Genomic DNA, 57,737 nt, shown 5'->3' on the forward strand with positions numbered 1-57,737 from the left:
CCCAAAACAAATATCAACTTTAAAAACCCAAAAAAAAAGGCCAATACATACCGATATAAGGAAACTTAAAAAAAATTTGGCTAAAAATTTAAGAAAACTCAGAGAAGGACAGAGCAACTAGGGCAGTAACTTCGAAAAATCAGTGGGTATTGTGGTTTTAGGGTTGTTCAGTGTAATGGGTGCTGATTTTATGGAGGAATTTATGGGAGTTATGGAGTGAATATGGAGGGAGTTATGGATTTGAATCGGTTGGGGAATAAGGACTGGTGCGTGGAATTTTAACTCTCTGCCCGTTGTCTCTTAAAAATCGCAACTGTTCAGCCCTTTATTATTATTTTTTTTTTGAAGTTTTTGGACGAGTCGTCGACATGTCAACGACTCGTCAAAGCGTAAATACAACAAAAAAAATAAAGAAAAGAATTGACTTGATGACGAGCACTTCGACGGCGTCATCGACATGTCGACGGTCAGTCCTTATACTCGTCGACTTACTTACCTGCAGATAGCAGCTCATCGACGGGTCGTCTTTGCACTTCGACGGTCGTTGACACGCTCGACGACCATATCGACGATCTGAGTATGCCTTTTTCATTCTGCAGGAACTCCACCATTGAAACACTTCGACGGACCGTCGATCATATCGATGGTGCAAGTCGACGATCTGATGAATTGTCACTTCGCAAGAACTTATCGACGAGGCAACTCGATGGACCGTCGAGCATGTTGACGGTCCGTCCTTATGCTTATCGGCACGCGTTGCCTATTTTCTCGTTTTTTCACTTTCCGAGCATTCTAACTTCACAATACCTGCACAACACACAAAACACATTAAACTAACACAAACTTGCTCGAAAACAAGTAAAACTCATAGTTAAAAAGCATTAGATGTGCCAAAAACTACCGGCACATCACAGGCTAAGACAAAAAAACAGATTCAAGGCACACTGACCCAATCTTCAAAAAACATAAAAAACAATCAAAGGCACAGTGGTCGGAGCAGTTTTAACAAGGCACGAAGGCCCGTAGAATATCAAACATGAGCTAAGCAGGGGAGCGGCATCTTCATCATCCGAAGAATTAGAGAAAGCATCATAGGAGGAAGGGGTCTGGTCAGGGAGGTTGTCCATAGCAATATCGGTGGCCCCCACATCCACCTCTTCATCCGTCGGAGCAAAGTCAACGTCTCAAATACGCCCTCTTTGATATCCAGGAGAATACCGGCCCGGGTCTTCAACACGGCATAATTCTTTAGAAAATTAAAGAAGTGTTGATCGTCGGCTCCGTCGCTGGGCACCGGGGGCACGGCACCTCGAGCCGCGTCTCGGGAAGCCTCTAAAGAATTGCACTCGCCCTTGGGTAGCCAACCTCTCTGCCTCCGCCCGAGCCGCCCTCTCTTGAAGTTCTTGGTGGGCAGCTGTCAAGTCCCAAAGGGCTCTTTCTCGGGTAGATAAAACATCCCTAGCTTCTCTCCATTTGGAGTCCAGAAAAGACATACGGGTCACCAGCTCGAACAAATCAACCCTTAGGCAGGAGTTCTCGGATTGCATCCTCCTCACCTTTCTGGACGAAGAAGGCGAGCTCTTGACCATCTCAAGTACAGAAGTGATGGAAGCCTGGCCTTGCGAGGAAAAACAGGTAAAAGAGTGAGGAATTTTAAAGGAACATAGTGACAAACTTAATTAAGCAACATACTTGGAGGAGCAGTCCCACCAAGTAGGAGAGAGGAGATTCTAAATCGGACTCGTCTTTCTCCGCAAAAGGAGGCGAGGTGAAAGGATCGACACCTGCATAGCTTACAGCCCCTCCGGGGTTATCAGCACAAGGCTCAGGAGGCCCTTCTTCTTCTCTCTTAGCGGCTCCGCCTTCCTCGCCCTCTTCCAAGTTCACCACTCCTGACATAGTTTCGTTTCATTCCAGTGCTGTAATAATCGGCAACGAGATCGCACCCGGGAACCAATTCTTCCGGTAGAAGATGCGCCAGCATCCCCGAAAAGCCTTCATTTTTTGCTAGCAACTGCCGCAACCAGCACAAAGTTGGTTCTGGCTTCTTCTCGTGAGGGGGTCCTTTGGGACGGCGATCCTCGAACAGGCAGGCCTGCGAAAAGTATATATGAGAAGCAGTCCCGAATATCAGGATAAGCAAGGATTGACGACGGAAAGCGAAAGCTTTTCTAAAAACTCACCATGACTCTTATCCCGCCAGCATTCAGCAGATATACTCCTTCATGTCCTCTCAATCCCAATAGAGGAGCGTAGGAGGCTCATCACCCAACTGAAAAGATCGGGCATGTGATCTAGCTCCACGAGGACCGCTGTGAAGAAAGCAAAGCACAAGTCAAGGAGGGGAATCTTCGATGAAAAAGAAAGAGAAGGTCAAGCTACTCACTGGCGTGGTTCCACAACTGCGGGAATGGTTTTGAAGATGCGCTATGCAGAAGGTCAGTTGGTATCATGATAAACCTATCGTGCCACCCACGGTCACAGTCGTCCTCGGCATTGGTAATAAGACTCCGGATGCCTCGAAAAGCCAGGTGTACAATTCCTTCCCTCTCCCCCTCGGAATATGCGAGGGGAGTACGAACAGATCGGGTGGTCAAAGGTAAAGGAAAGATTGGCCCGGTTGGCCAAGTATTGAATGAACTGCACAATCCTTCAGATTTGAGGGTCCAATTTCCCTATGCAGAGTTGGTAGGGGTAGCAGAATGTTTCGATTACGTGGTGGATTGGGAGAGTAAAGCCAATTGTGAAAGGATACGTATAGACGGTAGACATACCGGCGGAATGCTAGGATATGTTGGCATTCCTGGGAGCCAAGCATATCTCTACATCGGGCCCCCAGTTGCAGTCCAGACGTATCTGATCAAGACAAGAATTGGTAACCAGAGAGCGAATCGTCATAACAGATTCTAGTCGCCAGCTAATACGGAAATCCCCAGAGCAATTGAGAAGTGAGGGGGATGATTTTGGCGGTGGTTGAACTCAAATCAATCTTTTGGGCGTCGGAAGAGGGGGAGCTATGGTTTTCATGGTCAGAAGAGGCGTTATGGGCCTCTATGGGTAACCCCGCCTCCTGAGTGACGGCCAAGTATTATGATGGTAGAAGATAAAGTAGACATGTTAAAGGAATGGCTTTTTGGAAGGATGTATGAAGTTAAAGATATTGCTCTTGAATGCCACGGTGGTAGTTTAAACAGGAAAAAAGCAATCATTCACCTTGATTAGCGAAACGATGTGTGTTTAAGTAACGTTAGATATCTGCCTCTGAAGCGACGCCGTCGAATGAGGGAAGGGGCGCATTGAATGCAGCCCTGACAAAGTGTCCAATCGTGGGGGGAGTCGTGACGTTTCGCTAATTTCCCGCGTGAAATTTGAAGAGGCGGGGCTCTTCCACTTCCCAGTCTCATGTTCATGGAGGTACCGGAAAGTGGGGGACTATCTGTATTGCATAAAATCCGTACCCGGGCTAGTTTCTGCAACTGGGAGCTCGGAGAGACCGCGGGGAATCTCCACAGCTGGCACCCACTTTCACCTACTTGGGTCATATCAACAAATCTCGAACAGTGCGTTGTGGCAAAAAGGCACGTGGGGGTATAGTTAGGTCACATCAGCCGACCGTTAGGGTTGAAAAGTCTTGTTTTGGTTTCTATATAGATAGCTTATCATGCAAGCTAAGGCACTTCCATCTTATCTCTTGTAACATATGTCACGACCCAACCTCGTGGGCCGCGACCGGTGTCCTAACTGGACACCCATACGTACCTACCCTCGACAGATTCCGATATACCAAACAAAGCCTAATTCCGTTTAGACATACATAAATTCATACGTATATAAAATGCATCGCACGAATAATATATATATACACTTAAACCTCGTACATAAGCCGTTAGTGGCTATCATAGTAAGCGTAATTACTCAAATGCGTACTCGTACTTACTTATTAGAGTGACAACCCACAACCCACAAGCATGTCTGTGCCTGCTCTAAACTGCAGAATCGAAGACGGACAGGCTCCCCCGTACCCAAATGACCATATGTACAAAACGCATACAAACAGCGAAGATATATACCAAAAATATCGGCTCCGGATCAAAAGGAGCACTCTCCAATGAAACATTGTGCACCCTAAAGGGTGGCGTATCTCGAGGTGCGTCCGTACCGCGCGGCATTGCACAGCCCCCCCCGAAGAACTGCAAGCCGAAGGTGTACCGAGTATGTAAAGCGGAAATATAACATACATAATCATAATCAGAGTCAAATATGTAAAATCATAACAGACAGAATCGGATCCGTAGCGGGTCAGACTTACAGAGTGTACAGACGTAATCATAATATGTCAGATTTAGGGATGTAGCTGACGAAGTTTCAATACGGGACACTCGCAGGTACAAAATACGGGGTCGACGGAAGCATAACGCAAATCGATGCATCAGAGTGTGATTATAAATCGTAAACAGAGTCCGAGTACAGAGGTGTAAACAGACGGACTCTCAAACGTAACCAGAACTCAAAAGTATGACGGACGTAATCGTAGTCCGAATCGTACGTGCGTAAATGTGACAGGCGTATCCTTATCCAAATCGCAGTCTCAGCATCACGCATGCGTGTAGTCGCGCGCATATGTATATACATATCATATATTAGATCCCGCCTTTAATAAGGACGCTAGTAACAGTAACCCGCCCTCTTAGCACGGGACGCGGCGTATGATAGATCAAATCAAATGCCATCCTCGCCATCCCCATAATATCACATAATCAAATCATAATCGTATGTAAACATATCCCGGCCCACACATCCGAGGGACGCGGTGAACAATGCAAATGAAGTGCACGAATCTGCAACTCCGGCCCGAGCGCAGATGGGAAGCATCATGGAGGCATCCACGAATATCAATGAGAAACCATATACATACAAACCGACATACGTACTTAATGAAACCTAAATAGTTCGTGAAGATAGGTCAAATCGAATTATCGGATTATAGTCATAACGGATACGCATACGTGTCATTCGTCGATTAATGACTGCATTATTTCGCAACGTAATATTCCGAACCGGCTCCGTATGTCATACCATATTATGAAACTCGTAATGACAAATATAAAACTTATCGTATGATAAGAACGATAGCCAAGAACTAACTAAGAAGATCGGACAAAACGGAGTCAATTTATGCCTTACAAGAACTATCGGGTTTTCACAAGGGCCCACCCGACCCAACTATAGGGGCGTACGTCAATTATGAATAATAAACCTTAGGGAGTCGTCCATAACCATCTTAGGGTGTACCGACTCCATTTATGGAAATTATACACATGTAGGCAATTTTGCCGACAAAAGGTAAAGGAACAATTCAATCATCGAATGATTTTGAACTATTTTCAATCTCGGAGCGTGAGGAGCAGAAGTGCGTTCGAGGCTCTCTTCCAAGCCTATTACACTCAGAACATGCCAAAGAAGGAAAGGCAAAACTTTACATACCTTGGTTATGCTTTACGCTCGTCCAATTTCGATTCCCGTTTCGTCAAAAATCTACAAACGGTCATTACCAAATGTGAGTTTTAAGCTTTATGAACTCAACTTAAATCCACGCTAGACTACCGAAATTTAATGAAGCATTTCCCCCACATATAGCATCCCCGAGAATTTGACTCGGCTAGAACAATCAACAACAACCCAACAACAACAACACAACAATAACGATCAACACAAATTACAATATAACACAATTTGTCTACTTCCCGACATAATGCAATAATTCCCAATTCGACTTCACACTTTCAAATCAACACTAAAATGCTCTCACTCATTACTAATCAAGGTCATTACAATACTATTCGAAAGCATTTCATAGCGTTTCTACAATATATACTCAAGACACATAAAATATACAAACTTTCCACTAAAGCCATACTTCCTCCAACCCTTCTAATTTTTGGCATACTTATTCATAACATGTTTTCATCTTCTAGTTCCATCAACTATAATCATAATTCACATCTTAGCAACTTAGTTTCCATAAGGTCATGAAATCATACTTAAACAACATAAGCTTCTACATTCCATTTCAATGTAATCTTACGTTATTTTACCTTCATTTATATTACAAGATTCACAACAACACAACCAACATATTAAACAAAATTTATTCAACCTCATTTCTCCATAAGGTACCACACGGCCAACACCTACTTTTCCAAATTCAACCAAATTCATTCAACTTTCACTTCCAACATGAATTCCACCATAACCACAACTAGAACACGACACAAACTTCAACTCACCATAAACATGCAACGCACACACACACACACGGCCGCAACACAACCACACACCACACGCGCTTCGTACGCATGCAACACTTCCATAATTCTCATGTACTCTACATATGCTACAACATATACATAATTCCTCCAACATAAAAGTAAGAATCTTACCTTTTCCAATTTCTTTCCACTTGCCAAAAGGAGCACTTTCTTGCCTTGAAAATTATACCAACTTGGAGAGCACCTTGAGATTAGTAAGAATCCAAGAAGAACCAAATTTTTGAATCAAAGACCAAGCTCCAAGAATTTTTCTTCTTTTTTTTTTTCTTTCTCTCTAGGGCCGAATGGCTCTCTTTTCTTTTTTTTTCTTGATTTGTTTTTGGTTTCTTGAGAATTCTAGAGAGCTCATAATATTATATAGCCCCTCTCACTTATTTCATCACATGGATTAATTAAAATCCATGGATTGGGCCATGAAGTGGCCGGCCAAGCCCCCTTGAATTGGGCCTCTTTTTTTTTTTTTTTTGAGCCCAATTGTTGGCTAAACTTGAAATTCATGAAACCAATTTTTTTCAAATTTCCAATTTTGTCCTTAGCCTTGCTCGATATTTCCACACCCATACTTCCATAACCGGCATGCCCATATTAAGAAAAATCCAAACATGACCTTATTCCTTACAAGTCAAGGTTAATTCCAAGTTTTCCAAATACGCAAAATTGCCGGATATAACAACATATCCCTTACTTTTTCTCTCAAGAACAATAAATTCGGGCACATTGATTACTCTTGTGGACATATTTATCTTGTTTGACTTATTATTTTTTAGGCTTGGTTCTTTCAATCTAACTCTTGTAATCACGAAAACCTACTTGAAAGGAGAGTTTCTGGGATTGAATACGACCTACTTGTCTTCAAACCCTTGAAGTACAAATCTCTAACTGATTATCTGTTTTCACCGGAAAACACATCCAACTATATGTTAGTATTGCACGTCAAATTTAAGTAAATTGCATTAAACACCCTTGAACTATGACTCATCCTATATTTAAAAATTAGATACACACAACAACTCGGAGAAGACGGTAGCACAGGCTAAGCATAACATCCTTAGGATTGAAACTGGAAGTTGAGTTTCTCTTAGTGTGCAAGTCATTTTTCATTGAAGTACTCATCTTAATTATATAAGTCTCTTTGAAATTGAGCCACTTCTTGATTTTCTGAATTGCACTTTCGTTATTGTTCATCTTGTAACTGTTGATGTGTCTCTTTAATGATTTTAAAAAAAGTTGTCAGCATAAAAAATGAAAGAAAAAATATCAGAAAATTATGAGGGAGGGAGAAACTTTGGAAGAGAGAGAAAAGAGCAAGTGCAATAAAATTGCATTAATGGGAATAGATCCCTTAGTTAATGGAGAGGGTTGCAAACAATTAAATGGTGGTGAGGGGGTGACGTTTGTTGTGAGGTACTATTAGAAGTCAAGCTTTTTTTAGTTACTTTTGAATATTAGGGGTGGGCGTTCGGTTCTTCGGTTCGGTTTTTGGAAACTTCGGTTCGATTCTTCGGTTTTCGATTCTTTGATGATGCATACCGAACACCGAACCGAACTAATTCGGTTCGGTTCGGTTTAATTTCTAATTCGGTTCGATTTTTCTAATTTGGTTCTTCGGTATCTAATTAAAAAAAAAAAAGCTTTAAAAATGCAAATGCATCAGCCAGGGTAGAAGGCAACAATTATATCAAGCAAAATGCAAATACAGCAGCCTAGCAATTACAAATTTGATTCACTTGAACCAGGAAACAAAACAAAACAAAACAAACTGAAAAAAGACTCAAACTTGATTGTGATTAAAGACTATCTTAATTATCTAATATCACGATTAGAAAGTGACAACGTAGTTAGTAGTAATATTGTTCGAGTAATTTCCCTCTGCAAAGCAACATATATGTGTTATTCATCTTTAAATACTCTGTCATAGCAATTGAAAAATGTGCATGTGTGATGCGCAATACAGATATACACAATGGGCACAAATACTTTAGTTTGATGATTAATTGATGAAAATTATTCTGAAATTATTAGTTCTTCTTGTGAATATTAATATATGATGTATCACAAACAATGATTCAATTAATATTTGAGGAGTAACATAGTGTTTTCGTGAAGTCTAAATTTTAAAAATTTGAACTTTGAGTTTTAATTTAAATGAAAAATTATTATCAGAATTCATATTCTAAAAATAAATGTCTTAACCTTGTACTCCCATCCCTTTTGAGAGGAGTAGAGGAGAAGAGTAGTAGATCACCTAAAATTCCCTAATTCAAATATCCATGAAATAACTCGGGAAATATTGTACGCGGCGACAAAACATGGATAAAAGATAAAAAGTAAAAGAAAATTAAAAATGTAAAGATGGAAAATAGGAGGTGAGTTTTACTGTAAAGAGCCCAAAATAGGGTATACGTGACATTCAACTAAGCATTACAAGTTTAGATCTGATTAGGGTATTGCATTAGCATTCAACTTAAGCACTACAACAATTATGTTTAAAGTTCGGTTCTTCAGTAATCCGAAATATTGGAACACGAAAATCGAAAACCGAACCGAATACCGAAATTTTAAAAAATTTAACGCCGAAAAACCGAATTAATTCGGTTTGGTCCGATTTTCGATTTTTCAGTATTTATGCCCACCCCTACTTTTGATATATTAATTGTGGTGCTAAAAATATGTAACGTTTTTAACATGGTATAGTTACGTAAAGTTCTCTTCTATTTACTTAGTACTCAAGTCCTACTAGGCTATTACACATTAGTTTATTGGTGAAGTTACATAAATACAAGTAAATAAGTAAAATATTTCGTAATCTATAACTATTAACTAAATTACATAATCTACAATATATACTCTATATTTAGGGTATATGTATGATTTTATACCATAAATAAAAAATGATGCTATGAATAAAAGGCTAATAATAAGGAGTTTCCTATATTAGTGATAACCAAATTAAATACTTATCAGAACACATTAATTACTTTTCTAAACATCCCAATATACTCATCTAGCATTTTAATCCATAAAATATATACTACTTACGTATATTTCACTAGTATATACTATATATAATATTATTTTTTATGTAGATTAACTAGTATATATACTATATATAAAATAATTTCTTATTTTCTTATGTACATATATATATATATATATATATATATATATATATATATATATATATATATATATATATATATATATATATATATATATATATATATTTGACCACATACATTATTGTATATATTAGGCATATATATTTTTTATTAAATTAAATATATACAAATATAAATTTAATTGAGTTAATTTTCCTATTTCATGGAAGAGAAAGAGAAAAATTGAATAATTAATATGTGATGGAAGAAAGGAAGTTAAGTTTTATGGGATGGGGTGTCAATTATAAATTAATATCCTTTTTTAGTAGTAATCCATAAGTAATTATATTATTTTTTCTATATATTGTATATTTTATATGTTATTGTAGAGTACAATTGGTTGGCACATAGAGTAATATATTCATATATTAGGTATATCGTAATATTATATACTATATACACAAATAATATTATTATATTATATACTATATATAATATACAAACTTAAATATACTAATTTCTACTATTATATTCACAAATATTTGTTATCATCTTTTCAATTAAATATACCAATTTGAATATACCATATACCTTTTAAGGTATATTTTCATGTACATTTCTTATACCATATCTTTTCATGTATTTTTCTTAATATTAATATATTCAAATAATTTCTTTTAGTCACAAAAAAATAATTGAATCATTATCAAGTGAAATTAAAAAAAGAAGAATAAAAAGGAGGAAACGAAAGAAAAAAGGTCTTTTTAAAACGGTAGATGGAATATGGGATTTGAAGTTGATTTTGTTATGTTTATTTGAAAAATTACATTCTAATGATTTTGAAAGAAAGAGAAAGTAAAAAGTGAATATGCATTAATGGTAGTAACTCCTAAAATTAAGTATTATTAATATTTTAGGAATGTAAAAAAGTTGTATTTTTGTAATTTAGAAGTTAAAATTTTGAATAAGTTGTATTTATGTAATTTTTTAAAGTAGTTGTAATCTTTTTAATTACCATTTGAAAAAGTTGTATTTGTGTGACTTTTCCTAGTTTATTATCGGCCCATGAATGGACCCATAAAGAAAACCGAATACATCACCATAGGCCCATTATTGCATCTGGGCCTTTATACATCCGACCCAATCAAAGCCTTGACAACTCCAAGAAAATCATGCTTGTATCCATATTCTGCATGTAAATGCTTTGGTGGAATGATCTTTGTGTGGACATAGAAGGCTAGACAAAGCAATAGTAGGCCCAACCCAAAAGATCCAATGTCCATCCCAAAGGTGACCTCCTCTAACAAGAGCTGCCCCGAAACACCTCGCCGGGTTCATCCCCGCCCTGGCATAGCCCTTTTTCGCGGTGACCGTGGTCGAGATAAACACGAGAAGACCTAACACTAGACCAACAATGGACAAGACAGTGACATTATCAAGGGCCTTAGCTTGTCGATGATCATAAGCCAGCCAAATTGAAGCAAAGATAAAAACAAATGTGCAAAAAGATCTCTAACCACAAGGCTTGGGCCATCTCTAGGCCCACTATAAAGGGCCCTGTTGGGCCCGGTGCAATTACTGTGATGGTGCAACCACCAAGTGAGAAAGTTTGTGCAATAGTGGAGCTAACCACTGCTTTTAGAGCTAGTGCACCTAGAATTGCACCAAGACATTGTGCCACCATGTAAATGATGGCTCTTGACATGGATATAATTCCTACTAGCGCGGCGGAGAAGGAGATGACGGGGTTGATGTGGCCTCCAGGCACGGGAACAACCGCGAGGAGTAGAATTGTGATCACAATTGCTATGAGAATTGACATGATCAAATTTGGCATTTTCGTGTCATTTTCAAAGGTGGAGATCATTATAGCATCCAACATGAAAACAAGAACATTAAGGTCAGAGGCGAATTCAGGATTTCAAGAGGATGGTCACCTTAGAAAGTTTTTTTTTTTTTAAAAGACGCAAAACAAGATTTAGTAGGCTCAATCCTACAACTTTAAGGGATTAAACCCAACACTTAACCAAAGGTACCCACTCTACCAACAGTTTGATCGTGTGTTCCTTAGGTTAATATTAGATATATTTTAAATTATATACATGTCACAGAGTTTAGTCGGGTGACCATGGGTTCACGTAACCGATATTTTATACATAGTGTTGCCCCTGGTTAAGGTTTATATTAGGCTACGTGGCATAAATATTTCCAAAAACTGTATATTTTTTAAAATATCCAAAAAAAAAGAAAATAGAAGAGGAGATATTTTCCTTCTCCCATCTGCAATTGGCATCTATCAAACAAAATTGGTCTCTTTTGATTATATCCCATAAAAATCTATCAAGCAAAAAATTGCAGAGGATAAAATAATTGTCAGACTCCAAAGCATCTGAATTCCGTATCACACATACGAACTGAAATGCTATCAGTGTGTTTTTCAAATCACTCTCAGCGTCTTTCCAAAATTAACTCATTCAATTTCTCTCCTCCGCCGCCGCGTTGCCACTGTGCCCTTAATGGCATAACTTTTGTCCTAATAGACAGTTTTTTATGAAATCTTGCATTATAATTTTTTTTTTTTTTTGCCTCTGCTATGGTTCGAACCCGAAATAGACCAGCGAGTAAGGGGACTTTGACCCACAAATTTTCATTAAATGAGAAGTAGGGACAAAAATTAAAGACCAGTCCATATGAAGGGAATCCGCGCAATTTTTTGAATGGTTATGACAACAACGAGCTCATAAATCAAATATTACTTAGAGAGCCCAAAATCCTATGGGGTAAGGTTGATTCACGCAAATGTCTCTTTTTTAGGTTGTCATTTAAATGTTGTCTCTACTTTTAAAAAAGGATTGTGAAAATATAACCTTTCAGAAATTATCCTTTCAGACAACGTTAGAATGAGATTAAATATTTGTTTATATTGTTCAACGTTACAGACAAAATATTAAAATTTTATGTTGTGCTTTAATATTTTCTCATAAGGTTTTCAGTTTGCTCAAAAAGGACCTTTAATTGTGATCTAAAAGGTTCATAAGTTGCCGGAAAAAAAAATCATTTACTAAACAATTGTTCCAAAGGCATCAACCAACGAAAATTTATGATGGGTGATTCCTTGCACTTCTATTCTTTTTTCTTTTGTTGCATTACATTGTTTCGACATCAAATAGACTGTTGAATCCATTTCCTTGTACACTACATACTTATGGCATGATCAATCTCGAGCAAAATTTGGATATATAGATTATAGAATCTTCAATTTTTTATTTTTTTTGACATAAATGTTACATAAAGAGTTATATAAAGTCACCATAATTAACAATTCAGAATATTTTAAAAAAATCATGGTCACAAAAAATATCCTTTAACTCAACCAATAAGCATTACGATACATGAATTGAAACGGAGGATAATTATTTTACAATAAAGAACATAAATAAACCAATGAAAAGTGCAAATCGTGTTAATAGGAAAAGGTATTGGCATAAAAGCCGGAGATCTAAGGCAGTAGCTTATCGGGCAGAAGATACTGATTCTCAATTTTTAGGCCATTTAAACACCAATACTTTAAGGCATCCAGATACTTTACTATAGGATTGAGAGGAAAGCGTGTCATAAAAATACAGATAACCTTAACTGCTGCGGCAGAGCGCCACATTTTGTATTTCTAACCAGTAGATCCGATCCAAAACCATTAAGAATTTAACAAACAATAAAAATATAATTGGATTAATATTTGGACCCAAACCGATCTATTCTTAAATTGCAATAATCATGCTTGGAATGGTGGTATATACAAAATATTTGGTCTAATTTTATCTAAAAACTGCATCAACAGTGAGCCAAAATATATATTATTTGTAATTTTTCAAACATAATTATTATTTTCTACCACAAACAACTTTACTAATATATTATTATGACTTCTATATATGAAATATACTCCCTCCGTTTCAATTTATGTGAACATTTTCGAAGTATAAAGGTCAAACTTTATAACTTTAATCGTAAATTTTGAAATAAAATTTTCAAATTTGTAAAAATAAAATTTATATATTTAGAAACTATTTAAAAAAATACTATAAGTCATGATAATTTATAATTCAAATAATTTAGGAAAAATATAAACAGAACGTGGTCAAAGAATAGCCTAGTAGAAGTTGTGAATTAACTCTCAAAAGAAAGTATCCCTCATTGATTAAGAAAAATTATTGAATCATCATTTATTAGGTTTGTAAAAGTTAGTAAAAGAGATTGAACTCGCGCATGTGAGTGTATACGGTAAAAATCGAGTCAACTTGTGTCCAATGGGACCGGAGTAAAAGACAGGTCTGAATGGGCACGAACGCATTCAACTTTGCTTCAACATCGAAGGTATTTTACTGGACACGGTAGACCCGAACCTAAATGAATGTAGGTTCGGATAATCAGTTATGAAGCGGCCACGCGTCACCAAACCATTCCGCCATCTGCGCTGACAACGGTACGGGTGTCAGACCGTACGAACAGCCTTATCCATTTTAGGGTTTTTCTAGAAAGGCTTTTTTGGCATTGTATTAAGGCCCATTTATGATTACCTATAAATAGAGGGCTACCCCTTCCTTTTTTAGTTTGGCTTTTCATCATTCAACAACATTGTAATCAGAAAAGTGTTATAAAGATTTCCCCAAGTAAAGATTTCCTCAAGCATTTTGGTCTGGATTTAAGGAATATCTCCAAGCCGAACCAATCTACATTGGCTAGCTCTTCCTTTCAGTTTTTTCTCATTATTGCTCAATAATATTATATATATATATATATATATATATATATATATATATATATATATATATATATATATATATAGGATCTCATATCATAAAAGATTAAGTTCATCCACATATCCTAGTCACCATTTACAAATTTAATTGTTGCTCACAATCCGGGGGTAAAAAGTTTGGCGACCACCATGGGGCCTAGGATAATAGTGGTGGTTTAAGATAATAGTGGTGGTTTAATCTTTTGGTACTTCTTTTCTCACTTGTTGTTTGAGAATTTGCAGATCTGCATAGAAAACGTATGAAATGGAAAGCAGCAGTCAATTCGGGCATGTGAACAACAACGAGATAATTGCTGAAAACGAAAAAAACAGTGGGTTACGGAACCCGCTTGCGGATCCAGCCGACCCAAATGCTGTCAACTAAAGAGAAGGCCTCAACCGGCAGAATACCGTCAATCAGGAGAATGCCGCCCTTCCGGCCACAGATCCTTTAAATACCCATAACTCAATTACTTTGTCTCGGGCTCAATGCTGGAAAACACCGGATATACCGGATGAGATTAACTTACGTTTAATAGTTGAAATGTTACAGGAACAAGGGACCACCATAGCTGAATAAGGGGTTGCTATAGCTCAACTTCAGAGCGAAGACGACAAAGTAACTTCGGCAAAGCCAAAAGGGGTTACCGAACCAAGGCCAGAGGAAGCACGGATAGTCAAAAGCAATAGATCCGGAGCCGGTTCGTCTACCGAGGTTTTGAAGATGCTCGAGACTTTGGCAAAATGGGTTGATTCAACGGAGAAAAGAGTGAAAACATATAACTCTCGGGTGGATTAGATCTCGGGAGCACCCCCGATCGTGAAGGGACCGGATTCAAAGAGATACATTCAAAGGCCTTTTTCTCTGAGTACGGCCCCAAAGTTGATCCCGAAGAGGTTCAAGATGCCAAATATTCCAACGTATGATGGGACAATAGACCCGCAGGAGCACGTGACCTCGTACACTTATGCCATAAAAGGCAACGATGTTGAGAAGGATGAAATAGAGTCGGTATCGCTGAAAAAGTTTGGTGAAACATTTTCCAAAAGGGCATTGACTTAGTACGACCATCTGCCCGAGCATTCGATCACTTCCTTCGAGATGCTCACAGATGCGTTTATCAAAGCCCATGCCGGGGCCAAGAAGGTACGAGCGAGAAGGCGGATTTTTTTTAGGATCACCCAAAGAGATAATGAGCTGCTACGTGAATTCGTGAATCGGTTCCAAAGGGAACGGATGGAACTTGCCCCGGTCCCGGAAGAATAGATGGCATAAGCTTTCACTAAGGGGCTCAATCCCCGAAGCTCAACTGCCTCATTCAAATTAAAGGAGAACTTGTTAGAATACAAGGCAGTAACTTAGGCAGATGTCCATAACAGGTATGAGTCCAAGATTCGGGTAGAGGATGATCAACTTGAACTCCCCCCGAGTTAAGTAAATAGAAGTAGGAACTCTGAAAGGTCGAGGAGAAATTATGAAACGGAGACACGGCTATCAAGGGAAAGATGTTGACCACATTCTCAACCGGAGAAATCCATCTTTAGGTCGGATAAAACAAGAAACGGCCCCAGCCATCTCTCGAGTAAAGGCGATAAGCAAGCTGATCGTGGGTCAAACAGCCGAGGGTTGTTATTTAGAAGTTATGCCGGTAGTTCGGTCAACAATGGAGATATACCGAGATTATCATAGTAAAACTTCAACATCAACACATCAGACCTTGTCTCGGCTATCGGTCATATCATAGAAGCCAAGTGGCCAAGATCGTTGAGATCCGACCCAGCCCAAAGGGATCAGAACGTGATGTGTAAGTATCATGAGGCTCATGGTCATAGGACCGAGGACTGTCTCCAACTAAGGGAAGAGGTGGCTCGGTTGCTGAAAATGGTCACCTTCGTGAATTCCTGAGTGATCGAGCCAAAAGCCACTATAAAGGAAGGGAAAATCATCAAAAAGCCCGAGCCCGAAGAACCTCAGCATGTAATCAATATGATAATAGGAGGAACGGATACACCACGAGGACCGGTGATGAAAAGAACAAAGGTCTAGATTGTATGAGAAAATCGAACCCGGGGGTACACGCCGGAGGGTTCCATCTCCTTCAACGACGAGGACGCAGAAGGCATTATTCAGCCGCACAATGATGCATTGGTAATTTCTATTCTTGTTTTTAAATCTCAGATTAAATATATTTTGATTGACCCAGGTAGTTCAGCCAACATTATTTGATAGAGAGTGGTCGAGCAACTGAAATTATTGGACCAGATCGTTCCGGTAGCTCGAGTGCTCAGCGGATTCAATATGGCAAGTGAAACTATGAAGGAAGATATTTCTTTCCTGGTCAACGCCGACGGGACTATACAGCAGACAGTGTTTTTTGTCATCGAGGGGGATATGAAATACAATGCTTTACTTGGCAGACCATGGATTCATAGCATGAGGCGTACCATCGACATTTTTTGATTGTTGAAGTTTCCCCCCGAAAGGGAAAAACTGTCCGTGGCGAGCAACCCACAGCAAGGGAAATGTTCGCGGTCGAAGAATCTCCCTTCGTTTCAAAGAAGCCGTTTCAAAAGGATAGCGAGCCAATCAAAGGTAAGGATGCCAAATAGCAATTAAAGAATGCGGGCTCGAATGAGGAGCAGAAGGAAATGGACCTGGGTAGTGAAGAGGATGATTTCGGTGTGCCCAAATCGTTCATATTACAGGATGATTCGGATGCAACCAAATCTACCGTGGAGGAGTTAGAGCATATCATTTTGTTCGTACATCTACCGGATAGAAAGGTATACCTGGGCGCGGGGTTAACCTTAGAGCTCAGGAGCAAGTTAATTAAATTTCTTCAAGCTAATGCGATTGTTTTGTGTTGCTCCCAAATGCACACGCAAGTATACGTGGTCGTACAAGTAATATAGACTATTAAGTCCAGATATCGATCCCACAGAGACTTAGATTCTACTGTTAAGCTAATTCAAATTCGAATGAAACTATTCAAGAAAGTGAAAATCAAGATGTTTATTGTACTAAACTAAAACTGAAAAGTAAACAATTTGTGATGGGTGTTTTTGTGACTAGGAATATCTTGACAAAGATTGTAAGAATTATCAGATGAGAGAAAGATCTAGGGTCATGGCTTTCGACAATCTAGTTGATCTTGGGACAATTCCACCTATTTTATTTCCCGGGTTACTAGTTGACGGTTAATTATACTTTATGATATTCTCTCGAACTACTCACAAGCCTCGTAGATGTTACTATAACGCCTATATCTCTATGGTCATCGAGGTAACAAGAACGCATTTATTTCTCCGTATTCAACTAAGTAGGGCTAAAGGGTATATCTCTATCCTCGTAGCGAAACGATTAAATCGAACAAACTCTATTTATTCTTATTACGTACGTGAATTCCCTTTCTCAAGTCCAATTCGCGCACGCACTACGTATAGTGTCTAACTATTGGCCGTATAATCAAACAATTAAGATCAAGAATAAATAAGCAACCCAAAATATGGAAAATCAATAGATAATAATTGTCATCAAACCAACTTTCAAGTCTTTCGCCACAACCCTAGAATTAAGAAGTTTAGCTACTCATGATTCGATCATAGACAAAAGAATTCATGAATAACCTAGGGTTGAAAAAGATGAAAAATAAAATAAACCTAGAGAGAGAAAAGAGAACGGTGGCTTACAAGTCTTTGAAATAATCCCAGCACACCGTTCTCAGCAAAATAAAACGTCTATATATAGTCTAGGGTAAAAATAAAAAATAAGGAAACCAAATCCTAGTCGAACCGGGAAAGCTGCGCAGAACCCCGCTTTCCTTCCGCATCGCGAAGGATCGCGCAATGTTCGTAGGCTTTCGCTTCCTTTCGCGATGCGGAAGGATCGCCCGATGGTAGTGTCCGGGGCTGATTTTTGTCCGCTTTCTTCACGCGATGCGGATGAAAAGCGAGCCTTCAGTTCAGTTTTTTTCTCTTTTTGTTCATCGCTTGTGGTCTTCGACTCGTCATCTCGTCTAATCGTCATAAGCTCCAAAATCACTCACTTTCAGCATAGTTTTCCATCGTTTGTCATCTTCGTACCTATACACATGAAATATGACGACATAAGTTCAAATACGACGATTGCATCATGAATTAAGCGATAAAAGTCATAAGAGTAGGATGTAAAATGACACAAAACATGATATTTGTGCCAAATATCACCACCCCCACTTAGACCTTGCTCGCCCTCGAGCAAACACAAACCAACACCAAACTACACTTCTAGCTCAACTCATTCAAACAGGTCTGCAACGGGATTCGGCTAGTATGGCTATCTCAAAAGAAAATTTTCAAAACCAAAACAACAAGCCAATTTGCGAAAGCCATGCCAAAGATTTAAAACCTCATTTTCAGCACCAAGGACCACCTTCCTAAAAACACTTCAATTTTAAAACCAATTGACCTAACGACACCACGTTAAAGCATGTAAGCAACCTTATGATCAAGGAATCAACGCTTCACCACTCTATTGCTAATTATGTGCCCTCACCAAAATAAAGTAGTCCATATCTCTCAAGAATCACATATGTTTGAATCAATGGACATAACATCATTAAGTACGCTCACTCTCACAAAGAATATCACATGTAAAATACGACATACCATAGGCTTGCCCGTAGTGTAACCACTCCACTAATACAAGTAAGATGAACCTAGAATCAAGTAGACTTCGAGGGTTGTAATGTAGGCTAAGGGACGGGTAGGAATTATTTGGATAATAGTGACTAACCTCCCTAAGCACTTTAATACATATACTTTTATCATTCTTGCACAATTTCTTCATTAGCCCTTATTCAACACCGACCAACCTTTAAATTTCTCCCAATTCACCCATTTTCTTTGTTTAAGCACCACTCTTTTTAAAAGTCACACAAGTTAGAAGGAAACTTTTTCGCTACATTTTTTTTGTCTTTTTCGATTTCTTTTCTTTTTTTTTTTTTTTTTTTTCAATTCCCAACTAACAAGTGAATTAGTTCTTTTCATTCGGTGCTCCCATTGTCTTCCTAGATTACAATTAACAACCATTTCCCCTTTTTATTTCACATCCCAACTCCCATTATACATGTAAATGATTAAAGTGCTCATAGAGTATTTGGATCAAAAATCAGTTTTATAGAACGAAGTGGGTAAAGGCTAATTAACTCGCTATCAAAGAAAAGGCTAAAGGCTCAAAAGGGTTAACTAGGGTGCTATTTGCAAGTTGGTGGGATAACTTTTTAGGCTTTTTAGTGACTAATCAAAGAAACGCCTCTATCATTTTCTAGGCTCAACCGAACTTCATTTCGCTTTGTGAACACACAGGGCAAGTTCTAGACGTCAATACCAAACATGGATTCAAATGCAAAACCTTACTCACACATGGCACACAATCAACGCAAGAGGGATCCGGTTGTCCCTCGAATCAAACAACAATGGAAATCAACAATGCCAAGTGGGTCATACGAGTCAAACAAAATCATTTTCAAGTGCTTTCAAGAAAAGTGATACAATTTCACGGCATGTTTTCACAAAAAACTTCAAGATCACTCATATGCCAATACTTCACCTAACCCGTGCACCTAGCATTTGAATACACCTATCCTAAGGACTAATTTTCCCTCAAGCAGGTTGTCATCCACCCGTCATCAGGAAAAGCCCTTTCTATGACTAAAGAAAGAAAAATCTACCTACGCCCGGTTCAAAGGCCCCCCCTCGGGAAAGAACCGAGGCCATAAGAAAACCCAAGGGGGTGGATGATGAATGCCTACTAAAAGAAGTTATCAAAGAAAAATAAAATCTTTTTGAATTTTTTTTTCAACTTTTTCTATTTTTTTTTTTTTTTCGACACTAAGATGCAAAACTACTAAAAAAAAAATAATCCTAAGGCATACTAATCATCATCCGCAACCTCAAAACATGTTGTTACAAACCAGGGACGTATTTTCCCACCCCACACTTAAAATTATGCAATGCCCTCAATGCATATATATTTGAAAACAAACAAAGCGTAAGTAAGGTAAGAAATACTCCCTGGGGCCCACTAGGGCCTAGTCGTCCTCATCGATGTAGTCCTCTCATCGCCCCTCGCCATCATCCGGCTCGGCGTCCCTTCTTCTTTCATTGTCGTCGCCTTGCATAAGCGACTCTACCTCCTCCCCTTCTTCAAATGCAGTCATTACTCGATCAACCGAGTTTTCGTCCTCATCCGCAGGTAACTGAGACACTCACCCACAAGTGCCCGAGAATGTGGGGTGTGGGGTTCTGAATAAAGACCCCGAAAAGATCAACGTTAAAATGCTCACTCGCAATCATTATCCCCGAGTACACCGGGCTAGCACCGTGGATCGGGCGGACCTCTCCTCTCCGCCGAGTCAAATGATGTCCGGACGCACTCGCCGGGGCCATGACATTTGAGATGTCGAGTGAGTCCGGGTGCCTCAAGCACTCTATCGCAAAGATATGCCAACTCATCGTCGAGCCTCATTAAGTAAGAAGTGAGAGTGTTTCCATAACTCAGCCTTTTCGACTTGCTAGCCCGCACTCTTCGAATCTCCTGCATCATCCAATACCCAATGTTCACCGGCTGCCCTGTCATCAAGAAATACACTATGCACACTCTCTCCTTTTGGACCTCTGAGAAGTGATCGAGTGGCATGATTCTGGCATTTAGAAGGCGCAACCAAACTCGGGCTTCTCTACAAAAATTGCTCATGCTCATGCTCCGATGCTTCCGAAGAGGCCCTGAGGATCGTGCCCATCGAGCTCGGAGTTGGCTCCACAAAGAGTTTCCGGATAGCTCTATAATCGGCCTTTTGATGAATTCTAGCAATGGGTCAATGGGCACATTCGGGACTCCAATTGCCCCGCACAAAGTCGAAGCCGTCAATGGCACCCAATTTTTTCGAACGAATACAGAATCGGGAATCCCGTGACTTGGCATGCTAGCGTAAAGTTCCATGACCAAATCAATGTTCACGGGCCCCGGTTGTTCAAACACCGACGTCCATCCCATGGCGACGATGCGGTTGTAGATATCCCAAAAATTTTTCTTCAAAGGGACTCGACTGATCGCCCGCTCATGATAGTATCCCTTCGAGGTGTCAAACCCCGCATACCATTCTTCCCCGTCCCCGAGAGACGGGGGGCGGGGCGTCCTTTAGACACCGAGGAATGACAACCGCGGGATGCTTGCCCTTTCCGGATGTTTGCCCTTTTGTCGCTTTGGACGGATTTTGTGCTCGTCCCTCTTTTTGTGCCTCGGGAGGAGGGGAGGCGACAGATTTGCCCTCGGACTTAGCGTGAACCATCTTGCCTCGCAAAACAACGCATTACCAAACGAGAAGTACAGTCAAGAATAAAAAGGGAGTCGTGGCACAACCCCACACTTAATCATATTACATGTACTTGAGTCTAGAATGCGTGGCCCCTGTCGATTTTTTCGGACCTCGACCTTGAGCAAACAGAATTTTTTTTTTATTTTTTATTTTGTTTTAATATGGGGAACTCACCCCACACTTACTTCAAACTACATTACGAAAATCAAAATCAAAGAAGTTAACTACTCCTACATGACAAAGAAAACAAAAACTAAGTAAGCTATTTCATGTTGTAGGGCTTGGGATGAAAAATCACAACTCTCCCATTCTCCATCACAATTTCGAATTTTATGGTGAGAGAGATGCACAAGGGTTCCTATGCTTGGTTAATGTTTCATTGCTACTCAAGACTTCACAATTTCCACAAAAACTTGGTTTAGGACTTTTATCGAACACCTTGTGGGCATAAAATCATCCCTTAACTTTTGACAACAATGGTGGGTTTGGAAACCCTCCCTTGTGCAATGGGAGTCACATTCTAGCCATACTCACTCATACCACATAAGCAATACCAATCCCCTCCCAAGATTCACCCATACCCATATCCCTACTTTACAATCACAAACATTAATAACAAGGGAAAAAAAAAAAAAATGAAAGATGAACCCACTTACCTTGTGAAGTTAATGGAGGATGGATTTGAACAACTTGATTTTGTATTTGTTAGGGAGGGAATGGGGATGGGGAATTTTCGGGTGAGAGGGAATGTTTTTGAGAGAGGAGACGTTTTATGAAGTGAAGGGAGGGAGGGGCACGGATATAGCCTAAATAAGGAAAAAAAAATTACAAACCGGGTCGACCCGCGCGATCCGTCCGCATCGCGGAAGGATCGCGGGAAGCTGCAGAAGTTTGCGCGATCGGTCCGCATCGCGGGACCGATGCGCAAATCACTGGGCACTTCTGATTTTTCATGCGCGATCGGTCCGCATCGCGGAACCGATGCGCAAATCACTGGGCACTTCGTTTTTTTTCTTCTTTCCGCCCACTTCCCGTAACATGAACAAACGTGACATATATCATATGAAAAGTTGGGTTGCCTCCCAACAAACGCCTTAGTTAAGGTCGTGGCACGACACTTTTTGTATTTTTTCTTTTTTTTTTTTTTCACACGGGTTGCCTCCCGAGAAGCGTTGATTTAACGTCGCGCACGACGTAGGCTTTCCTCAAGCCTCTTCTAGATCGATGGAGGACCTCGCGCGGCCGCTGGTGGCCTCCCGTAGTAATGCTTCACTCTTTGCCCGTTCACCAAGAATGTCTCATCCGAGTTGGGTTTCTTTAGCTCAATTGCTCCATGTGCACACACGAACTACCTCGAATGGCCCGCACCACTTACTCTTCAACTTTTCCACCGAAAATCTTCACCTAGAGTTATACAAAGAAGACTAACTGCCTAGGCTCAAAGTCACGAGATTGGATGCGCCTGTCATGAATTCTCTTAGTTCGCTCCTTATACATTTTCGCGTTTTCATAAGCATGATAGCGAAATTCCTCCAACTCGTGCAGCCGCAACAGCTTCTTTTCTCCAAGCTTGAACCATGTCTAGATTCAGCTTTTGATCGCCCAATATGCTCTATGCTCAAGCTCAACCGGTAGATGACATGCCTTACCAAAGACGAGCTTATAGGGAGACGTGCCAATCGGAGTTTTGTAAGTCGTTTCCGTATGCCCACGCAGCATCATCAAGCTTCAATGACCAATCTTTCCTACTTACGCTCGCGCCTTCTCCAAAATCCTCTTGATTTCTCTCGTTCGATACCTCCACTTGACCACTCGTCCGAGGATGATAAGCCGCTATCTTGTGTTTCACCCCATACTTGAGCAAAGCAATTTATCAAAGAGCCGATTGCAAAAGTGCGTACCTTGATCACTGATGATGGCCCGAGGGATCCCAAACCTTGTAAAAGTGTTCTTTTTCAGAAATCGTGCCACCACACTAGAATACTTGGTGGGAAGTGCAATAGCTTCCACCCACTTCGAGACATAGTCTACAGCAACCAATATGTACTTATTCCCCTTGGATGGTATGAAGGGACCCATGAAGTCAATACCCCACACATCAAATAGCTCGATTTCTAAGATGCCCTTCAAAGGCATTTCATGACGCTTGGAGATATTTTCGATTCTCTCGCAAGCCTATCACATGCTCGCACAAATTCATGAGCATCTTTGAACAAAGTTCCAAGAGAACCCGACCGAAGTACCTTTGCACGTTCGTCACAAAGATGATGTCCCCCATAGGGTGATGAGTGACACTTCTCGAGAATCGCAGGACCTCTTCTCCGGAACACACCTTCCGATCACCGATCCGTGCCAACCCTAGAGAGAGATAGGCTCATCCCACACATAGAAACGACCGTCATGCAAAATCCGCTTCTTCTTCTCGTGATTAGCACTGTGGGGGTAAATCTCACTTACTATAAAGTTCACCATGTCCGCATACCATGGCACCTCACCGATTGAAGAGCAAAGAGTTGTTCGTCGAAAAGTCTCCTTAATCGCCATCGCTTCATCCACATGTTCCCGATCTTCTAATCTCGATAAGTTGATCCGCTACCCGATTTTCTCGTGCCCTTTCGATCAAGAATCTCGATGTCAAACTCTTGCAAAGAACACCCAACGAATAAGCCTCGCTTTGCATCCTTCTTTGCAAACAAATAACGAATGCAGCAGTGATCAATACACAATCGCCTTCGTGCCCACAAGATATGATCGAAATTTGTCAAAGGCGTAGACAACCGCCAATAACTCCTTCTCTGTGACAGTATAGTTCATCTGGGCTGCATCAAGTGTCTTGCTGGCATAGTAGATAGGATGAAAAATCTTGTCCCTTTTCTGACCAAGGGACCTCCCACAAGAAAATCACTTGCATCACACATCAAAATAAACGGCAGAGACCAATCGGGTGCGATGATGATAATAGAGCCGACACTAACCTTCGTTTCAGCTCATCAAAAGCCGTCGATAGTGCTTCATTAAACACATACTTCATATATTTCTCTAAAATCTTGCACATTGGATTAGCAACTTTAGAGAAGTCTTTGATGAACCGTCGATAGAAGCCTGCATGCCCAAGAAAACTGCGCACTCCCCGAACTGAAACGGTGGTGGCAATTTTTCAATTGCTTCAATTTTTGCCTTGTCAACTTCTATGCCCTTGGTCGACACCTTGTGCCCAAGAACAATGCCTTCTCGAACCATGAAATGGCATTTTTCCCAGTTAAGTACCAAGTTCGTTTCTTCACAACGAGCTAACACAGCATCAAGATGGTTCAAGCAGTCATCAAAAGAATCTCCAAAAATAGAGAAGTCATCCATAAATACCTCCACGTAATTTTCCACCATATCGGTGAAAATAGCCATCATGCATCGCTGGAAAGTACCTGGAGCATTGCACAAACCGAAAGGCATCCTCCGGAATGCAAACGTGCCATACGGACATGTGAACGTGGTCTTCTCTTCGATCCTCGTGTGCAATCATGATCTGGTTGTAACCCGAATAACCATCCAAAAAGCAATAATAATCGTGCCCACCAACTGTCGAGCATCCGATCCATGAAGGGCAAAGGAAAGTGATCTTTTCCGTGGCGTTGTTCAACTTGCGATAGTCAATACATATCCTCCAACCCGTAACAGCATTCGTTGAGGCACCAATTCATTCTTCTCATTTTCCACCACAAGCTCATGCCCCTTTCTTTCGGGACACATTGTACAGACTCACCCAATCGTTGTCGAGAGATGGGATAAATAATGCACCGCCAAGCCACTTGATTACCTCTTTCTTCACCACCTCCTTCATGACCGGTTCGCCGCTCCGGCCCTCAATACTAGGTTTGCGTCTTCCTCCAATAATATTTTGTGCATGCAAAACGAGCTACTAATACCTCGAATATCGCTATCGACCACCCAAGGGCTCGGACTTGATCTCTTAGCACTCGTAACACACGTTCAACCTGCACATCAGTCAAATAAGCAGAGAGGATTACGGGAAATGTGTCTCTACTACCCAAGAAAGCGTAGCGAAGGTGAGGAGGTAATGGTTTCAACTCAAGAACGAGAGCCTCTTCAATAGATAGTTTCGGCTTCTTCTATGACTCTGGTCTATCTAGCTCCTCAACCGGTGTACGTGCTCGTAGATAAGCATATGAAGTGTCAAGAATGCTAAGACACTCCTCCACTTCGCATCAATTGTCGCATCTTCCCCATACACCAACGTCGTCTCCAACGGATCTCGCGAAGCTAGAAAGTGATCTAACTCGCATTAGCGAGCTCGGGCTCCACCACGAAATCATCTTCAACTCCTCATAACGGGCCGGAAGCTTGGTAGCTTTAAACACATCAAAAGTCGCCTCTTGTCCATTAACCGTCGCGGACATCTTCCCATCTTTCACTCGGATCACAAAGATCAACAAGAAGAGCCAAGAATCCTCTCCCCATGATGAGAGGAACACTCTTATCTGCCTCATAATCAAGTATCACAAAATCAACCGGCAGAATAAACGGGCCTACCTTCACAAGAACATCCTCAATAATGCCATCAGGATAAGCAAGAGATCGATCAGCCAACTGCAACGTAATAGTGGTTGGCCTAGGCTCTCCCAAACCCAACGTTCGGAACACAGAGGTGGGCATCAGATTAATACTAGCACCTAAATCACACAATGCTAGCCCAACTTCAATGTTGCCAATCGTAATCGAAATTGTGAAGTCGTCGATCTTTCAACTTTGGAGGAATTTTACCCTCACTCTAGAACCGCACTCCTCGCAAGTGCAACAAGCCTCAAACTCTGTCCAACGCCGTTTGTTCGCAACCACATCTTTAATATATTTAGCATATTTTGGGACTTCTTGCAAAAGCTCCACCAAAGGTATGTTGATGTGTACCTGTTTTAAGAGTTCAAGAAATTTCTCGCAAGTTCGAATCGCTTTTTTCGTTTCGGTCGCCGTGGAAAGGGAGGGGGTGGTCGCACCACTTCCTCTACATGTTGCTCGCGACCGTTTGCTTTGGTTCAGCCTCGCTTAGCAGGATAAGTTCTCCGCCTCTCGCTATGTTCTTCTTTTTCGGCGGCACTTCTTCTAGCTCTCTACCATTCCTCAAGGTGACCGCCTTGCATTCTTTTGGATTCTTTTTCGCATCACTAGGAAGAGCACCCGAGGTCCGACATTCGCGTATAAGAGCCATCCGCCCCATCCGACGCTCAAGCTCGTGAATAGATTTCGCATCTCACTCGAATTTTCTCGATTTTGTGCCGCGTCACTTGATTTCGAGCAACGAGTCGCTTCATCATCTCCTCTAAATTGCTAGCCGGGCCGAGCTTCGAGGTTGTTCGATAATTGTTCGGCTTGTGGAAACTCGCTTCCCAAATGGAGTGTTGTAATTATTTCCATAATAGTTTCCCCCGATTTTCGCAATACCACGATTTCGTCGTCCCACAAAATAAACGACTCGGATTCAATGGACAATTGTTATAATCACGAGGCTCACCGCAACCACACACGCCGCCCGCCGAATATGTTGAATCGGTTGAATCCGCCGAGCTTCGAGGAAACACCCTCAACATCACGTTAGTAAGAGTACCTATATCACCCCGAATAGCCGCAACATCATCAACTTTAAGAACCCAAACAGCCTTTTTGTGGTAACCCCCGCTAGTCTCGTGATATTCATGATGACCCTCGACATCATCTCAAGGAGATCTTCCATCTCTTCATATGTTTTGTTTAAGATCCGCCTCGAGTCGAAGCATTCAATAGGGCCCTTGATTCATGGTTAAGTCCTTCTACGAAATAGTTGCCAATGATCTCCTTTGGCTGCATGTGATGGGGGCAATCTCGCAGATAGCCCTTATACCTCTCCCAAGCGTGTGGCAGAGATTCGGAATCTCTCTGAGTGAAGTTAGCAATTCTTCCTCGCAGCTCCTTTGTTTTCTTGGGTGAGAAGAACTTGTCGATAAACTTATTGGATTATATCTCCCAAGAAATGATAGAACCTGCAGGTAGATTCGTCAACCATTCCCTCGCTTCGCCAATCGCCGAGAACGGAAATAAGGACAGCTTCACATAATCATCGGGAACATCTCTATATTGGAAATTCTCGCTCAACTCCACGAATCGCATCAAGTGCTTACGCGGGTCTTCACTAGACTTACCCATATACTGGCACGTATGCTGCACCACCGCACCGTTCCTTCTTTTTAGCTCAAAATTTCCAAGAATTTGTGCCTAACAATAGCCTTAGCAATAGTTGCCAGACTAGGCCTAGCATAACTGGATAAAAGAATCCGTTGTTCTTGTGCCCTTGCACCCTGTTCATCGCCGTCTCTGGCTCTATCCCTTTCTGCCTGTTCAAGAGCAAGTCTTGTCGCTTCGTTAGCCATTTTTCTTTGTCATGAAAAGTTCTTTCGATTTCGTGATCAAGATCAACTAACGGTTTTCCTGAACTTCTAGTGCTTGGCATAAACCAGAGAAGCCTGAAGTGACACAAGTAGAACAACGAAAAAGTAAAGACTTGAATAGAAAAACAAACTCAAATTAGAAAAACAGTAAATTTTTCTAAGTCCCCAGCAGAGGCGCCAAAAACTTGTTGCTCCCAAACGCACACGCAAGTATACGTGGTCGTACAAGTAATATAGACTGTTAAGTCCAGATATCGATCCCACAGAGACTTAGATTCTACTGTTAAGCTAATTCAAATTCGAATGAAACTATTCAAGAAAGTGAAAATCAAGATGTTTATTGTACTAAACTAAAACTCGAAAAGTAAACACCAGTGATGGGTGTTTTTGTGACTCGGGAAATATCTTGACAAAGATTGTAAGAATTATCGATGAGAGAAAGATCTAGGGTCATGGCTTTCGACAATCCAAGCTTGATCTTCAAACAATTCCACCTATTTTATTTCCGGGTTACTAGTTGACGGGTTAATTATACTTTATGATATTCTCTCGAACTACTCACAAGCCCGTAGATGTTACTATAACGCCTATATCTCTATGGTCATCGCAGGTAACAAGAACGCATTTATTTCTCCGTATTCAACTAAGTAAGGCTAAAGGGTATATCTCTATCCTCGTAGCGAAACGATTAAATCGAACAAACTCTATTTATTCTTATTACGTACGTGAATTCCCTTCTCAAGTTCAATTCGCGCACCACACGTATAGTTGTCTAACTATTGGCCGTATAATCAAACAATTAAGATCAAGAATAAATAAGCAACCCAAAATATGGAAAATCAATAGATAATAATTGTCATCAAACCAACTTTCAAGTCTTTCGCCACAACCCTAGAATTAAGAAGTTTAGCTACTCATGATTCGATCATAGACAAAAGAATTCATGAATAACCTAGGGTTGAAAAAGATGAAAAATAAAATAAACCTAGAGAGAGAAAAGAGAACGGTGGCTTACAAGTCTTTGAAATAATCCCAGCACACCGTTCTCAGCTAATAAAACGTCTATATATAGTCTAGGGTAAAAATAAAAATAAGGAAACCAAATCCTAGTCGAACCGAGAAAGCTGCGCAGAACCCCGCTTTCCTTCCGCATCGCGGAAGGATCGCGCAATGTTCTGTAGCTTTCCGCTTTCCTTCTACGATGCGGATGGATCGCGTGATAGTGCTGAGGCTGGTTTTTGTCCGCTTTCTTCACGCGATGCGGATGAAAAGCGAGGCCTTCAGTTCAGTTTTTTTCTCTTTTTGCTCATCGCTTGTGGTCTTCGACTCGTCACCTCGTCTAATCGTCATATGCTCCAAAATCACTCACTTTAAGCACAGTTTTCCATCGTTTGTCATCTTCGTACCTATACACATGAAATATGACGACATAAGTTCAAATACGACGATTGCATCATGAATTAAGCGATAAAAGTCATAAGAGTAGGATGTAAAATGACACAAAACATGATATTTGTGCCTCAAAGACATTGAGGACATCGAAGTGGTAAAAAATGTCAAGACAGTACAAAGGCTAACCGGAAGGATAGCAGCTCTGAGTCGGTTCTTCTCGAGGTCATCAGATAAGAGTCACAATTTATTCTCCCTGCTAAGAAAGAAGAATGACTTTGTTTAGACATCGAAATGCCAAAAGGCCTTGCAAGAATTGAAGCGGTACTTGTCCAGCCCGCCCTTGCTACACACACCGAAGGCAAATGAACAACTGTTTCTATACTTAGCAGTATTCGAGGCGGCGGTAAGCGGCGTTTTGGGCCTAGGGGAAGCAGGTACACAATTTCTAATCTTTTATGTGAGTAGGACATTAGGAGATGCGGAGACTTGTTATCCGCACCTCGAAAAGTTAGCTTTGGCATTGGTAAGTACTTTGAGAAAGCTAAAATCTTACTTTCTTTTCCATCCCATATGTGTAATAACTACATACCCGTTAAAAAATGTCATGCATAAACCAGAACTGTGAGTAGGTTGACCAAATGGGCCGTAGAGATTAGCGGCTATGACATTGAATGTAAGCCTAGAACGGCTATTAAATCTCAAATCTTGGCCAATTTTATAGCAGACTTTACCCCCGTCATGATTTTCGAGGTAGAAAAGGAGCTTTTGATAACCTCAATAAAGGCCTCGGGCATCTGGACCCTGTATACAGACGGGGCATCAAACCTAAAGGGCACCGGGTTGGGCATTATTTTAAAGACCCCGCAGGTGATGTTATTAGACAATCAATCAGAACCATGAAATTAACTAACAATGAAGCCGAGTATGAGGCTATGATTGCATGTCTAAAATTGGCTCGGAGTTTAGGGGCCGAAGTAATCAAAGCAAAATGCGACTCTCTTCTGGTCGTTAACCAAGTCAATGGCATCTTCGGGGTCAAGGATGGGCGAATACAAAGATACTTGGAAAAAAACTCGTTGATATTAGTTCGGTTTAAAGAATAGACCATGCAACATGTACCGAGAAAGCAGAACAACGAGGCAGATGCACTGGCCAACTTAGGCTCGTCGGTAGAAGCGGAAGAATGCAATTCACGGTCATTCACTTAATGAACCTCAAGAAGGAAAATGGTCATGCTGAGATAAAGCAATGGGTTTGATATGGGATTGGCACAACAAATACATCAACTATTTGTGTGATGGAAAACTCCCAAACGACCTAAAAGAATTGAGGTATCTTCGAACCAAAGCGGCTCGATTCTATTTGGTAGATGATCAATTATATCGTCGGTCTTTCTTCGGCCTCCAAGCGATGCTTGGGACCCAGTAGAAACGGAACAGATATAGAAGTCCACGGAACTCCGCGGTAACCACTCCGTGATGAAGCTCGTTCTAAGCATCATCGATCGCGATATTATCGAACCCGATGCGAGGAGGACGCGAAAAGCTTTGGAAACGTGACGGTGCTAAAAGTATGCATGGATGATACACTAGGCCGGGGAGTTATCAAGACCCGGTCTTGTCCCTTGGCTATTTATGAAGTGGGGAATGAATATTGTCGGGTCCTTCTCTGCCATCGCCCTGTGTAAGGCTCGTTTTATTTTATCTATGACTAATTACTTTTCAAAATGGATTGAAACGCAGGTTTTTGAGAAAGTTAGAAAGAAGGAGGTTATTAACTTCATATGGGATCATATCATTTGTCGGTTTGGCATCCCGGCTGAGATAACTTGTGATAACAGTCCTCAGTTCATTGGCAATAAAGTTAATAACTTCCTTGAAGAATTAAAGATCAAAAAGATTATGTCAACTCCGCATCACCCGAGTGCAAACGGACAGGCGGAATCCACGAACAAAATCATAATTTAAAATCTAAGGAAACGGTTAGAAACGTTAAAGCACAACTGGAAGGAAGTGTTATAGGAGGTATTACGGGCCTACAGAACGACGTCAAAGTCAAGCACGGGAGAAACGCCATTTTCATTAGTCTACGAGGCCGAGGCTCTAATCCCTATAGAAGTTAGTGAACCGAATCTACGGTTCCGGTACGCCACCAACGAGTCAAACGAAGAGGCTATGGCCGTAAAACTTGACTTAACGGACGAATTACGTGAAAATGTGTTGGTCCGTTTAGCAGCTCAAAAGCAGCGAATGGAGAGGTACTACAACCAAACGACAAACCTTCGACATTTCCAAGTTGGGGACTTAGTACTCCGAAAAATTACCGTGCACACTAAGAACCCTGATGATGGAAAATTAGGCCCGAACTGGGAAAGACCGTATAACACAATCGAAATATTGGTCAAAAGGTCGTATCAGTTGGAAACCGTAGACGGTCAACGGCTACACAACAACTGGAACGTGGTGCATTTGAAGAAATACTATTGCTGAGGTATGGTCCGTTAACCCTTGTGATTATTTTAAAATTCTCGCCTATCCTTTTTTGCAGAAGTCATATCGAGATAAATTTTGAAGGTATTAGAACTAGGTCTGAAAGCACGTGTTGCACTCTTTTTCTTAGCCCGGTTTAATCCCGAAGTGGGTTTTCCGGTAAGGTTTTTAACGAGGCAACAAGTACAACGTGTTACCCTATGAAGATGAGGCTAAGTGCCCATAAGTTCGAGGCTAGATAAACACCGGGGACTAGATAGTGTTTCCCCGTTCGTACTTCTCGAACAAACACTAGGGACTACTATACCCCCACCAAGATCGAAGAAGAGCTCACCGAAGCAAAACAAGAAACGAAGTCAAGATCCGAACAATTTTTATTTTTTCTAAATACTCGAACCTTTTGTATTAGGTTTCAACGTAAGGGCCAAACGATCAAACGAGATAAGCATTTGAAATATGAAGATAAATACTTCTGAAAAGTATGTCCTAAATTCATTCTTTTGTTAAATATAACCCTCGACTGGGGACTGTCGTCATAAAATCGACAAAGGTAAAAATATTGTAGTTAACCGAGCCCAATTCTCTTTTAACCCACGAATGGGGACTGCCGTCATAAAATTGACAAAGGCACAAAGGTTATGGTACCCGAACCTAACCCACTAAAAATAAACAGTCGGAAGAAGGTCAAATAATTAAAGACCTCGATTTAAATGCCCTAGGTGATTCGAAGACGTCTGAATTCACAGAGCATAAAAAGGCCCCGCGGGTAAGCCATCTATAAACCTTTGGTCAGAGGTAAACAGAACAAAATGAAGCCCATAACCGATGAGTTAAGATTGTCTCAATTCGGATAAAAAGCTTAGGGCCAATCCCCGGTCACTCATTACGAAGCAAATGTTCAAAGCAAATATCATAAATTATATTCGACTCAAAGATCGAAGAAAATGATGGCAAAAAAGAAATATGCATTTCATATATGGCATAGCAAACCGAAGCTTTACACTTAGGATTTTTACATGATTAAAAACAAAAAAAATGCTCGTACAGGCCTTATTTTACTCGGTAATAGAGGAACCCGAGTTCTCAGAAATGCTCTCTTCGGAATCATCCTCGGAACTATCCTCAAGAGCTTTCTTAGCCTTGTCCTCGATCATCCTTACATCGAGTATACGAGCCGAGATATTCTCCATACCCCGTTCAACTTGCTCGAGGGTCATCCTCCGGGATTTCCACCATTCATGCTCAGCTAAGGGTGTAGAACGAGCCTTGACGGCCACTATATCATTAAGAGCTTCATCCAGTTCGGCCTGAGCTTTCTTTAGTTTTTTCTCTAACTCGGACTTCACATCAATTAGAGTAATTCAAACCTCATTGACATATGCCAATTCAGTCTGAAGAGCATCGTTGGCCGCAATAGTATCCTTGAGCTGACTCTTAAGCTCATCACTGATCCGGGCACAAGTCTCGGCCTTTTCTTCGATTATTCTCATCTTCTCCTTCTCGACGGTTCTTTCAACTTCTAGCTGCTTGGACCTTTCTATCGCTTTCTCAGCATCGATTTTAACCGAGTTAAGCTCTCCTTTTAGTTGGGCGATAGTAGCCTCAAACTCACCGAGTTTGGTAGCAAAATCAGCGTTCTCTCGGCTAAGGTTTTTGTTATCCCCGTCCAGGATTATACATCGGTGTTGTGAAAACGCGTAAAAATGCTTGCTCGATTGCCAGCATGCATGCCCTCGTTTATAAGACATTGCCACGGGAGCCCTTCCATCTTTTCCTTATCCGAATCGAAATAAAGAGGCCTTAGATAACTCGCAACCCCCCACGAGGACATGATAAAAAGTCGTCAGAAGTCCCGGGGGACGGTGACTACCGCCGACCTAGTCCTCCTCAGTTCTACACTCGGGGCTGGGAAAATATCTACAAGTTTTGATCTCGAACCTGATTCAGTAGACCGGCTGGCAACCCTCATAGCTCGAGAAATACGGAGGTGACCAAACCCCGAAGCTTCCCCCGTAGCAGGAGGAGTACTGGTAAATATATCATTAAGGTTCTCCGGTCCTAAAGAAGGAGCAGGAGGAGAAGTCGGAGCGCGCGTATTAGCCTTTCGCACCGAGCCGCAAGAGTTGGATCGACACTTGGCGGCGGCCGGTCGATAGTTGGCAGAATCTCGACCTCTTGATCCATTTCAACCCTTTAGTCCGTCTCGGTCCCTGAAGTTGGGCCAGTCCTTCTAGGCTTTTTTACCAAGGCGCCCTCGGTGGTACCGTCACCTGAAATATCAATAAGTTCAACAGACTTAGTGGAATCGGAGCTTGGATATACTAGATTATTCGAGGAAAAGGAACCTCATCCTCCCTACCTATAATCGGAGTAGATAACTCCGGGTTATTGGAGCGGGGAATGAACCCCTAACCGCAACGGAGGGTCCCGACTCGACTCTTTGAATCATAATGTCAGGTTCGGGTTCGTCCGTCAGACCCCGAACATCATCCCTCGACCTTTTCTTTTTGGTTCATCCCTCAGACCCCGAATATCATCCCTCGCCCTCTTTTGGCCCTTGGTTGAGGGTTTCCTCTTTATCTTTTCAGCAACGCCAATGAGCCAAGATCACCCTAATATGTGAAAATGTGAGCCCAGTGTTGCAGGCTCACCTGTTGGTACGGGTCGAGGGTCCATGGAACCTTTTTTGAAACCTAGAAATCGGAAGGTTAAATGAAGAAAAGACGGAACAGAAAAAATCTGACAAGGATCAAGGGAAAGGAAAGGTTACCGTGGTTCTGCGCAACCCACCGGTAAAGGGAAAAATCTGCCCATGTCCATTCTTCGTGCCTATGTTGGCCAATGATTGCTTCAATCCGCTCCGGGAAACCCGGAATGGCACTAGGAATCTATGCTTCGGCTGTAATATTGAAAAAGTCAAAAAAGGAAGAGAAAAAATGTTCGCGAAGGACACACATCTAAGAAACTCACGTTTGTCATTCCATTTTTGAGGAAAAGGCATGTACTCAGCCGGAATGATATTCGCGGTCCTAACCCAGACAAAACGCTCGAGCCACTCTCAGTCTCTGTCCTCGTCGACACTGGAATGGATCGGGTTTCAGCCTCGTTTGGAGACCGTTATCACACCACCGTGAAAGATCCTCGGGCAATACAACCTAATAAAATGTGCCAACGTAAACTTTTTATTGACGTTGTTCGCCAAAAAATGAAGGCAGGCCACGATCCTCCAGATAATCGGGACAATTTAGGCGAGGCACCCATTATACGTCCAGCACATTTTGAGAATGACCGAATCAGCCGGGGGGTCGAGCTTGAGAGTAAACGGATACATATAAACGTATAGAAACCCTTCTTTATAATCGGTGATGGATTCATCATTACCGAGAAAAAACTTGTACCGGATGTTTGTCCCGTCCACACTCGGCCCGAACCCGAGGAAGGCGATCTTCTTTGATTGACGAGGGGTAACGCCTCACGTCGAAATCCCGGTCTAATGTCTGCACTTTTTTTTTTCAATAGCAAATTCGTGGTTATAGTTAGGCTTCGACGATATTATGTCTTTTGTCGTCGGTTGAAGAGGTAATTTACCTCGGGTTTGGAAGCAGGTTCGGCATTCAGGGAAGAAACTGAGGTTATGTTCTGGGAAGCAGAGTCGGTGTTCGTTGACATTTGATCAAGTATGAATTTATGAAGAGTAAATATGATGATTTGAAGGTTTGGATGAAGATATGAAGGCTTGGAATGAAGATTTGAAGGTTGGGATAAAGATATGAAGCCTGGGCTTGAAGATATGAAGGTTTGGTTTGAAAGGAATGAAGATTTGAAGAGTTAATAGTTGAAGATAAGGAGATTTCGAGATCACGAAGCAGATAAAGCAAAGAAGCGGAGTTAAGAAAAGATGAAAGTGAAAGGTGAAAAGTAAAAAATGCAACTGTAACTCCCTTATATAGACGGATCACCGTAACGGTGACCGAAACCGACCAATCGAGAAAGGACACATGTTCGAGTGTTACATCTCAAAAAATTTGAGTCGTGTGAATCATATGTAGACTAGCGCAAGCCTAAAGTGGACATGAGGTCCTTATGAGATTAAGGAGAGTATTTGATAACTTTAAGTGAGTACTTTAAGACTTTGAAGTCATATGAATATGTGGAACTAAGTTCGTTAAAAGAAGTGAGATATGAGCCATGTTTGGAAAGGTTCTCGTTACAGTTGAGCTAACACTTATTTAGTAATGTCTTGGGGAGGGACTATAGGGCCTCTTGTGTAGTTAATGAAGTGTTATACAAGTGCCAAGAAGGTTCCATAAGGATTGGGAGTCGAACGAATCGAAAGGAGCAACTTATCGGAAGATGGCACTTTGACGGACCATTTGACGGACCGTATAATATTTGATGGCCCATCAAATGGTAGTGCACCACCATATAACGGTCACAGTGAGCCATGTTGGGCTGGACACTTTGACGGACCGTGGGAGTTTTGACGGTCCGTCAAAGTGGGCACAGGATTGCCCGACGAGATTTTAAGTTACGGTTTATATATTTCATTTCATATCATTTAGACTCATTATTTCCCTAGAATAGATCCTTGAGCTCTCCAAAATCCTCTCTCTAGGTCTATAAACTAATCCAGGCCAAAACCCAAGAAAATCTAAAAGAAGTAAGAGGTTCAAGTGCTAGGAACTTGCTAGGGTTTTTGGAACTCAAGATTTCTTATGGTGTTGATGTTGGAGACTTCACTTTAGTGGAGTATGTTGATCCAAGACTTGTTCTTAAGTGATTGAGGTAAGATTTCACATCTTTTACATATGGTTAAGGTTGTTTGATTGTTATGCCATGTGGGTAAAGGAAGAAAAGTGGAAATAGAGTTCAAGTATGAACTTGGAGATATTATGAGCTATAGGTTAACTTGAATTGTAATTCTTGGCATGTTAGAAGTATAATCTTGTTGCGGATGTTATAGATGATATTGAGGAAATATTGTGTGTAAGCATATATGGTGTTATGTTATAGCCATTATTATGAATGATCATGAAAAGGAGTTTTAGGATTGGATGATGCTTAACTTAAATGAAATCTCTTGATTATGGTATTGTTGATAATGTCATCATTGATTGGGAGTTGTTTTGGAATTTGGTAAAAGTAGATGAAACATGGGAAATGATGCCTAATTTTCGCTAGCTTACGAATTATACTCGTTTGAACTCAAAAGGTGTCTTTGAAGCCTAACCTTAGTATGAACCCTCTTAAATGTAGATTTCTCGGGCTTGGAGGTGAACGTTAAGTAGTTAAGAAGACAGAAAGGTATGTAGGGCTAACCCTTCTTTCTTAAGGCATGATCCCATCGTTGTATACCATCACGTGAATTTCATAATGTCTTCCAAGATGACTTCACTCCTAGAATCACCAAAGCTCATGACTCTTGATATTCTCACGATACTATTGGTCTCATCCTATAATAGTTGATCTTCTAAGGAAGGGTATAATGAAAATGACGATGACGATGATAATGTTGATGATACTTATGTACTCCTATGTATATACATGTATGTCTATATATATATATATATATATATATATATATAAAAGAATGACTATTAAGAACACCGGGCTTATATGGCCGGGTATAATATCTATCACGCGCGCACCACTGCAGTTGGGTACGGATAACACTGAGCCTTCGTAGAGCCAGGTATGTATAACACCGAGCCTTGTTATGGTCGAGTATGTAAGACACCAAACCTCTATAGTCGGGTATGATACTATTATATATGTATAAGTGTATGTAATGGAAGGTTCCCATTAGAAAAAGGGTGAGTGAATGTGATGATCGCCGCTAGAGGTATAAATGGCTCTATCATCCCTTGACTCTTCTATCTTATGTTATTTCTCATGCTTCTATTATACTATTGATTATGCCTTACATACTTAGTACATTATTCGTACTGACGTCCTTTTGTTTGTGGACGCTACGTCATGCCCGCAGGTGGACAGGGAGATAGACTTGATCCATAGACTCGCTTGTTCGTAGATCGCATAGAGGAGCTCCATTTGGATTCGGGCAGCTTGTGGTACTATTCTTTTGTGTATATACACACGGCGGGGTCCCGTCCCGTCTATATGATGTTGCACACTCTTTCTGCAGGCTCGTAGCTTGTGTGTACGCTAGATGTCTTGTAGCCTTGTCGGCTCATATTTTGTATATTATTTTGCCGTGCGCCGTCGGCTTGTGTATATGTATATGGGCATGTTTGTTAATATTGATATGAAAGTGCTTTAGCCCAATGGAAATGGCATTACTCATGCGTAGAGATTGTTAGCAGGCCATGTAGCTCACCTAGATATGAATATGAATATATAATGAGACGTACCCGGTGGGTTAGCTCCGGGTGCCCGTCATGGCCCTCCGGTTGGATCGTGACATCAAAATTTAATGAGATGTGATTTGAATCGACGTGACCCTGAAACAGTTACCGAAGTTGGCCATTCGGAATGAGACACGTGGCCGAAGTCAGAAGGACGTGACGTGAAGAGACGTTACGATTCCCGCTTATTTTCGAGGCAAGAATAAACTTATTAAGGAAGTCACCGGAAGAGTCTTTTCCACTTCCCGTCACTTCAGTGAAACTCTGATCCGAAAAGTGTGGGGACTATCTGTATACGATAAAAACCGGGTCAACTTGTGTCCGATAGGACCGGAGTAAAAGACAGGTCCCGATGGGCACGAACGCATTCAACTCTGCTTCAACATCGAAGATAATTTACCAGACACGGTAGACCCGAACCTAAATGAACATATCCGATGTAGGTCCAAATAATCAATTATGGAGCGGCCACGCGTCACCAAACCATTCTGCTATCTGCGCTGACAACTGTACAGGTGTCAGACCGTACGGACAACCTTATCCATTTTAGGATTTTTCTAGAAAGGCTTTTTTTTTTTTTTTTTTTTTTTTTTTTGCATTGTATTAAGGCCCATTTGTGATTACCCATAAATAGAGAAATATCCCTTCCTTTTTTAGTTTGGCTTTTGATCATTCAATAACATTGTAATCAGAAAAGTGATATAAAGATTTCCTCAAGCATTTTGGTCCGGATATAAGGAATATCTCCAAGCCGAACCAATCCGCTACATTGGCTAACTCTTCCTTTCCATTTTTTCTCATTACTGCTCAATAATATTTGCTATTACTTACTAGTTTATATGAATATATATATATATATATATATATATGATCTCATATCATAAAAGATTAAATTCATCCACATATTTCAGTCACCATTTACAAATTTAATTGTTGCTCACAATTGGGGAGTAAACGGTGAGGAATGAGTCTGAAGGCAAAAATAGTGGATTTCCCCGCCCAAATGGCCCTAGACACCTTTATCCCAAGAAATACCGGTCAATTCATGTTGTTTTTTTCTTAGGGGATATCCTTTTCTCTTTTTGCTTTTGTTCGGGCAAGAATTTTTGGTTTGCATAAGAATTTAAAAAACCATCTCATTTGGTGGAATAAAAAAGTGAAAATTAGAAACCAAGAACATTAAAAAATTATAAGAGATCAGCACTGATAACACTTCGGGTCACTTGGTTGAATGATAGTATCCTAACGTAAAATAAAACAACGTTTGATTGACAAATTAACCGCACAACAATTTCTTCGGTTCTAATCTATAGGAGGTCGTTTAATACGCGATATTGGCTAAGATATCCCAGAACTAATTGTGAGATTAATTTTGTACCATGTTTGGTAGAAGGTATAAATTTATCTCATAATAAATTTATATCTTGTTTCAAATAAAGTATAAAGTATATCACAAATTTAAAGATGAAATATCTCATTTTATCTCATTAATTCGGAGATTATTTTATCTCATCTCTTAAATGAGATAAATTAGTTCGAAAATTATAATACGGGGATAAGTCTACGTACCAAACGACCACTTGAAATTTTAAATCGAAATTTGACTTGATATTATATTAAATTGAATTAGTTATTATTATTATTTTAATCACCCACCTACACGGATTGAACACGAGCACACTTACTTTTTCGAATCAGATCCATTTTTCCAGTGGTAGGGCCCACTACACTAAACCACAATAATAAATATCTTAAATTCTCGAAACCAATGGTCAAAAGTAACCGCATTTTTTTATCAGCCAAAAAACGCGTTAACTCCAACTAAAATGGATCCTTTTGACCCATTTAATACTCTCTCCTGTTGCTAACATGTTAACTTTTATTTGTTCAGTTGGCAAATTATGAAATAATTCATCATTTTATACCTATTTTATATTTACTGAATTGGAAACTTATTTTTAATACTACATAATTTTAAAATATGTTTGATAATGTCAAATATTTTGATGATTTATGGTAATAATTAGGAGGTAATCAGGAGCGGAATCAGAATACGCCGAAAGTGTTCACTCAAACACCCCCAATAAAATAATTACGCTATATATATAAGAAGAGATTAATTAAATAATTTAATAAATTCAAAATTCATCTTGAAATCAAAATCAAATCTCAAACGTTATATTTTTATTTTTCGAACCCCCTCAATTAAAATACTGAATCCGTCACTTAAAATAATATCGTAAAATTGTCATTTTATTTATTGCTTCTAGTAAGTGTCTGAAATTGATAATGTTTCAATCAGTAATGCGAAATGAGCCGGATGGAGGAATTTATCTCGAAAACGAAAATGAAAAATATGTAGGAACTCGAACTTTTAACAGTGAAATTAACGGAGAACTCTATCTTATTTCAATCCAACATCCACTGGCAGTAGTAGTAAAACCCACCAATTACAACAGATACCCGACACAGGAAGCCAAAACCCGACCCATAAGTAAACCTACCAAGAAAAAAGTAAAATAAAACTAGCGACATAAAGCCAAACAGATCAGTACACTGGGATCACATAACTAACTAAATTAGAGTTGACCACAGTCAGCTATCACAACTGGCTTCGAGCACCTACCAGAGCTCGATCCAACGGCTTCAGCTTGCTTAATCACATCCAGTCCTTCAACAACTTGGCCAAACACCACGTGTTTTCCATCGAGCCACTCAGTTTTCGCCGTACAGATGAAGAACTGCGATCCGTTGGTTCCAGGTCCAGCATTAGCCATGGAGAGAATTCCAGGTCCGGTATGTTTTTTGATGAAATTCTCATCGGCGAATTTAGCGCCGTAGATTGATTCACCCCCGGTACCGTTACCGGCTGTGAAATCACCTCCTTGACACATGAATCCTGGGATCACACGGTGGAAAGTTGATCCTGCAAGAAGAAATAATACAAATTGATTAAATTTTGGTGTTTATTTAATTTACGTTTAGTTAGAATTTATAGTCTAATTCATATTTTTCGTAATATTATAGGAAAAGTTAAGCGAGATTTTTTATGACACGTAGCCCATATTTTGTATATAAATACCTAAATTTGTGTATAAACACGTTTTATACACTATTATACCATTTTATATTTTTGAAAATATTTATGCCACTTAGCTTATACTTTGTGTATAAATATCTGATTTTCAATATATTTGTGTATAAACACCTTCCGTACACTATTATACCATTTATACAAGGTTGATAGTTTTCTAAAGTGTAATGTTGTATAATATTGTATGTTGGATCACGTGATGTAAATATTTTCAAAAGCCACATGTTTTTAAAAAAATTTCATATTTTTTGAAATTTTTTCATATTATAAATCAGAAATTTATGAGTTTATGAATAAAATATATACCTTTATAGTGTAAAGGCTTGCCGGACTTTCCGACACCTTTCTCTCCGGTACAGAGTGCTCGGAAATTTTCTGCTGTTTTAGGAGTTGTATCGGCGAACAATTCCATTACCACACGGCCGGCCGGTTGACCTCCGATGGTAAGATCAAAGAAAACCTTAGGATTTGCCATCTTAATATTCTACAAACTTTTGTTGATTATTACAACTATGCTCTCACTTGTGTGATCAATCTATGAATTAGTATTAAGGTAAAAGGAATATATAGAGGAAATTGCAAAACGGATAATTTACATGTGTCAGCATCTTGGTGGTTGGAGTTTACCGTGGTTAGTTAAAATTTTACCATAGTTAGTTTAAAATAAGGATCACGTGGTATATGCGTTTATGATTCTATCGGACCAATTAGAGGAGGGAATGTGGAATGAGTTCGGCCCATTTGTGGTCCTCAAAAGCCCACGTCCGTGTGAACCCAGTCAGCCTTTTTCTTTTTCATCATTTTAAAAAAAATCTTTTCTTTAAGTGATATTGACATATAATCGAGATACTTTGAATGGTTCAAATCATCTATGGCCTGTTTCACAGAATGACTCTATAACCATAGACATATGGTTTTGTTCTCTACTAGTACTGATCTAAATTGTGTTAATAACTAAAAACTCCTCATAAACTATCCACGTTTTGTCGTTTAATACTTAAATTATAAACTGTTGTTATTACCCTCTGAACTATAAACATTTACTATCTAAAAACTTTTCATGCAATGCCAAGTGAAATGGAGAATGGTTTCAATCTCTTTGTAGTGTGTGGAGATAGAAAATTGGCAGAAAAAAAAAAAAAAAAAAAAAAAAAAAGATCATCTATAACATTATGCCACAATCCACAGAAATGTTTTTTTTTTTTTTTTTTTTGGCTTACTTTCTATATCTCGCACACTATAAAGAGAGTGAGACCACTCTCCATATCATTCATTATTGTAGTGGGGTTTTAAATAAAAATGTTATGGTTCATGGGGATAATAGCAATTCCCTATAATTTAAGTATTAAACTGACAAAACATGAATAGTTTAGGAGGTTTTTTAAGGTATAAACTCATCTTAATTTGATGCAACATCAACTTGTGTTGCTGTGGTGGCAATGAGATTTTTGGTTCATCATGTCCATGATGTCCAACAAAATATGCTTGAAACCACTGATTGTTAAAAGCTTGTTTGGATAGTTGTTGCCTATTGTACTGTGTTGTTATTTTGAGTAAATATAATATTTAGTTTGATTGTTAATTTGTTGTAAAAGAACAAAAAGAAAAAAGTTATTAAAGTTGTGAACTGATTTGAGAGAATTACATGTTCTTCTATTCATGAATCCAAGGTATTTGTACATGCACATAAGATTCTATCTAAGGAAACTAATCAAAACAATTAAAGGAAAATATCCTAATGATTTGCTCGTATAATTGAGTCGCCTATATATGGAAGGAATATATTTACAACTCACTAATTATTCGGTAACACTCCCCCTCAAGCTGCAGCAGATATATTGCTCATGCCCAGCTTGCTATAAAGGTAATCAACTCGAGTGCCATTTAATGATTTCGTGAACAAATCCGCTAGTTGCTCTCCTGTATTTAAGTAGCCAATGGAAATCAAATTCTCCCGAATCTTCTCACGAATTAAATGACAGTCAACTTCAATATGTTTGGTTCTTTCATGATACACCGGATTTGAAGCAATATGGAGCACAACTTGATTATCGCACTAGAGTTTTGATGGAGTAGGATATTTCACGCCAATTTCAGTTAAAAGATGACGTATCCACATAATCTCACATGTAGACTGCGACATAGCTTTGTACTCAGATTCTGCACTGGATCGAAATACAACACTTTACTTCTTACTCCTCCATGATACTAGATTCCCACCAACAAAGACACAATAGCCTGTAGTAGATCTTCTATCAATTTTGGATCCAGCATAGTCAGCATCTGCAAAACATTCCACACGAGAATGGCCGTGATTGCGATACAATATGCCAAGTCTGGGAGCTCCTTTCAAGTGACATATAATCTGTTCCAAAGCTTCCCAATGTTTGACTGTAGGTGCGGACATGAACTGGCTAACAACACTTACCGCAAAAGAAATATCTGGACGAGTCACAGTAAGGTAGTTTAACTTCCCAACTAACCTTCTATACCTCTCTGGATCATCAAAAGGATCGCCATCGTCTTTCATAAGATGCACACCGGGAGCTATTGGAGTACTACAAGGTTTTGCTGCCAACTTTCCGATGTCTACAAGCAAGTCAAGTATATACTTTCTCTGGGACAGAAAAATACCCTTCTTGCTTCTATTTACTTCTACTCCAAAAAAGTATTTCAACTAGCCCAAGTCTTTCGTATGAAACCTAGTATGTAGAAAAGACTTGAGGGAAGAGATCCCTGCAAAATCACTTCCTGTAATGAGTGATCGCATTTGCTGCCAACTGTTGATTGCCGATAGAATATTAAGTGATCGCATTTGCTCATTTTCAGCCCAAAATCCTGAACTATCTCACTGAACTTGCCAAACCATGCCCGTGGACTCTGCTTCAAGCCATACAAGGACTTCTTCAAATAACAGACTTTCCCATACTCTCCTTGAGCAACAAAACCAGGTGGTTGCTCCATATATACTTCCTCCTCAAGATCACCACGAAGGAACGCATTCTTGATAACTAACTGATGTAAAGGTCAATTCTCAGAAGCCGCTAGTGAAATGAACAAACGAGCAGAGGTGAGTTTGGCAACAATGGGAAAAGGTGTCTGAATAATCTACCCCATAAGTCTGAGCTAGATTAACTTAACTGTGAAGACCCACTTTCATGCCACTGGTTTCTTTCCCTTAGGCAAATCCACCAAATCCCATGTGTGGTTTTCCTCTAAGGCATCTATTTCATCAAGCATTGGGTCATACCATCCAGGGTGATTCAAAGCCTCTTTCACTATTTTGGGTACATAGATAGAGTCTAGAGAAGCAATCAAAGATCTAGACGTAGAGGATAGACGGTCATAGGAAACAAAATTAGCAATGGAATATGTGGACTTTTAAGTACGTGTACTTTTGCAAAGAGCAATACGGAGGTCAAGATTTTCTAGAGGATCAGGTAGAGGAGGGTCTGATGACAACGAAACTGATGCGTGATATCATTGGCCTCTTTTCTCCTTGAGTAAACCTGAACAATCAACGGTCTTGCTAGCGTAGATGGAGCGGGTGTTGAAGGTACAATAGTCGATTGATGCTCAATAGAAGAACTAGGAGATAGAGGAACAATATCATCTGATTGTTCTGTCAAAGCCTGAGTAACCTGATAAACTAACCACTCATCTTCCTCCCCCTGACTCATAGAAATGAGAGGCGTATAGAAGAATGGTGTAGTCTTTGAAAATACCACATTAGTTGACACTAGATATTTGCCAAGTTTAGTGGATAACATCGATAGCCTTTCTGAAGGCGAGAATAACCCAGAAAAACACACTTCAATGCCTTGGGATCGAACTTTGTAACAGATGGTCGAACATCTCGAACATAACATGTGCTTCCAAACACCTTAGGTTACACTGAAAATAGTGACTTATTTGGAAAAAGAACACTATAAGGCACATTAGCGACAAGCACAGAAGATGACATGCGATTAATCAGAAAATAAGGTGTAGAGACTGCATCTGCCCAAAACTATTTTGGAAGCTTCATTTGGAACAAAAGTGCTCGAGCTTTCTCAAGTAGATATCTATTCTTCCTCTTAGAAACTCCATTTTGAGAGGGTGTATCAACACATGAAGAATGATGAAGAATACCGTGTTGTCTAATATACGACCCAAACAATTCTGACATATATTCTTTAGCGTTACCACTCCTTAGAATGCGTACTGAAGTATTGAATTGAGTTCTAATTTCAGCACAGAAAGCTGAAAAGTGAGTAAACACTTCAGAACGACTCTTCATAAAATAAATCTAAGTCATTCGAGAGAAATTATCCACAAAAGTGACAAAATGCTTATGCCCAGTTTTAGAAACAATAGGACATGGCCCCAAACACCATAATCAACTAACTCAAAAGCTGACTCAGCCAGCTTATGAACCCGTGGACTTATTGAGCTACGATGGTGTTTTGCAAATCAACATAACTCACATTCCAATGAAGGAATATACTGAAACTGAGGACAAAGCTTCTTTAATAGAGGTAGAGAGGGATGTCCCAATTGACAATGTGCCTCAAAAGGAGACACGACACCGGAGCAGGCAACAGACCGAGACTCCCATTCATCAAGGATGTATAAACCATCAGATACATGTCCTTTACTAATAACCTCATTCGTTGCAAGATCATGAAACACACAATAATCGAAAAATAATGATACATAACAATTGAGATCTCTAGTAAGTTTACTCACAGAAATCAAATTAAAGGCCAACTTCGGTAGACTTAATACAAATGACAAGGTAATACGAGAGTTTGGTTTAACAGTCCCAGATCCAACAATACTACAGGTTGACCTCTCAGCTACAGCCACAGAAGAGGGTACTTTATATGATTGAAAGTTGGAAAAGATATTTGGATTACCTGTCATGTGATCTGTGGCACATGAATCAATTACCCATTTGTTTGAAGAGGAGATAAAACACGGTTTACCCGACTCAGCAAATGTACTAACCGAAGTGGATGCTTTAAGTGATTTCTGATACTGAATAAATTTTGCAAACTCATCCGCCGAAATAAGAATTGTTTTGTTTCCTCCTTCCTTATCGTTTATAGTCATTTTCCAACTAATAACTCACTGTATCGGAATAAAGTGACGAAGAAACCAGCAAAAATGCCAAACAGACTATATGCCAAAATCAGACTATTTGAAATAGACAACAATGATAAGTAACTCAACCAAAGAGCTTGAGAATAATCAAACTCACAGTTAGACTTCGAAGAAACAATTTTCAAAATATCAGAGAGCCTTCCACAGACGATATTAAATCACAACTTGATGAGCAACAATCCAAATCAGTGTTGCACTCTTGGGCAACCTCCAACCAATTCTCGAAATCAAAAGAATAGTCAGTAACAAAAAAAGAAAAATCTTAAACCTGACCAAAATGGTTCACGAATCTGTTTTTGAGACTTTTCTACTCCAAAACGTGGTCCCATAATCACAGCACCACAACAACTCGACCCAAAACGTCAAGGTGAAGTCGGAATAGAAAATCGGACCAAGATTGGTCCACGTACCCGCCCCACCCCCGGCTCAGACTGAGCTGTCTCCGGCAGCTTCGTCGACGCATGAGACACACGCGTTTCTTGTCCGACCAGTGGATTTTGTGGTTTCGTATAGGGAGAGGCAGTCCTCCCTAAGCTCGTGGAAGCTGCTAACTTTCAGGTTCAAAACTTGTACAGTGACCCAACTCCGGCGATCTTCGGCGATTCTCAGTCAGTTTTCCGATCTAATTTCGACCGAGCAAGATACTCCGCTCTGATACCATGTGAACTGATTTGAGAGAATTACATGTTCTTCTATTCATGAATCCAAGGTATTTGTACATGCACATAAGATTCTATATAAGGAAACTAATCAAAACAATTAAAGGAAAATATCCTGATGATCTGCTCCTGTAATTGAGTCGCCTATATATGAAAGGAATATATTTACAACTCACTAATTATTCTGTAACAAAAATAAAATAAAGGGGAACAAGAAAGAAAGAGTGGATCCCTTCATTGCCATATACTAGCTTACGGATATACAACCATATTTTCCAACGAAGGCATAATTTACTTTAGGATGTTCAAATATCTGCATGAACATACAACTAGATAAACCAAACACAGTTCTATTAATTAACCATTCCATTAACTATCTGGATTCCTTTTTTAGTTTTTGTTTTTCCATTTTGCCCTATCTCTCATCCTTATAACGTTTCAAACTTAAGTGAGAAATAGCAAGATTGCACGTGACACATTGATTTCAACACGTGTGCAATGGTAGCACATTTGTTGTTTTGGAGTCGAACTTTATATGAAAATAGAAGTTTTATTGAACGACTTTAAAATACATTCATACATTAAGAGGCGAACACACTACTTCGAAATCCTGAATCCGCCTATTTCAGAAGAATTCTTTTAAAGCCCTCCTATGGATGAGCAATAGAAGGTGGGAACAATGGGTGGTGAAAGTCAAATGGAGGAAGCTTGGGATGCATAATAGGGACTTTAGGGAAAAGGGGTGGCCATGGTTTTTTCAAGAATGGTGGGATTGGCTTGTAGATTGGAATTGGAGGTAGAGGTGGCTTTGGTATTGGCTTGTAGATTGGAATTGGAGGTAGAGGTGGCTTTGGTATTGGCTTGTAAATTGGAATTGGAGGTATCTTGAATACTGGTGGCTTTGGCTTGTAAATAGGAATTGGTGGAAGTGGCTTTTTGTCAATGGGAGGGAATAGTGGATGCTTGAAGTGGTGAAAGAAGAAGAAGAACTTAGAGGTGCACAAGGCTGTTGAGAATTTTAGATTTCCAGCTGGTTTTAATGTGTGCTTTTCATCATTATTTTCAGATTTGGTGAACACAATCTTGGAGGCTTCTATGCCATTGTGTGCTGGACATGGTGCAGCAGATGCACTATGGAGTTGTGCATAGCAGTCTTCCTTCAATTTTCCATCTTTCACCATCTCTTTAGGAAGTGAGACCACAAACTTTCCGTCTTTGTCAAGTTGTCCTTCACCCCTTGTTTTGAATTTTCCATTTCCAGCCTTGCAGTCGATAGTTACACGAAGCCCTGAAAGCAAGAATTGTTATAGTTAGAGGCAGATCCAGAATTTTAAATAATGAATTTTGAGTACTATACTCATCCTTTTCTCTTTGTGACAATGGGTGTGAATTTAGGATTAATGTACATTTGTCAACATTATTCAGGTTTTATATATAACACAAGCCTTAGATGGTGCATCTGCCCTTGGTTAAAACCGTTGAATAAAGGCAATAAGGTACACTAAGCTCTTGTTATGCACAAAGTTCAAGAAAGGCCTAGACCACTTTAGGTTTATTGTACGCAACTTTATCATGCATTTTTGAAAGAGGTTGTCCGTGGTTATAACGATTATGCTTCTTGAAAAATATTTTATAAAAATAAAAAATGGAAGTACCTGAAAAAGCATGAATGGTCTTTATGTTACTCTCTTTGCAGTCCGCACATTCTCCAATTCCAACAACCTGGATAGTCTTATCATCAGCATAGCAAAAGCTCACAGCAAACAGTAATATTAAAGAAACATAGAATCCAATAAGGACTCTGCCACAAAGGGACTGAAGCCCCATTGGATCACTATGCTAACAGGCAAACGAGTTCTTTGCCAAAATGGGAAAAAAAACTTTGGTGTTGCTGAGTATGTTGTTTCAGATGCTAAAGGGTATTTATAGTACAAAAAATGATAGATTTTTATGGCTTATTTTGGAATGTTTGGAAGGGGTTTCAAGCAAAAGTTAAGAAGAATTAACTAATGTGGGTGGTGGTTTAGCATATCTGTTTAATAAAAAGCCATTATCCTCATTCAATGAGCTATCATCCAACTGCAAAGCTCGTCCGTTTACTATCACTAAACCTATTTAGCGGCTCTCATTTATGTCAATCTTGCTAAAATCCAGAGTTAGATGTGAACTTTTGACTAGTTTTAACAATGTCCAGTGATAGCAAAATTGCCATTTGGGGTGTTCAACAAAGACCGTGGAATCAATTAACCGACATAGTTGGTTTGATTTTTATTTTTTTTTCAAATAAAAACGGATTCAAACCGAACCAGAAACACCCTTAATTAGCACTCCAGTTAATGTGCCTGATTTGCATTTTTGTGTGTGTGGCACTCTATTACCAAGCCAGATACCTCCTGACTTTGAATAGCAATTTTTCAGTCATAAGTATATACTAGTACTTTACTAAACAGAAAAGGAACCTATGTCATGATTTGCATTTTCATGAAATGAGAATTATTTGTCTTCTCACACTCCCATAAATCGATTTACATTTCTCAACTATTTTTTCTTGCTACTAACTTCAAAATTATGGACGGGCATGCTGATATCATCATGCATATTAATCTTGCATTTAAGACTCCTAAACTATCAACCCACCTTCTTGTAGGGATTCCAATTTCAAAAGGTGTTCTTGACCAATTGATGAAAATGTTAGCTAACGCGTTCTAGCCAGGGGCATATGTAGCTTTAGGATATTGGGTTCATATGAACCCAACACTTTCGACGTAAAGTATAAATTTGTATAAAAATTTATTAACATTATAACAAACAGTAGATATGAACCCGTAACTTTAAAAATATATTCGGTTGCCAAAAAACTTAAAAAATTTAACCTATAAGTATTAAATCTTGAATCGTAGCATATTCCTCATCCTCCTGCAGATAAATCACATCCAGTGCAGCTTTGCATGGCCCTGGCTTACCATTTCTATAATTTTGTACTAATGGATAGCATCAGAAGATTCCAAAATAACGATTAAAAAAGAGAAAATGTGTTGCCTGAAATCAAGTCTAAGGCTCTTTAAGTGGATAAAAATTGTCAGCGCTGAACCTAAGTAGTTCATACTATTATGAGTGTCTCCAGGTGAAGGAAATATATTTTCTTAGAGTAGCTTTTTTGCAGTCATTAAAATGTTTAGCGTATACACTTCTACAGTCTGTAGAAACTTGAATTATTGCTTATAACTATTACTTACTAAGTTACTACTGCTATAATATTTTTCAACTGAAATCATCAGCTTCTCAATTCTCTTCCAAACCAATGAACTGGTGCAGCGTAGCATCGTATGAGTTAGGTTAGGTCCGTAAACTTTACCTTGTGAGTACCTGCTTTTGTTCTTCATTTAGTTTCTCTACCACTACTAACATCGCTTACACTTCGACCCTGTTATTGAATGCTTAAGCATTTTGGCAGGCATGTAATGCCTATATGCTTTTAAAGATCCACAAATCTACTACATCCAGCAACAACAAAAATTTAAATCCTTTCTTTGCCCAAGCAGGTGCCATAATATTACTGAAGCAACTCCTGCTATCAAATGTAATGATGTGATTTTTATCCACCTAAAGTCGAGTAGGTTAACGTAACAATATTTGTGTCCCCTACTTTCAGAGTTGTACATTCTTGTTTGTTGACAAGTACGCGCACTGAGTTCTCACTATTTCCTCTGAAGATTAGATCAAGGGGAAAGGAGTCTCCATACTCAAACAAGGCCACAAGAACCTTCAGCTGGCTAAATCTATCTGCCGAGAAAAACAATAAATATTTTATAAAAAAAAATGAGAATGTGTTAGACAAAATTGTCTTTGCCACCTCCAACTACGAGTCAGTTGGCACTAAAAAGACATGGCTGATACGTTTTCCCTCGTGCTACAACAGTGGAGAAGGTCATCGATTCTAATTTTTAAAACCTATTTCATGTTTTGAACTATTCAAAAGCTAACTTGGGACTTTAGCCTCATCATACTGCTTCGTACATCAGAAAGTTCAAGCCATTCACTTCTTCTTCTTCGCCTTGTTGGACAGTGATTGAGTATATGCAGTTCCCTGCATAAAACACACAAGAAGAAGATCGACAACTCTTCATACCCAAGTCCAAATATAAAATAGAAATCATTTTAACATGATTTTAATTAACTAGACAACAAAATATTTCCAACAGTAAAAGAAACCACAAACCTCGAGCCATTCATCTGTGGATGCATCTGTTGTTGCTGTTCCAACTTCAACCTTTGCCTTTGGTGCTCTCTTAGATTTCTGTGCATACATCAACGAAAGAAAAGAAAGGGTTAGAAGGAAAAGGACCACCAGAAGTGCAATATACACTAATCACACTAAACAGATACATTTACAATAAGACTCTCTGGACCCTATAGATAAACCCTCATATATTTAATATACAGAATCTTTACATGGCTCTGCTGCTCGACCTAACATGTCGTGCTCTTATAGTAATGCCCCTAAATGTACGGATATGTCCAACTGTCACCACCATATCAAGTCCCAGTCGGTACCAGATTCTAAATTATCCTACCATGTTAGGAGGACGGTGGTGTAAGAGCTAAAAATGATAACCCTAATCATGAATGAGGCCATTCAATGATGCCCACCACATGTATTTAACGATCCACACAATTTCTGATGCACTAGCAATATTCTTCTGCCCTCGCAAGGTGCATATACAGAGTATATTTAATCACCTTTGAGAGATTTTGTAGCTGACCACGAATCCAGAATCCAAGAAGGCCAAGGAGGGTAATTCCAAGACAAAACAAGAAAACAGACTCAACACTGAGAAGACCACCAGGCTCAGTCACTTCAATAGTGCCGTTGTAGAATGTACTTTGATAGGGGTTCTGGTCTATCTCATAAACAATAGTGCCAACGAGATCAAAACTTCCAGGCTGTTACATTAAGAGAAAAGTTATTCAGCCTAAGAACCAACAGCAGCATTCAAGTGCAAGCAAAGTAAGTGTGAAAATAAGCAGATAGTAAAAGAGAGAAGCAGTACAAATGCTTGGCAAGCAACCAACCTGCATAAATTTGCTGACAGCAAATATATACGGGAAAGTGGCCTGAGCTGAAGTTGGAACTGTAGCATTGTTAAAAGCCTAGGAAATGGAACAAGATACCAAATTAGCAAAGTCTCTAACCCAAATCATAGTAAAATAACATGAAATAGAAGACCTATTTGAACAGGAATTCTTAATTAACAATGAAATCACCAGAGTATTCATCCTATAGAGCATACATAAGCAATCGCTTCCCTTGTGAAAAGTAAATTTTTCACATCACTTTTAACACAATTTTTTTTTTTGATAAGGATCACTTTGAACTCAATTAGGGTAGGCTTTCTACATCACACCCCTCGAAGTGCAGCCCTTCCCTGGACCCTGCTAACACGGGATGCTTTCTACACCGGTCAACCCTTTTTTTTTTCAAGGCAATCTTAAAATAATATATTCTCTTCTCAGATAGTTTACCATTTGCATAACTTAAAAAACTTATAAATTTCAGTAATATACAGAAGACTAATGATAAACCTAAAATTATATCCTAAGACTAGTCATTTTGAAACTTTACAATATGTTTTTGAGCTCTATGCTATGTGGAAATTTTAAAAAAAAAAAAAAGACGGAAACAAAAATGGAAAAAAATTGTTTCAATCATGAGAAGATTGAGTTTTGCATGCCTTGTGCATACAATGGATTTCTCGATTCAACTGGCAACTAACCGGCTAACCTTATCCTTGCTTTTCCACCTGGGGGAGGGGGAGGCTTATTGGTCTCAACTTGCTCACCTTAAAATAACAGTCATATTGAATGATATGTACCAACAAAATTGATTTAGCCACAACTGTCGCCAAAAGCACATCTCTAAGCTTCATAGGAGGAGCTCATTCTAGCAACTATTAACTCCAATTCTATATTGATTCAGGGATGGATTAGTGGCAACTGAACTTAGTGCAACTTGAAAAACAGGCAACACGCACTATACAATCAACAAAATGCAGTCCATGAAACACTAATCTCAACTTCTGAAGCTTTTAGCAAGTATATATCTTATATATCCATTTCTAACAGATAATATATAACTATGTTTTCAGTTTCGGGTGTATTTCCCGTAATATTTCGTAAAACTTGAACTTCGCAGAAATAGTGGATTGTAAATTTCGGGTGAAGTTTGTAGTCATGGTGATCTGAATTTTTTATAAGTTAGTGGCTTAGAGCAATAAGTTACCGACTTTCTTTGTACAGGGCGGAGTGTTGGCCAGTCAAGAACTCTCACGTCCAGAAGATGAAAGTCGCGGAAATGCAAAAGCTGCGGTGGATGTGTGGGCACACTAAGAAGGATAGGATTAGGAATGAAGATATCCGGGGCAAGGTGGGAGTGGCATCGGTGGAGAACAAGATGAGGGAAGCGAGGCTGAGATGGCTTGGACATGTCAAGAGGAGAGACACAGATGCCCCAGTGCGGAGGTGTGAGAGGTTGGCTAAGGACGGTTTCAGGAGAGGTAGAGGTAGACCAAAGAAGTATTGGGGAGAGGTGGTTAGACAGGACATGGCGCAGTTTCAACTTACCGAGGACATGACCTTAGATAGGAGGTTGTGGAGGGCTCAGATTAGGATAGAAGGTTAGGAGGTAGTCTCACTTACTTCTTTCATCCTAGTAGTTGTAGTTTGCTCATTCGTTTATTGCCATCCGATTTTCGCTTATATTGTTGGGTCCGGTACTTCGACATCTTATTTATTTATGGTAGCTATCGTTTATCATGACGCTCTCGCTTTTGTTGCTTCTAGTTTTCATGTTGTTTTGTTATGCTTGTCCTTTTTCGACCTTTTGTCTTGTTCTCTCGAGCCGAGGGTCTTTCGTAAATGCTTGACCTCTCACAAGGCGAGGGTTAGGTGTCTCGCGCACACTCTACCCTATAAACCCCACATTGTGGGAATTTACTGCGTATATTGTTGTTGTTGTTTGTTGATGTTGTCGTCATTCTTGAAATTTGGATATTTTCACATACATAATGTTAACTTATTTTTTCCATTTTTCACATTGTAAAACTGAAAATGATCTGCTCATTAACATAACCAAAGTCCATTAACATTTTTCATATACATAAACCAAAGTCCCTTAACATAACACTAACTGTTCGAAGCTTCTAACCACCAATTTTGAAGACATAAACAAAACAAACCATATGCTAAAACGAGAAAAGTTAAGGACCCTGACAACCACTTGCTTGACAATTAGATTGCTGCAAGCAAGTGCATGAAACTTTAAGTAAATAGGAAACTGCTAACCTTAAGTTTAAAAGTCAACATGGAGAAACCTTAAATAGATTGAATATGACCAGAAGAATTCAAAACTAAGTGAATATGAAAATATGTAATTTCCAGGTTAAAGAACCAAAATAACAAGTAAATAAATTTGAGATAAAAAGCTTTTCTTTTCAGCTTAAAGGGCATAATATACCACAAATCTTATGGAATAAACAGAGTGCAGCCTGATACCAACAAAAATCCAAACAATTACCTGTACAGACAGATTTTGAACCAAATAGCGGTGATCAAAAGGAAGGTGAATACTGGCTTGGATTGCAATGATATTCAAACTTGAATCCCCTGTTATAGGCACCCAAAATTGGGAAATGAATCACTAAAATTAAGCACTAGAAGGGGAGGAGAAATACACAGAAACACAAAGGATTACCATCATTTTTCATTCCAACTAACAGCTCACTTTCCTCACCAGCTGCCACTACTGCAAAGACGAAGAAACATGATTTGAGAGATGCAATTCTTTAACTATTAGTGCAATTTAAGCAAAACAAGGAACAAACAATAAAGATATAAAACAGAAACAGATATATTACCCTTAAAAGGGTTTTTGGGGAAAACACAAACTGTCTCAATCCCAGGTGCGGGACTAAAACTTTCACTGCCAAAATCTTGGACATCATCATTAACAATTCCAAGATCTCCTGCTTCTCCAGTGCCTTCTACCACTTCTGTTTCAGGATCAGATTGACATCTAGCAACTGTGGTGAATACCAACACCATAAGAAACAAAACCAAAACGAAATTAAAGAAATAATAGTTCAAAATCTTAATGAAAACTCCTTAATAATCAACCGCAACAGCAGACAGCCTAATAAACAAATCAGCCATACAAATCCTCAGTAACCATTCCGCTCTATTCGGACCCAAAAGCCTAGAAGATACTCCCTTTGTTTCAATTTGTTTGCCTTACTTTCCTTTGTTTCAATCTGTTTGTCTTACTTTCCTCTTTTAACCGTTTCAAAAAGAATGCCTCTTTCCTTTCGTGGCAACTCTTTAATTCCAACTATTCACATGGCATGTAAGACTACAAGATTGAAGGATATTTTTGTACATTCTACGTATCTTTAAAGTAATAAGGTATGCAAACATCACAAACAACTAACTGAAACCTGGAAATCAAGTAACTGAACTACTGAATTGGATGGAATCTATGCATGCATCAACAGTTATTTCCCATGTCATATACCAAATGAGATGATAACTTAACAAGAGATTATCAAGCTAAGACAGTTAATTTAACAACCGCATTACTAGTACAATATTTCCACTATTGCCACCCACAGCACAATTTGAATTCTCATTACTATTTCCACAGACTAAATTTTGCTTTGACTTCCGTTTCTACATGAAGAAGATTACCATCTATATATCCTAAGCATTCAGTATTATCTCCAATAAGAGACAGATTTACTCAACAAAGACAAATCACATAATTCGAAACAAATACATAAAAGAATCTAAAAGAAGAAAAAAAAAAAAAGAGCAGCCAGATACTGATCTGTCAAGCATGAGCCAGTGATCCCAGATATCCAATGCATCTCTATATATGTACAACTTTTAATACTTCCTCTGTCCCAATTTATGTGGCACAGTTCGGATTTCGAAGTCAAACAGTTTAATTTTGATCTTGAATTCAAGCATGGAATCTTTGAGTTTTTTAATATAAAATTTACATATTTGGAAACTACGTAAAAAAGTCTAAGAGCCTGTTTGGATTGGCTTATAAGTTGCTTATAAGTTGTTTTCAACTTTTTTTGAGTGTTTGGCTGGCCAGCTTAAAGTCATTTTGTGCATAAAATAAGCCTAAAAAAATAATTGGGCCCATTTGGCTTAGCTTATCTAAAGCAGCTTATAAGTTGAAAACAGCTTATAAGCCAAAAAAATAAGTTAGCCTACCCCAACTTATTTTTTTTTGGCTTATAAGCTGGAAACAGCTTATAAGCTGCTTATTTTAAGCCCATCCAAACAGGCTCTAAGTCACAATTCTTGGTAATTCAAAATATTTAAGAGATAAAAAGTTACGGTCAAAGAAAGACTTGTTTGAATCTCAAAATACTTAAGTAAAAAGAAACCTCGATAGCATCGAATTGAATCTCAATTTCAAAGATCACACAAAAGATTATTGCATAACGCTAAAAAAGACACAAAGAATGAGTATATATGTACAACTTTTAAGAATAAAAAGAAACCTCGATAGCATCGATTGAATCTCAATTTCAAATATCACACATAAGATAATTGCATAAAGCTGAAAGACACAAAAACTGTAATGATGAAGAGGAATCCGACTTATGCGGCACAGTTCGGATATCGAGAGTCAAACCTGTTTAATTTTGACTGTGTATTACAAAGAATCTCCAAGTTTTTCGAGACAAAATTTACATATTTGAAAACTACTGAAAAAGTAGTATAAGTCACAATGATTGACAATTCAAAATATTTATGAAAAAATTACGGTCGAAGAAAAGTTGTTTGAATCTCGAAATCTGACAAGTTTCACATAAATTGGGATAGAGGGAGTAGTAAAAAGAAACCTCGATTGCATCGAATTAAATCTCAATTTCAAAGATCACACAAAAAATAATAGCACAAACCAAAAATTAACAAAAAAAACTGTAATGTTCCTTTGCATGTAAGAAGTATAGATATATGTATACATAGGAGAGATCTGGGATATGGGATAACGAACCTTGAAGAAACGATGAAGAGAAGAGAAGGAGAGTGAGGAAAACAGAGAAAACCCTAATTGACATTGTGGATCTCATTCAAACAAGAGTAACAGAAATGTAGAGAGCTGAGCTAAGAGAAAATAATAAAAGCCCAACAGCTAAAACAGCAGTTTTGTCTTTATTGGGGACAGTAAAACAGAGGGATCGGAAATGATGAATATCCGCTTGTGTGTGTGTGTGCGGGGGGGGGGGGGGGAAACGGGTATTATCCAAATAAAACTCCCACCACCAATACGGGGGCCCAACTTAACCCATTCGAATTATCAATTGGGCTTCATTGGATAAATCAAAACTTTGGGTGAGGTTCACGGTACTCAATTTTCATTTTTTTTTGTGCGGATTGGCCTTCAAACGCGTTGGTCTTTAATTTTTGTTCCTTAAGTTGCTGGTCTTTAATTTTTGTCTCTCACTTGAAAAAGTGATCGAAAATATTTTGAGATTTTGGGTTTAAATTCTCGCTCAGTAAA

The 57,737-nt window shown here is 39.4% G+C and overlaps 3 protein-coding genes and 1 pseudogene across 5 annotated transcripts; all 4 read right to left on the bottom strand.

Moving 5' to 3' along the window:
* Positions 1–10,517: 10,517 nt before the first annotated feature.
* LOC132048724 (aquaporin PIP1-2-like) lies at positions 10,518–11,348 on the bottom strand (annotated as a pseudogene).
* Positions 11,349–40,635: 29,287 nt separating this feature from the next.
* Positions 40,636–41,904, bottom strand: LOC132049899 (peptidyl-prolyl cis-trans isomerase). The gene is made up of 2 exons (XM_059440873.1): positions 41,664–41,904; positions 40,636–41,189 (listed from the first exon to the last, which is right to left on the bottom strand). The coding sequence occupies exons 1-2, from the start codon at positions 41,830–41,832 to the stop codon at positions 40,843–40,845; spliced, it is 516 nt and encodes a 171-aa protein (XP_059296856.1). The 5' UTR covers positions 41,833–41,904; the 3' UTR covers positions 40,636–40,842.
* A 5,787-nt stretch (positions 41,905–47,691) lies between these two features.
* LOC132049900 (proline-rich protein 4) lies at positions 47,692–49,075 on the bottom strand. 2 transcript variants are annotated; one of them, XM_059440875.1, is made up of 3 exons: positions 48,817–49,075; positions 48,000–48,449; positions 47,692–47,957 (listed from the first exon to the last, which is right to left on the bottom strand). In XM_059440875.1, the coding sequence occupies exons 1-3, from the start codon at positions 48,986–48,988 to the stop codon at positions 47,812–47,814; spliced, it is 768 nt and encodes a 255-aa protein (XP_059296858.1). In that variant the 5' UTR covers positions 48,989–49,075; the 3' UTR covers positions 47,692–47,811. The 2 variants fall into 2 exon arrangements, with proteins under 2 accessions (XP_059296858.1, XP_059296857.1); XM_059440874.1 differs by having other exon boundaries at positions 47,692–48,449; positions 48,817–49,074.
* A 1,872-nt stretch (positions 49,076–50,947) lies between these two features.
* LOC132049901 (translocon-associated protein subunit alpha-like) lies at positions 50,948–57,420 on the bottom strand. Of its 2 annotated transcripts, XM_059440876.1 has the most exons (8): positions 57,231–57,417; positions 55,075–55,239; positions 54,912–54,962; positions 54,735–54,823; positions 52,235–52,312; positions 51,902–52,105; positions 51,381–51,458; positions 50,948–51,248 (listed from the first exon to the last, which is right to left on the bottom strand). In XM_059440876.1, exons 1-8 carry the CDS (start codon positions 57,304–57,306, stop codon positions 51,198–51,200), a joined length of 792 nt encoding a protein of 263 aa, XP_059296859.1. In that variant the 5' UTR covers positions 57,307–57,417; the 3' UTR covers positions 50,948–51,197. The 2 variants fall into 2 exon arrangements, with proteins under 2 accessions (XP_059296859.1, XP_059296860.1); XM_059440877.1 differs by lacking the exon at positions 52,235–52,312 and having other exon boundaries at positions 57,231–57,420.
* Between the last annotated feature and the right edge of the window lie 317 nt (positions 57,421–57,737).

Source organism: Lycium ferocissimum, chromosome 3 (assembly GCF_029784015.1).
Source record: "Lycium ferocissimum isolate CSIRO_LF1 chromosome 3, AGI_CSIRO_Lferr_CH_V1, whole genome shotgun sequence".
Lineage (NCBI taxonomy): Eukaryota > Viridiplantae > Streptophyta > Magnoliopsida > Solanales > Solanaceae > Lycium > Lycium ferocissimum.

Excerpts from the sequence above, each read along its gene's own strand:
- LOC132049899 (XM_059440873.1), bottom strand. The coding sequence starts at position 41,832 with ATGGCAAATCCTAAGGTTTTCTTTGATCTTACCATCGGAGGTCAACCG. Across the intron at positions 41,190-41,663 it reads CAAGCCTTTACACTATAAAG|GATCAACTTTCCACCGTGTG; the intron begins GTATATATTTTA and ends TTCTTCTTGCAG.
- LOC132049900 (XM_059440874.1), bottom strand. The coding sequence starts at position 48,988 with ATGGGGCTTCAGTCCCTTTGTGGCAGAGTCCTTATTGGATTCTATGTT. Across the intron at positions 48,450-48,816 it reads GACCATTCATGCTTTTTCAG|GGCTTCGTGTAACTATCGAC; the intron begins GTACTTCCATTT and ends TCTTGCTTTCAG.
- LOC132049901 (XM_059440876.1), bottom strand. The coding sequence starts at position 57,306 with ATGAGATCCACAATGTCAATTAGGGTTTTCTCTGTTTTCCTCACTCTC. Across the intron at positions 54,963-55,074 it reads CCCCAAAAACCCTTTTAAGG|TAGTGGCAGCTGGTGAGGAA; the intron begins GTAATATATCTG and ends TCGTCTTTGCAG. Across the intron at positions 51,249-51,380 it reads CCACAGATGAATGGCTCGAG|GGAACTGCATATACTCAATC; the intron begins GTTTGTGGTTTC and ends TGTTTTATGCAG.